At 43.4% G+C, this 65012-nt stretch overlaps 5 protein-coding genes and 1 pseudogene across 5 annotated transcripts; 3 read left to right on the plus strand and 3 right to left on the minus strand.

Annotated features, from left to right (window-relative positions):
• Positions 22514-23624, plus strand: LOC8074352 (xylanase inhibitor protein 2). The gene has a single exon (XM_021461121.1). It carries the CDS (start codon positions 22549-22551, stop codon positions 23437-23439), a length of 891 nt encoding a protein of 296 aa, XP_021316796.1. The 5' UTR covers positions 22514-22548; the 3' UTR covers positions 23440-23624.
• LOC110435556 lies at positions 33703-35993 on the plus strand. The gene is made up of 2 exons (XM_021461198.1): positions 33703-35677; positions 35812-35993. Exon 1 carries the CDS (start codon positions 34260-34262, stop codon positions 34758-34760), a length of 501 nt encoding a protein of 166 aa, XP_021316873.1. The 5' UTR covers positions 33703-34259; the 3' UTR covers positions 34761-35677; positions 35812-35993.
• LOC110436005 lies at positions 38155-38604 on the minus strand. The gene has a single exon (XM_021462142.1). The coding sequence runs from the start codon at positions 38602-38604 to the stop codon at positions 38155-38157; it is 450 nt and encodes a 149-aa protein (XP_021317817.1).
• LOC110436006 (protein PXR1-like) lies at positions 39678-40684 on the minus strand. The gene is made up of 5 exons (XM_021462143.1): positions 40568-40684; positions 40271-40378; positions 40086-40193; positions 39901-40008; positions 39678-39803 (listed from the first exon to the last, which is right to left on the minus strand). Exons 1-5 carry the CDS (start codon positions 40682-40684, stop codon positions 39678-39680), a joined length of 567 nt encoding a protein of 188 aa, XP_021317818.1.
• LOC8074354 lies at positions 47641-48971 on the plus strand (annotated as a pseudogene).
• LOC8066688 (xylanase inhibitor protein 2) lies at positions 56271-57518 on the minus strand. The gene has a single exon (XM_002451022.2). It carries the CDS (start codon positions 57457-57459, stop codon positions 56536-56538), a length of 924 nt encoding a protein of 307 aa, XP_002451067.1. The 5' UTR covers positions 57460-57518; the 3' UTR covers positions 56271-56535.

Here is a 65012-nt window from a genome sequence, read left to right on the forward strand (position 1 = left end):
CAAGTCTTTCTTTAAGGGGTAGATATTCCTATCAGTCCCATAGTTATGAGAACTTCAGGCATAGATGTGATCTTGGGTTTGGATTGGATGAAGAAACATACTACAGAAATTAAGTGCAAAGAGAAAATGGTAGTTCTGACAACACCAAAGGGAGAACGAATCAGTGTTGATGTAGCAGTACAAGCACCACCTACAGCTACAGTGAACCAACTGGATGATGATGTTGATCCTCAGAACCTGATAGTGAATTAGTTTCCAGATGTCTTTCCAGATGAGTTTCTAGGTATGCCACCTGTCTGAGACATTGAATTTATTATTGAATTACTACCTGGTACTGTACCCATAGCTAAAAGACAATATAGAATGGGGTTCTTATACTAAAGAGGATGAGCTTGTTAAGTTGTTATGTTCATTTGATTATCGTTTATGCTATGAGTTAATTATGCATACAATTGATCATGTGATTATTGGATTATTTATGCTACCTTGACAATTGCTATTTAATTATGAACATGCTATCCACTATTAAAAGCTAAATGCAGTCAAACCTGTGTCAGCTATTTGAGCCTCATGAACCCCTGGTTATACTTGTTGAGTATGATATGTGCTCACTCTTGCAATTTCCCAACACCCCAGGTTATGCTAATGATGATGATTTGAATGAGGATTATCGCTATGAGTATTAGGTTTGAAGTCAACCAGTCAATGTTGTCCCTGTGTGGAGCTTCCGTCGAGAGCGTTGTTTATTTCTTATTATCATTATTGTATAAGACTATATGATTTATTATCGTTCCGCTATATAATAAACACTGCAATGGTACATTTGAGATTTGACTACTTATGTGTGCAACTGTTTCTGGGGCACATATAAGTCTTTTATGCATCCTATTTTATTCTTAAAATATGGGTGTGACAGATTATATGATAACTCATTTTGCACCAAGGAGTACAACATAATAGCGGACTGACATGATGACACAATATAATGAAAAGACGGACAGGTTGAGATGCCAATAGGTGCTAGCAACTTAATAGATAACTAAGGTAGCTCTTTCCATGAGATGCATTCATGGTAATTCTCTCCATCTCTTTGTTGCTCAGCTCCTGCTTGCAGATCCAGCATCTGCAGGATCCATGTCGTCATCTTTATGAAATTTGAGTGTAGAGGCTATGATCGCATACATCGTAGGTCTCTTCTTCCTGGGCTTAGCTTTCCGCAACATCTGCAATATGGCAGATCAAGTGGCATAACTTATTACAAGACATAGCATATATGATAATAATACTATGTGGAACTAGGATCAAAAGTTTCCATCTTGTCACCTTGCCGGCCTTCTTAAGTGCTGCTTTCACCTTGCTGGCCAGTCTGGTCCTCTTCTGTGACATGTACTCCCTCGGTTTTCTAGAAACCAATGTTTCCCTCTTGTCCATCTGTGTCAATGAACAAAACCATAGCAAAGTAAGCTGCCTGGATTCTCTCAAACCCATGCTGGAATGAATACTGATGAGGTTCGTTATGATCATCCGTTTCAACTTAGCACATCAACGACGCTTTACAAAAATGGAACGGAAATTATTAAATGTAACGCATCAAGAACCGTTTCAGTGCTGCCACTTACCGCGGAGTTGGTCCCCTCTGCTTCTTTCCTTATGGAAGTTAAGTCTTCAATGGCAGCATCTTTCTTCTCAAGCAGTGATGAGACCTTCTTGGACATACCATCTTGTGCCATATCCATGTACTAAGTGACCAAGAATTAGTGTTGTGTTTTGAATGTAGGGCTTGTTGCTTTGGAAGAACTGTAGGATTGGTTAGGCCCCCTATTTATATACCATATAGCTCAAGGAAAGCGTTTTATGAAGTTTATATTTTGCTAGAAAGAAAATCATGCTACCTTTCATTGCTTGCTTGGCTGCACCTAATGAAGGTTATCAGTTTCATCAGTTGCTGTCCAGGATTTCTGAAAGCAGTTGATATTTTTGAATAAAAGGTGGTTCACATGATTTTCTTCGGCCAGATCTCAACTTATGGAATCCTGTTTTGAATAAAAGGTGGTGCACATAGTTTTCTTGTAGCAGTTACTTTTACTGGCTGTTTTCAGTTTCTCCCTTCACTGTCCTGAATTTCTGCACCTTTGTCTTGTGAAGTGTTGTTGCTTCTTAAGCCCTGAAATTACTTACATTAGAAGGTTTGCCTTTTGGATTCCTTCTCTTTTGGTTAATCTTCTTTTTATCAATTAGAGTCATCTTATGCTAGAGGCTTGTAGGGCACAAAAACTTCACGTCATTAGTAAGCCCCCACAACTCTGAACTGACATCAGCTGTCAACACTATCAAGCTTCATTGGGAATGCCCACTACGGCAATCAGACACTAGTTAGCATGAGCCACAATGAGTTAATAGGCAAACTTATAGAGATTCAATACGAGGGGGTAATAACTTGGAAAAAATGTGTTTTAAGCATAACATACCATTTCTATGATACTAAATGAGTAGTGACAATAACATGATCAAGACTTACTATAAACCAATAGTTGTACAGAAAGGTTTAATTAGAGATAAATATTATGTTCAAGATACTTCTGTAGGTAATGAAGCTTTAAACTCCTGCTATTTGCTACCTAGAGGATATAAATCTCCAAAATAGCATTGCTACAGCTAGCAATCTATTTGTTTAATGCACTGATATTTGCTAGGCTCTAAAAAATAGAAAGGGTTTCCTTTTGTACAAAAGTTAATGAACTAAGTATATATAAAAAAAGTAAAGACTTCCTAACAATTGTCTGTTTGTTTGACACCATGCACACACTCCCTTCTAGCATCTAAGTGCATCTATGACTTATCGCACATACCAAATTCTCCTCGCCCGCCAGCCCCGAAACACCCAATCTTCACGCATGCTATATACAAATCTAGCAATGTCTCCATGTGTTGTTATCATTGTAAATGCAAGTAAATTCAATAGAGGGATGCTAGGAGGCTGTGCGTCAATCAAAACAATGATATGCACACCTAGCTAGTCATTTCATCTTCCTTTTACTTCTATGTGTTCTTCGATCTCTTTTCATCTCTCATTTTGTAAGGCACCTTCTACAACAACGAATCCATTGAGTTCTTATTTTGTATTTTTAGGAGGTGGAAATATGGAAACATGATAGAGAGGAGGAGAAAACTGAGCATCATAGGCAACACATGCTGACACAAGGGTTCATTTTGCCCTTCTTTGCAAGGCCAGTTTTGCCTTTGCCCCATGTGCCCTTACATCCTACAATAATATATGTATTTTAAGGGAGAGAACCTACAGAATAGATTTTGGCTCTGAATTTCTCGTACAGTAGATTGCCATTTGCTAATAATCAGTATCATGTCACAAAGGCACCATCAATGTTACGCAAAATGGTAGAGTCGACCTCATCATATTCATGCAGTAACACAGCCTGAGGGATTTGTTGTTCTGGCCACCAAAATTCAATTCACTATCCTCCGGTGTACACAGTGGCGGAGCTCGTCAACTTTGATGCCTAGGGCCACTATCAAAGTGTATATGCTTCACGCATCAGGTCAAAATACCATCCGATGGTCTTGCTCGCTTGAGCTTATCTGTTGAATCTGTCTGTCATTAAACAATATTTTTCTCTCACAACAAATCAGCGAACAGTATTTTTAGCCACGGCTTTTTAGACAAGTGAACAACAAAACTAACTCATAAATGCATAAGTTTTTTACAAGTAAATGCATAAGTTTAGATGATACTTAAATCCACAACATAGTTGATGGAAATATAAAAGTAGTTAAAGAAATATCTGATTAAAAAATTTGACAACTCTATACTTTCAAACTATATAGGCTACAAAAATTAACATAATAATCAATTATTCATTCATGGAATTCCTAGATTGGTAAAAGTTTATTGTCAAAAATAGAACTTAGATTTGAGAATACGAAAATTACCAATCTCCTCTTCTATTGTAATCTGCAAGACAACAACAAATAAAGTAACAATGCAGCAGGTTCTCGGTAGGTCCAACTGTCAAGGTCCTCTCCTGCTATCTCCACTGGGCCTCCATCAGCGACTGAGCCTCTTTCTTATCTATTTGTCGGGCCGGGCCAGAGTATACAAGATTTAGCCCAACATCTTGAGCCAGGCCAGAAAACTGCATATACTATAGAGGAGATTTTGGGCCACGCCTAGGGCCATGGCCCTACTAGCCCTAGGCCCAAATCCGCCCCTGGGTGTACATCCCAGTATGTTGCTTTCCTGCTAACCCAAATCTTGTCACAACACTGCTTTTCTACACAAGTGTCCCAGGGCATGATCACAGCACCTGACGAAAAGAGACATTGTTGCACGTACAGACCAAGAAATATCTATGGACTGCTCTTATCTAATATAAAAAGCGCTGCAGACATATAAATTTGGTGAAATTTAAGATGTTTTGATTCTCCAAAAAAAGTTACAATGACTTACAATTTGAGACGGAGGAAATACTTTTTAGCAACATTGTGGTTGCCTTCGTGTGTCATCGAAGATCATGCATTGCTTTAGGATGTTCAGTTTTGTTACATTTTCCTCCGGTTTTATCCCAATAGTGCATAGAAATGTAAATAAAGCTAAACAAAATTAAGATTAAGTTAATTGGATGGATCTTAATTTTAGTAGCTTTTGATGTAGCTGTTGACAACCAAAATTTTCAAAAGGAGGTGAGTTAAGATGGGCCTGTAGAAACTGGCCAAAGTCAGTTTTCTAACATTGTCAAAATGTACAATGGACTCCGTTATTTTGTTTCTCTCATGCATCGAGACAATCAAAAAACATAATAAAAAGTCTAATTTAAAATCTAGATGAAGAACATGCAATTTTGGGGAATATTTCACTTCAATGACCAGAAACTGGCTTGAGCCGCGGTTTCCAAACCGACCTAGGCCAGTTACTTTTGGCCTTCTAGGCTGTTTTCTGGCTGTTAAAACCAGCCCATGTTGATTTTTGCTATCCAATTTGGATTAGAGATGTCTTTTGATGAGATTTTGCAAGGGGTTTTGATCTCCCATGCGATAAGTCCACCCATGCACCCACCCTGTATATGTGAAGGACCACAGCCAATGGAACAGATGACAATCGACCAAAACATAAATCAATCAACTTTTTACCTACTCCAATCTCTTCCAACCCATTACTATGATTCTCCTCTCTTCATCCAAAGACCAATGGTTGTGCCATTGGCTTCCTAGCTAATAAGCTAACCTAGGGTAACCCACTAAAGTCTTCGCCTTAACTTGGTCCCTTCCACCGTGAGGGTTTCAACGATTCCTTTGTTAGTTTGTTTAGAAATTAGCCATTCAGCATCACGTAAGTGCGATAGCTATTCATTGTTTGGTTTATTTGTTTGTAAACCTTCGAATTCCTCATTGTGCAGACGTGTAGGTTATTTGCTTTGTTCTTAGCTAAGTTTGTAACGCTTTGGGTGTGGCACTGGAACTCACATCAACAGTAGCCACCAAACTTCTGTTCATTCGATAACAGTTGGCTTCATTTCGTCGGGAGCCGCCGAGGTAGGTGTTCCCCGGGTACGTGGCGACGTCGGCCGCCGACTTTGAAGACGATGCCGGCGAGCGGGTGATCCGAGAGGTCGAGCGAGTACTTGCTGTGGCCGAAGTCGTGGAGAAACGAGATGGGTATGGTAATTGTATAGGTGCCGGTATCGCAGGTCTCGCGCAGGGTGCCCTCGTCCTTGTTCTGGCCCCAGAATACGGCGATGTTGCCGGGGCCGGCGGCCAGCGAGCCCACGGCAAGCAGCGAGAGGAGGACCAGAGCTTGGAGGAGCCTGCACGGACACCGCGTGAACGCCATGACGGTGGCCGGTGTGTCGAGATGGATGGCTGAAGTGAAGATTTGCAAGCGTGCAGGTCGTGTATTTGTGCAAGGAGAGCTAGTAGGGAGGAGGGCGAAGATCGATGATTGGTTAAAACAAGCACATGAGTACATGACCACTGCTTATAGAGTTATAGTAATTAAAAAGAATTAATTAGTACTAGCTGACACTTGATGTCGGCGCGAGCTTCGCACATGCTATGCTGAACATGTGTGCATGTGTCTGTGATCGACGACGCGGCAGGCCAACGTGGGTTTTCCATATGCGTACTCTTCGTCGCCTGCTTGTGCTCACAAGCTAATCTAACACATGCTCGGGATTTCAGGGCATAAATAATTCAGAACTCTTTTAACAGACATCAGCATGCACGTGTGTTGTCGTTTAAGTAAACTTCACTGACGATGATCCTTGAACTTGTTCCGATGGAGTTCTCGTCCAGATAATCTCGGTACTTTCAAATTGTATATTTATAACTCCCTAAATTGTGAGTTCTCGTCCTAGCCACGTAGCATTTCACCATACTCTTCCTGCTACCCCACGCCTACTTATGTTGCATTGTTAATGTAGTGTCCTGCCTCTGTTAATCGATTCATGGAGGTGGGCTTAGAACGACCGCCTTCAAAAATAATCGATTAAAGAAGATAGGCATCTTAAGTTGTCTGCCTCGGTTAATGGATTAACGGTTATGACGACCGTCTCTATTAATTAATTGAGTATTAACTAAGGTGGGCACCTTATATATGCCACCTGCCTCTATTAATAATTAACCGGCGCGGTCACATGGCCAGCGGCTAATGATGGCAGCGGGTCGGTTTTGGTTCGGATATCCGCGGGTTTCGGGTCCAGCGGTTTTGGTTTCAGTGTTAGTTTTTCATCCACGGTTTTCGGGTTCGGGGCCCCGAAACCGATTGGGTTTGGTTTTGGGTTTGGTTTTCCACCCGTGGATATCCAATGGATATCCAAAATAAATCATTTGGAATTAAAATTTATATTTTATAATATGATAATAATAATTTATTTACTTAGATTATTAAATTTATTGAAAGTTAACTCATGAAAATATTTATTATTTGTTGCATCTTGTTTATACATGTGAATATGTGTCTATATATCCGCGGATTTCGGATAACCATTCGGGTTTCGGGTATCCGCGGGTTTGGTTTTGGTACTGAATTTCCACCCGAATCGGTTTCGGTTTTGGTTTCGGGTTTCGACTTTGGGTTTCGGTTTTGGGTGCACGGAGACTCCACCCGATCCAAACCCGACCCGTTGCCATCCTTACCAGCGGCCTGGCTGCCGATTAAGGGCGGCAACCGCACAGCCCGCCCACCTCGTTAATTGAAGTGTAATGTCAAGAAAAATCAATCATGTGGTAGTAGTCCCCCATGCACTACACCAGTAAAACCACTTGGGGTGGACAAACGCGGTGCAGTGTGATGTAGCCACATGAGTGTGGTGGGCAGATGCAACACATTGTGCGCAAAGGGAGTGGATTGAGATGGTACAATAATACAAGTTTAGGTAGCTCATGAGTTTGTATACTGAAATTACTGGGACTAGAATGAGATCATGGGACAAGTTTAGGGAGCTCAATGTGTAAAAAAATTGTGCAATTTAGAAATACTATCAAAAATTGAGACAAGTTTAGAGAGCTTAAATGTGCAATTTGAAAGTACCACAATTTAGATGAGAACTTGGGACAAAATTCGAAGACCACTAGTGAAATTTACACAAATATTGGCGTCGTTCCCACTACTACAGAATGAGGCATTGGTTGATGCCTAAAATGGCCAAAAACCTCGGCCATTTTGCGGCCCGGGGTTAAAGACCCCTTTAACACCGGTTCGTAACACGAACCGGTGCTAAAGGGTCTGCCCAACGGCTACTGACAGGTGCTGTCGGGGCAGAGACCCTTTAGCACCGGTTCGTATTACAAACCGGTTCTAAAGGGGTCCCTTTAGCACCGGCCAGAGCCCCGGGCCGAGGCAAACCCTTTAGCACCGGTTTGTGTTACAAACCGGTTCTAAAAGGTAACCCTTTAGCACCGGTTTTTGCTCTGAACCGGTGCTAAAGGTCCGGTTTATAGGCCGGCTCCCTCCTCCCCTCTGCCCATTTGAAACCGAGAGCACCATTGTTGTTCTTGGAGCTTCTTCTTGCTTGTTCTTCATTTGTTCTTCATCTCCAACGCCCATCGTTGATCTTCTTCGACTCCGTCATCGTCTCTTCGCGCTTAGAGGTGACTAACTTCAGCCTTTCTTATCTTTTTCATGTTGTTTTTGGCTTGTGATGTTCCCATCATTTTTTAGCTCAAATCCACTTTGTTATTTTGAATCATTCACATGAATTAGTATCCATATATATATATCATATTTCATGGTTGACCTAGTTTTAATATATTTTGCAAGAATGAATTATAGTATATTTTTACGATCATAGAAAGTAGGATAGTTCAAATTAATTGGTTTGTTAATATCACTTGATTTATTTTTATTACTACATATAATGTCCATTGTATCATACATGTTTACTAGTAAATGTGGAATTTATAATTGTTTTAAAATTGAGTATGGATAGTAGATGGCAACCGTGACCGGGTCTTCCGTCTCTCAACGGGTTCAAAAGCGATACCGTCCGGAACTCCCTCTCATTACTTGTGGCAAGTGTGGGCAGAAGATTTTGATGGAGTACAAAGTGTCGAAAGAGGGAGTAAACAAGGGTCGTATATTCTACAAGTGTCCAGATCGTAATGTGAGTTATTTCCAGACATTTGCTTATATATGTGCATATTTTTTTAAATGATATTAATTAAACTTTTGATTCTCTCTTTTAATTTCAGTGGGACGGTACCGGCGGATGTACAGGTTGGTACTGGGAGGAAGAATACATTGAACACATTAAGAAATCTTTTGCACAGGTGGTTGAGGCTGAAGGTGGTGAGGCAGTGAGCCGACGAAAGAAGTTCAATGAAGTTGATCAAGCGAATAATCTATCTATTATAGTTGGGATCGGACGCGAACTAATTATGTTGCTTAAGTGCATTTTAGTTTTATTTTTTTTAATGCTAGTTGCGATTGTATTTGTTGTAGCCAAGCTTTTCTAAATTAATCAACTATGTATCTTAGACATGTTGTGCAATAAGATGAGAAACTATATGTGTGCATGGTTTTCATAATATATATGTTATCTTTAATGCAGATGGTAACACGTAATTGGATGTATAATGCCGATCGGCGCTCCGAAGAGTTCATTAATGGCGTGCACTATTTCTTAAGTGTGGCCGAGTCCAATAAGAGGGACGGTTTCATGTGCTGTCCATGTGCCGTGTGCAAGAATTTGACGGAATATTCTAACTCAAGAACTCTTCATTCACACTTATTAAAGTCTGGTTTCGTACCAAACTATATTTGTTGGACCAAACATGGAGAAAGCGGGATTATAATGGATGAAGCTGAAGAAGAAGAAGAAGAAGAAGAAGAAGAATTGGACCATGCCAATATTATTGCTCAGTACGGTGGCTTCAATGATGTTGCAATGGGGGGAGATAATGAAGAAGAGGTGGCGGCAGAAGATGATCGGGGCGATGATGCTTTTGGTGATGCCATCCGTGATGCACAAAGAGAATGTGAAAGTGATAAAGAGAAAGCCAAGTTCGAGCGCATGCTAGAGGACCACAGGAAATCGCTATATCCCACCGCTGAAGAGGGGCAAAAAAAGCTGGGTACCACACTAGAATTGCTGCAATGGAAGGCAAAGAATGGTACATCTGACAAGGCATTTGGGCAGTTATTGAAGATCATAAAAAAGATGCTTCCGAAAGGCAACGAATTGCCCACCACTACGTATGAAGCAAAACAGGTTGTCTGCCCTTTGGGATTAGAAATCCAGAAGATACACGCATGTCCTAATGACTGCATCCTCTACCGTGGGGAGGAATACGAGAATTTGGATGCATGTCCAGTATGTAAGGCATCACGGTATAAGATTAGACGAGATGATCCTGGCGATGTTGAGGGTGAAGAACGTCATAGGAAGAAAATTCCAGCCAAGGTTATGTGGTATGCTCCTATAATACCACGATTAAAACGTCTGTTCAGAAATAAGGACAATGCAAAGTTGTTGCGGTGGCATAAAGAAGACCGTAAGATAGACAATATGCTGAGACACCCTGCCGATGGATCCCAGTGGAGAGCGATAGACAGAGAATTCTCAGATTTTGCAAATGATGCTAGAAACTTGCGGTTCGCCTTAAGTACAGATGGTATGAATCCTTTCGGTGAGCAGAGCAGTAGTCACAGCACTTGGCCAGTTACTCTATGTATCTACAACCTTCCTCCATGGCTATGCATGAAGCGGAAGTTTATTATGATGCCGGTGCTTATCCAAGGACCGAAGCAACCTGGCAATGACATAGATGTCTACCTTAGGCCATTAGTTGAGGAACTTCAACTTTTATGGAGCAAACCAGGAGTTCGCGTGTGGGATGAGTACAAACAAGAGCACTTTGACCTACGAGCATTGCTGTTTGTAACAATCAATGATTGGCCAGCTCTGAGTAATCTTTCAGGCCAGTCAAACAAGGGATATAATGCATGCACACATTGTTATGAAGACCTTGACTGTGTATTTTTGAAAAAATGTCGAAAGGTCGTGTACCTTGGCCACCGTCGGTTTCTTCCTGTGAACCACCCAGTACGAAAGAAAGGCAAGCATTTTAAAGGCAAGGCAGACCACCGGACCAAACCTCTCAATCGAACTGGGGATGATGTACTCGAAATGGTCAAGGATATAAAAGTGGTATTTGGAAAGGGACGAGGCAGCGAACCTATTCCCAAGGATGCTAAGGGACACGTACCCATGTGGAAGAAGAAATGCATATTTTGGGAGCTACCTTACTGGAATGTCCTAGAGGTCCGCAACGCGATCGACGTGATGCACCTGACAAAGAATCTTTGTGTGAACTTGCTCGGATTCATGGGTGTCTACGGGAAGTCTAAGGATTCACTTGAAGCACGACAAGACTTGCAGCGCATGAAAGAACGAGACAACCTGCATCCAGAAAAGACAGATGATGGACGTCATTACTTAAGCCCTGCTAGCTACACTCTAAGCAAAGAAGAGAAGGAAAGCATGTTTGAATGTCTTAGCAGCATCAAGGTCCCATCTGGATTCTCCTCCAATATCAAGGGAATAATTAATGTGCCAGAAAAGAAATTCCTGAACTTGAAGTCCCATGACTGTCACGTTCTAATGACGCAATTGCTGCCGGTCGTTTTAAGAGGAATTCTACCTCCACACGTACGTCTAGCCACCGTAAAGCTATGTGCATTCCTCAATGCAATTTCTCAGAAGGCAATCAATCCAGAGCAACTAGCTACTCTGCAGAATGATGTCGTTCAATGTCTCGTCAGCTTTGAGTTGGTGTTCCCTCCATCCTTCTTCGATATCATGACACACCTCCTAGTTCATCTGGTCAAAGAGATTCGTATTCTCGGTCCTGTGTTCCTACACAACATGTTCCCCTTCGAGAGATTCATGGGTGTCCTAAAGAAATATGTCCATAGTCGTTCCCGGCCAGAAGGAAGCATTGCCAAGGGCTACGGAACAGAGGAGGTCATAGAGTTCTGTGTTGACTTTATTCCAGACCTTGACCCAATTGGCATTCCTGAATCTCGACACGAGGGCAGACTCAGCGGAAAGGGAACACTTGGGAAGAAAACATATATTGGTACGGGAAACGATTACTTCAATAAAGCACACTACACAGTTCTCCAGAACTCCTCATTGGTGGAACCATATGTTGAGGTACACAAAGATTACCTACGGTCCCAGTGGCCCGGGAAGAATGAAGCTTGGATAATGCGTCAGCACATGGAAACTTTTGGCGATTGGTTGCGCAAAAAATGTCAAGGTGATGAAAACATTGATGAGCAGCTTTATTTGTTGGCCAGGCAACCATCATGGCATGTCCTCACATACAAAGGGTACGAGATAAATGGTAACACATTTTACACAGTTGGCCAAGATAAAAGGAGCACCAACCAAAATAGTGGTGTACGCGTGGATGCCACGGATCCAAATGGGAACAGGCAAACATATTATGGACGCATAGAAGACATATGGGAACTAGTCTATGCAGCTAATTTTAAAGTTCCTTTGTTCCGGTGCCAATGGGTGAAGATGACCGGAGGTGGGGTAACAGTCGACAAGGAGTATGGGATGACAACCGTGGACCTTAACAATAGTGGGTTCAAAGACGAACCATTCGTCCTTGCTGCAGACGTGAGTCAGGTGTTCTATGTCAAAGATATGTCTACGAAACCAAAGAGAGGAAAAAATGATGACCACTCAATCATCAATGAGCCAAAGCGCCACATTGTCCTTTCTGGGAAAAGAAACATTGTCGGAATTGAGGACAAGTCAGACATGTCAGGCGATTACGAAAGGGATGATCGAATTCCGCCCTTCATAGTCAACAAAGACCCAAGCATTCTGTTAAACAATGAGGATACTCCATGGTTACGGCAGGATCATAACCAAGGGTCATACGTCAAGAAGAAGTTCACTGTTGTGTCGGCTTGACTGTTCCATTTGGGACAATCTAGGGTTCGGTCAAAGGGTGTGTTTGTAAAAACCAATGCTTTGACTTTGGTCAAACTTGGTCAAATAGCCCATTTGATGACTTGAAATGAAAAAAGTTTGAATACAAAGTTGTTAGAGATCATCAAAATCTATATTTTATATATTGTCCATTTTTCCATTTGGATAATTTTGAGCCAATTCTAGTTACATTTCTATAAAATCCAAGACGGGTTTCGGTCAAACTTGGTCAAATGACAAACTAAATTACTTCAAATGAAAATATTTTGAATACCAAGTTGTTAGATATCTTCAAGATCTAAACTTTTTATATACACAACTTTTCCATTTGAGAAAATCTAAGTTAACAATACCCACCAATTCTAAGTTCTCACACAAACTATATGAAACTATATGTGTCAATTGTGGATTTTCAACTACACCTTCCCAAAACTTTGTCAAATGCAAAAATGGTCTATATATGAAATGTAGATTTTGATGAGTGGAACAATATTGGTATTCATGACTTTTCCATTCGAGACCATGTAGGGTTCCGAAACCGCTGCGTGGCTATGAGTTCCATGAAAATTCAAAATTCAGTGGTTCAATCTTTTCCAAATGAAAAGTTGACCATTAGACAAAATGTAGAACTTGATGAGTGTAGCAAACTTTGTATTCATGACTGTTCCATTTGGGACAATCTAGGGTTCGGTCAAAGGGTGTGTTTGTAAAAACCAATGCTTTGACTTTGGTCAAACTTGGTCAAATAGCCCATTTGATGACTTGAAATGAAAAAAGTTTGAATACAAAGTTGTTAGAGATCATCAAAATCTATATTTTATATATTGTCCATTTTTCCATTTGGATAATTTTGAGCCAATTCTAGTTACATTTCTATACAATCCAAGACGGGTTTCGGTCAAACTTGGTCAAATGACAAACTAAATTACTTCAAATGAAAATATTTTGAAACTATATGAAACTATATGTGTCAATTGTGGATTTTCAACTACACCTTCCCAAAACTTTGTCAAATGCAAAAATGGTCTATATATGAAATGTAGATTTTGATGAAAGGGTGTGTTCATCAAGATATATATTTTTATATGATTTTTTATTTGATGAAAATTATACCCAAGTAGCATTCCTAGTAATAAATAACAAAAATAAAAAGTTTTACGTCAATATGATGTGAAAATAAATTTCCAGTTCATTGGATATAGTTTTTGTAAATTTATTGGAAAAATATATTTTTGCATTAACAAAATACTAAACATTTCTTACAAAATCATTGTAAATTATAAAAATACAATAAGATATTTAAGTTTTAAAAATTTTCATGTGTACATTAAAACAAATTACAATATATGTCACTATTTAAAAAACATTATGCAAAATATTTAATTTACTATACAATTTATAATATAAACTGTATATATAAAACAATTGAAAAACCCTAAACTAAAAAAATGGGCCTTTAGCACCGGCCCATAGTGGGAACCGGTGCTAAAGGGTCCTGAAAATTTCAGGACCCCGCCCGAGCCCGCCTAGGACCCTTTAGCACCGGTCCGTGTTTGGAACCGGTTCTAAAGGGTCCCTTTAGCACCGGCTGGTGACACGAGCCGGTGCTAAAGGGTGACCCTTTAACACCGGCGCGTAACACCAGCCGGTGTTAAAGGCCCTTTAGCACCGGTTCCAGCCACGGACCGGTGCTAAAGGGTCCGCCTCTATTTAAGTGCGCAGGAGCCCTGGATCTGAACAGTTCCTTCGTCTTCGTCGAGCCGAGCCCTTCGTCTTCGCCGCCGCCGTTCGTTCGTCGAGCAGAGCGACGCCGCCGCCGTCCACCACCGTCTCCAGCGCCGCCGTCGACCACCGTCTGCGCTGCCGCCGCGCGCCGCCGTCCGGCCCCACGTATACACTGCACGCTCTCTCCTAATTAAACCAAGATCATCACTGCATGCATGCGCAGTGTATATATATATATATATATATATATATATATATATGGCACTACTAGTACTGCTGCGCAGTTTATATATGTATATATGGGACTCTACAATTTATTTAGTGATTTGCATGTATATATATATATACACTAAAAATAATAATAAAATGCTAGTATATTAAGTATATATATATATACATAAAGATTAATTATAGAGTATACATGATAGTAATGTGAATGCTAGCTAGTATATGTAATAGTTTTAGTATATTATTCTAGCTAACTGCTATAGTATACATGTGTAATGTTTTGAATTGTTATAAATATTATTCTTGTATTATTCATAGTATATTTGTAGTATATTATTCATAGTATATTTGTAGTATATTAATATTATTCTTGTATTATTTTGTAGTATTATATTTTAGTATATACTTTATGAATTAGATTTAGATTATTCATAGTCTATTACTTGGCTTAATATATTCTAGTAGTGTTTACCTACCAAATTTATTCTAGTAGTGTTTTGTATATATTATTGTTTGTACTATATTATTCTAGTATTGTTTTTTAGTATATTATTCTAGTGTATTACTTGGCTTAAAAGATTCTAGTATTAATTTTTAGAGCACTCCATTCTAGCTAGTATACATTGTAGTGTTTTGAATTGTTATAAATTATAGTATATTTGTAGTATATTAATATTATTCTTGTATTATTTTGTAGTATTATATTTTAGTATATACTTTATGAATTAGATTTAGATTATTCATAGTCTATTACTTGGCTTAATATATTCTAGTAGTGTTTACCTACCAAATTTATTCTAGTAGTGTTTTGTATATATTATTGTTTGTACTATATTATTCTAGTATTGTTTTTTAGTATATTATTCTAGTGTATTACTTGGCTTAAAAGATTCTAGTATTAATTTTTAGAGCACTCCATTCTAGCTAGTATACATTGTAGTGTTTTGAATTGTTATAAATTATAGTATATTTGTAGTATATTAATATTATTCTTGTATTATTTTGTAGTATTATATTTTAGTATATACTTTATGAATTCTAGTCTATTACTTGGCTTAATATATTCTAATAGTGTTTACCCACCAAATTCTAGTCTAGTAGGGTTTTGTATATATTATTGTTTGTACTATATATTATTCTAGTATTGTTTTTTATTCTAATGTATTACTTGGCTTAAAAGATCCTAGTATTATTTTTAGAGCACTCCAACACTTTCATTTTTAGTAGTATTAGTGTATTTCTTATCTTATATAGAATATATATATATGTATGGTTGCAGACATAGAAATGGCTGATCGTCCTCATGATGATCCTGATTATATGGAAGATGCCATTCAAAATATGATCGACGACGGTAGTCAGTACTTTGCTGATTACCACGACATCATGCAAGGTAATCCTACTGAGCAACAAGAGGGCAATGCCCCTGAGCAACAACTTGTCGTGCAACAAGAAGAAAATACTGGCGAGGTATGTAAATGTAAACATATATAAATAATGCATCTCTTACATTAGGTTTTAGACTTATTACTTGGTTATTAATTTAGTATTTTTGTTTCTATATGTACGTGTAGCCTTCTGGATCGACCTCTACGGGGAGAAGCGTACCTCCACGAGGACCAAAGAAGCCGTTGGAGGGCCGCTATGTAATCTCTGAGTTTGAGATAGCTACAGGCAGACCACTTGGTGAGCATGCAAATAAATATGTTAATCACTGTGGATATCTTGTGAGAGATCAAATACCGATCAGTTGTCGTGAATGGAGAGAGAAGCGAGGTGCTCCTGAGATCAGTTTTGTCTCTGATCGTGACAAGGAGTTAGTTTGGAAAGCCGTCACAGACGTTTTCACCTTCGACACCAACGATGAAGAGTTGAAGGTGCGAATTTATGACTGGACTATGAAGAAGATGGCAGTACTCTTCCAGAATTGGAAGAAGTCTTTGTACAATAAATATGTCAAGAAAAACGAGACTCCAGATTTCAACCTCAAGCAATATGTAAAGCTGAGGGCCTTCTGGGATGACTTTGTGCAGTACAAAACATCAGAAGAGGGCGAGGAACGAGCCAATAGAAACAAAGAGAATGCCAGTAAAAAGGCATACCACCATCATATGGGATCAGGTGGTTATAAGAGTGCTGCTCCCAAGTGGGACCGAATGGAACAGGAGATGCTTGCTAGGGGGGTCACACCCGAGACAATAGCAAAGAATTGGAGCGAGCGCTCCAAGCATTGGTTCTACGGTCATGGGGGAAGCGTGGACCCAGACACCGGGGCGCTAGTTTGGGGCCAAGAAATCTCTAGAGCAGCAGAGAGACTAGTCCGTGCACGTGAGGCGGTTCAGTCTGGTGAGTTCAGGCCTAACAGGGAGAAGGATGAACTCACCTATGCGCTTGAAAATCCTGAGCACGGTGGGCGTACGAGAGGCTATGGGGCAGTTCCGTGGCTGCAATCATTCCAAGCCGATCAAGATACCTACAGAAGCCGCCAGAGAAAGAAGGATGAGGAGGCAGAGCGGATCCGCCGCCTGGAAGCTTTTGTTCTGCAGTCACAAGAGCGCGAGAAAGCTCGTGAAGAATGGATGCAGGCAGAGATTCAAAGGCAAGTGCAAGCAGCACTTAGTCAAATGACGAAAGGGCAAGGTACATCACAGCCTGAGGTCAATGTTAGCCCCCCAGGCCAGTTGAAAAGCAGCTGCGCATCCACGGAAGTACCAACCATTCAGGATGACACGAAGCTACACTTCCCCGTGGATGATGTCACAGAGGCTTTTACTACCTGTGAGCTGCATGTACCAGATGGGAATGCCACCAAAAAGGTGGCTATCGCTGTTGTCAACCCTATCGACCGAACGGGCACTCCAAGAATCCATAATCGACCAGTACCTGGTGGATATGCTAGCGTCTCGGTTGATAGGGTTGAGAAAGGTTGTGGCAATGTGCCACTAGACATAGAAGGGGGAGACGGAGAGAAGACCTTAGGTGAAGCTGAGAAGACATTTATTTGTTGGCGCAAGCGCTTCATAATTATTCCTCAGCATAGGTTTGTGTGTGATTTTACTTCTTATATTATTTATTATGTATTGAAATTTAAAAAAAGTTTACTCACAAAACTTGTAATTGTTTTCTTTGCAGGGACTCCTCCAACCTAAGTCCACTTCTCTCCCCAGCGCATCATAGTGCTGCGGGCGGTGACAATGCTGGATCTCCTCCAACACCTGCGGCGGCCACACCGACCCCGCCACCGCCTCCACCACGGTCTCCACCTCCTCCACCGAGGTCTCCAACTCCTCCACCGCGTTCTCCAACTCCTCCACCGCGTTCTCCAACGCCAAAAAGATCGGCCCCACCCCCTCCACCGCCTGCACCGCCCTCTCCAAAGAGTGCACGGTCGGTCCCCTCGCCTCCAAAGCGAGGTAGTAAGAAGCGGTCCGTCCAAGAAGGACCGAAGTCATCGGTCCCACCTCCAAAGAAGGCTGCCTCAGCAAAGAGAGCTAAGACGCCAGAAAAATTACCTTACGAAAAGAGTGAAGAGGAGGTAATTGCTACATCTAAAGCTGAGGTCCAACAATTTTTTGATAAAATAAAGGAGGAAAGGAAAAAACGGCTTAACCCAGAAAAGCCGTACTTTTATGTGAAGCCATCGGAACTGAGGCAGAAGGTGGCGGACCATCAAAAGAAGCAACGCGAAGCTCAGAAAAAGCCAGCACTTTCGGACTATGAGCGGTCTCTGGTCAAGTCTTCACAGCCTACTAAGAAGAGAGTAGGAAAGGGGGTCCCACAGCTCGGAGAAGTATCAAAACCGGTGCCCCCTTTGATTGTGCCAAATCAATACGGCTCAAATGAAGACTTGATGCCAAAGAAATCCTTAGCGTTGTCTGAGCTAGACTCGCTTGAGAGTTACTTTGGACAGAGCGGTTTAAATATAGAAGAAATTACCGCCATTCTTGGATGTCATACATTTGAAAAAGCCGAGGTAGTTGATCAATGGAGGGCAAGATATGAACCGGGCAGGAGTCTATTCGACCCTAAGCGTTTACACGAGCTCGGCACACAAATGTTTGCAATAAACAAATGGTGCATTGAGGCGTCTAAAAGGGGAGAGAATTGGATTTCTGTTCGTATTAGACAACATCACTACTTCCGTGGAGATGACCTCATATACGTGCAGTTCGAAGAATTGCACCAATTATGCCACCTCGACGCTCTTGACAAATCTCTTGTCAGCTGCTTTTGTCTGTAAGTATTTTTCCTTTTTATTATACTTCTAACTTCTTTAATTACATGTATATAATCCTTACACACTTAGGATTTGTATGTATATATGCAGGCACCAAATGAGAGAGCTCAGAATGAGAAATGACAATAGTATTGGGTTCGTTGACCCTTATATTGTTTTCAAGGCTCCGCAGGCAGTGTGGACAGCAGATTATGAGACAGAAATCTGCACCAATCTTATGAGGTTCTTTGTAAACCAAAAAGAAAAACAAAAAATACTCTTCCCCTTCAACTTCGAGTGAGTTATATAGTTATTAAGTGCATGCATATTTTATTTTACATTATAGGACTGACCCTATATATGTGTGTGTAAACAGCTTTCACTGGATACTCATGGTCATTGAAATTCCCAAGAACCGATTGATAATCTTTGACTCAATGAGAAAACCACAAGAAAATTATCAACAAATGGTAAACATTATTCAAAGGTACGTAATGTCGATCTCAGCTACAAAAATATCATAATATGACTCTGTAATTATTAGTTCACGATCCACAATGGCTGTGTATAGGGTTTGGGAAAGATTCATTGACCGTGAACATCTCAGTGGATGTAAAGCGCCGCTTAACATAATACATCCACAAGTAAGTTCTACTAGCTAACAAACTTTCGCTAACTTTTAGCCTTCTTATTGTCGTGGTTATGAATATTTTTATATATATATACATCGTACAGTGGTGTTTAAGACAATAAGGAGGGAACAATCTATGTGCATATTACGTGTGCAAATTCATGATGGCACAAGTCAATCAAACACCCACAGAGACGCTCAGAGTACGTTACATGTCTCTTTCCATTATCTCCTGAATTATATTGAATAACTTAGATAACTAATACCTTTTTTATTTATTTCAAATTAAAGACGGAATGGCTGAGGGAAAAGGTCCTACAACAAGACCGAATCAAAGCTATCCAAGAGACGATAGCAGGATTTCTCCGCGACCAAGTGATCAATCCAAACGGCGAGTTTCACTTCAACGGCAACGAAACTCTTATACCAAACAACGATGATCATTTGTATCGTTTGTAGACATTGGGAGAACAAACTCTATGTATATATGTGTTACGAATTTTGTACATATAAAACTATATATATATAAAGCTTTTTACATATCTATTTAATTTTTGATGTGGTCTATTCATTTTATTATAGGCAAAGCTTAACTATTAAGCTTAGCCTATAATTTTCATTTATATATGCTTAATATGCGTGTAATAGAAATATATTATTGTATCAGCAAAACATGTATTGAAAAACCTATTATTATATATTATATATAAACAATAAACAGAACCGAAGAAGTGAACTAAAAAAAAGAAAAAGAAACCCTTTAACACCGGTTGGCCGAACCGGGACTAAAGGGTGGGCCTTTAGTCCCGGAAGGGCAGCACCGGCTCGGGAACCGGGGCAACAGGCCCTTCCCGACCGGTGCTAATGCCCGATCATGCAGCAGTGTCCGTTAGCTCACAGCAGATTGTTCCATAGTAACCAAAGTTCAGCTAGGCGCTAGGCGCTATCTAGGCGATGACCGTCCGACTAGGGACTAGGCGCGCCTAATCCAGCCTAGGCCTTTCTAGGCGATTTGCTAGGCGTTTTGCCAATTTACGTAATAATATATATATATATATACTAATATATATATACAGCAGAAATTGCTGAATAAATAAGTTATATACTGGCATATACTTGCTGAATGTATATAGAAGAGAGGGTAGTAGACATACCTTTGTGGCTTAGGTTCAATAATCAGTAGACAGGTTGTTCTTAGTCCTACAACAAGGATTGACAGCTTGCAAAACTCAATAGACAACAAGTAGTTCATCAAATAAATAGAAAATAGGAAGTTGTTACTTATCTGATCACCAGCCATCCTCCATCCATTCAATGAACAAACCGTAGCAGACTAGCAGACCAGCAACAACTAGTAATTGCAAATTTTAAATCACAGACAAGTGCACAACACAATTGATAAATAAAGGTCTTGTTCAAACAACACATAGTTCTCAGAAAGAAGAAAAACAGTCACACAGGCACACAACAGCAGCAGTTCACAAGTTTAACACACACATAAATGCATGAATGCACCACAAAAGATAAGCCATGACATGAGAAAAGGCCCAGGACCATTCAATCTTCCTTCTTCAATAGGGCTCCAAATAGTCATCCTCATCCTCATCAAACTCTTCCTTGTCAGATTCAAACTCTTCTCCTTCATAAAGCTCTCTAGACATCCATGCATTCAGCTGTTCAGAGAAGACATACACAATAGGCATACATTTTACATTCAGATCTAGTCATTCAGAGCAGAGAACATAGAACAGGGCATCAGGCTCTCAGGCAATACAAACATGCAGGGGAGGGGAGTAGCGAGCAAGAGCAAGAGAGCGAACAGGGGAGGGGAGGGACTCACCTTGGGGCCTGACAGCGGCGACGGTAGGGAGGATGTGCGCGACTGCGAAGAGCTCCAGGCGGGGATGAGCAAGACCGGCGGCCAGGGACGAGCTCCAGGCGAGGTAGCAGATTCGTGCCTTCGTGGAGTCACGGGGACGAGCTCCAGGCGGGGTCGCGGTCACGCGGACGAGCTCCGGCGGGAGGAGCACGACCGTCGGGGAGAGCCGAGACCGAGAGCAGCGACGGCGGGAAGGACCAAATGACGAGCGGGAAGGGCGTCCGCTCCTCTTATCCTCCCGCGATTTTGGCGCGAGCGAAGCCAGCTGCACGCGCGCGCAAGCGGGAAGCGTTCGCGCGCCCGCCCGCGGCGGAAATTTCCGCGCGCTCCCGACGTTCGTCCGCCTCGGCGTCGCCTAATCGCGTCTGCGCCCGCCTCGGCGACGCTTACCAGCGCCTAGTCGCTCCTCCGCGCCGCCTAGCGCCTACACGCCGCCTAAGGCCGTAGTCGAGGCGGTCACCCCCCGACTACCGCTTAATCGCGCCTAGGCGGAACCTTGATAGTAACACAGAGAGTTTTATCCTTTAGTAACCAGATCTCGCAGTACTCGTGCAGAATCACCTAATTACAATACTGAAGCTTTGTTTAATTTTCCATTTTCCTGTTTGTTTTGCCGATCAAGATCTGTAATACATACCAGATATAGGTCCAACAAATTGAATATGGACGTGTCAGCATGAGCCGCGTGCCTAGTACAAAATTTTATCCACCTCAGCTTGCTTTGTCACGTACTTCTGCGTGTTGGCAGGCACGGTCCGTGGCATGTGTGCACCGGACAAGATACGCGTTCTTCGCTGCTAGCCGAGAGAGTTTCTTCGTCACTTCGTTCGGTGCATGTAAGGGTTTTAATTTGTGCGGACAGAATCGGGATGTGTCGGTGGTGTGTGTTAGCCTTGTTTAGTTTAAAAAAAATTAAGATTTTCCGTCATATCAAATGTTTGGATGCATACACATAGAGCAACTAAATATATAAATAAAAAATAACTAATTGTATAATTTATCTGTAAATTGGAAAACGAATCTTTTAAGCGTAGTTAGTTTATAATTGAATAATAATTATTAAATATAAACGATAGTGTTACCGTAACTAGAGCCAAAATTTTTCGCCAACTAAACCAGGCCTAGATCGTCCTCCTTCCACTTCTCTTCCAGTGGAGATTCTTCTATGCCTATATTTGCTGATCCTTCCTATTTATCAACGAACAACAACATGTGCCTCTGGCAGATTTGTTTAGCTAGCTATATACAACATGCACTAACGTGTGCATTAGCAGCTACTACCAATCACGTGCGTCCCTCCTTCCTAATCCTCTGTATAAATACACGAGCTCTGCGCCTGCTAAAGCTTCACTCACTCATCCATCATCACTTCACCACCGGTCCCAAACCAACACAGCACACAACAATGGCGTTCCGCCACCGGCGTCCGTGCAGCCTCCTCCTAGTCCTCGTCCCCCTGCTGGCACTGGCAGTCGGGTCGGTGGCCGACGGCCTCGGCGACGTGACCGTCTTCTGGGGCCGGAACAAGGACGAGGGCACGCTGCGCGAGGCCTGCGACACGGGCGCCTACACCACGGTCCTCATCTCCTTCCTCCGCACCTTCGGCCACGGCAGGTACTCGCTCGACCTCTCCGGCCACCCGCTCGCCGGCGTCGGCGACGACATCAAGCACTGCCAGTCCAAGGGCATCCTCGTGCTCCTCTCCATCGGCGGGCCCGGCTACGGCGGCGGCAGCTACTCCCTCCCGTCCGCGCAGTCAGCGGCCGACGTCGCCGCGTACCTGTGGGACGCCTACCTCGGCGGCAACTCCAACACCGGGGTCCGCCGCCCGTTCGGCGACGCGGCCCTGGACGGCGTCGACTTCTACATCGACCAGGGCGGCGCGGCACACTACGACGAGCTCGCCAAGCTCCTCTACGCCTACAACAAGAACTACCGCGGCCGGCTCGGCGTCACGCTGACGGCCACGGTGCGGTGCGCGTACCGGGACCCGCGCATGGCGGCGGCGCTCGCCACGGGGCTCTTCTCCCGCGTCCACGTCCGGCTGTACGGCGGCGACGCCAGGTGCACCGATTCCGGCAGGTACGCCATGGAGAAGTGGGCGGCGGAGTACCCGGGCAGCCGGGTGTTCGTCGGGGTGTCGGCGGAGGACAAACATGGTGATACGTCCACCGGAGACCTCAAGGACCTCTACTATGGTATCCTGCAGTTCGTCGAGAAGCTGCCCAACTATGGAGGACTCATGATCTGGAACAGGTACTACGACAAGAAGAACCACTTCATCAGCCAAAGCTAATTAAACATGCATGCATCCGTGTTCAACAGCATGCATCCAGTCATATCCACCCGGTTCACTTCGGCTTCATGATCCTCTTTTTCCTTCTCCCTTTTTCTTAATTTCATTTTTTAGATAACGGAACAAAGTTTCCTTCGCCTGTTTTTAATCTTGGTCTAAATAAAGAGGAGATATAGTACTCCATATCTGCATCATGTCTTCTGTATGTGTTTAATGTTTTTATATTTGTTGCTATATACTATGCCAGAGGGTCAGTCTATTGTTCCTGTCTTGACTGTACCAACGTGTTGGACAACAACATTAATGTGGAAGAACCACTACATACTGCAATGTGCATGTGGTATGTGTAGCAGCTTAACTTGGGACCCGGCGGTTCACTTTACAACAGTACTACCAAGAACATTTACAAGGTCAACTAATTTTTATGCATGTGGTATAGATGTCTACCTTTCAAGGAAAGCGACTGACAATAAACCCCCGCCTATTAAATAATCTTTTCAGAGACTCCGGATGAACTTTTTTTTACGAAAGAAGAATTATATTAGATAATAGTTGGCTACATGAATACATTACAAGCACAAATATTAAGAAAAAATTATCTAAATTATACCCAAGCTGTGAATAGCTCTAGATCTCAAAATCAAACCTATACGACGCTTTGCAGTATAGATGACCTTACAGGCAAACACTCGGTAAAAAACCTGAGAACAGATGCCCAACGAACGATGGCCAATATTCATGTAGACGGAGTTGGGAAACTTCTTCTTTCTGGTGTCTTTCTTCTTCTTCTTCTTCTTCTTCTTCTTCTTCTTCTTCTTCTTCTTCTTCTTCTTTCTACCACTGAAGAATGAGAAAGACTGATCTGAAACTTATTCTCCCTAATCCTTCATCGTGGCCGGATCTAACCACAATAAAACAGAGAAGAGACCGGAGAAAATTATTTTATGGCGGCGACACCATCTCCGTCTTGATGTCGCCGTCCGAAAATAAAAGTCTCCATATCCTCAAATTTGAGGATACCGACACCGTAGTTGTTGCCTGCATCTTCAACAGAGACGCCATGGAGAGAATGGTTTCACCCTACCATCTCACCGTCGCCGGAGAAGAGGAGGGGGAAACAAATCCCTAAATCCAAGAAACTTGGCATGGAGAGACCCTAACCCTAAAGACTCGATCTAGTGAAAAAACTTATTAAAGCTGATGGATCCCCACTCCCTCTTGCCTTTGGTGATTATCACCGAAGGGGGAGGGAGGGGGACCAACGATGATGGTGGTAGGAGCGGCGGTGGCGATAGCAATGCTGAGACACGAGCCCTAGCAACTTTTCATCTCCTGTTGCAGAAGTGTTGCCTTGCTAGGCCACCCTTGATGATCTATAGAAAGGGAGAGTGGTGTAGTTCTGGTGGCGATGGATCAGCGTTCGAGCTCAAGCTAGCCTTAATGAGGTTGCCAAGAATTGTCCTCCCCCACTGCCTTTGTAGATCTTGGCACCACCATCGTAGATCTTGGTGGTTTTGAGGGCATCTCTAGTAATCCAGCTTAGAGCTACATGAATCCATTTTTAATTATTAAATAGTACAAAAGACAAGAGACTAGTGTGGACTCAAGAGATAGTCTTGCATATTTCACAATACATGTCACTCTCAGAGCATGATGTTTAGAGTTGTTTGCTACAGTCTCTCTCCTCCATATTTATTAGTAGCTAGCGCTAACTCATATTGTTGGATTGGAGACGCCCTAAGCATAGCCACCGACCTGAGGCCACCAACCAACTGCTCAAAGAAGCCTATCCCACAACACCGTCGACCCTGTGCGCTACCATATCAAGATCTAAGGCATGAATGAGAGAGATGGCATGGAAACTAAGATGTGAGAAAGGGGAGACAGATGACACGTGAGAGACGTAGGATCAAGATGTCGAGCATTAGGTGTCGCGCTATCGAGATATGAGGCTCCAACCATGAGGGCGTTGACCTCTCAAGAGCAGCACAACCATCAATCTCCACGGGGGGGCAGAAGGTGTGTAGGGGGTGGTGGGGTGTGCGTTGAAGCCTGGGATGATCCAAATGACGTTGGTCATCAGATCGAGTTGAAGCCTTTGAAGGTGTATTAGGAGCCATTGATCTTAATGGTGCTAAAATCCTAGGTACAAAATCTTTGGTGCATAATGGTTGGCTATCTCAGGCGGGGATGCAAATTTGGGTGTACCTAAAATAATTTAGGTTGTTTCCTTATAGTAGAGATTGACATTGTTATTTGATGGTTCCCAACATTAAGAATGTGGGAGCATGGCCAGCCCCTAGGCACAGCTCGCAGGCGACCCCAAGGCAGCGCACGGCTTGGCCGAGCCCTAGGTATACTTGGCCAGAAGGCCCAAGACCCGATGGCACAGCCTAAGCACGACATGACTCTGTAAGAGCAGGATCAAAATCACACACTGATTTTAGTGGCTAAACCTAAAGAGCTTGAGATCAAACCAAAGAACGCGCTCAAGAACACAAGATGAACCCAACTGGCAACTGTCGACAGGGTATGACAGTGCCCTTTTTCACTGGCTATATTTCAGAATACAAAGCACGATTACAAATGACCAAGCAACCGCAACATAGTGTGACACCCAGGCTTTATATACAGCCTTTACAACACACACACTCACATAGATGAAAACAGCTAAAACATGGATACAAGACACCTAAAATGCAACTGCTGTTACGTTCACGCGTCGTGGGCGCGCTCACCGCGCACTGCCCCGCTCCTCCATTCAAATTGGGCGCTCCCGCCCACTGCTTGGTAAAACAGCTTGTCCAGATGGCACCTCTGCCACGTGCACACACTGGATTAGCCCCAACAGACCCTCGGGCCCGGGCCAGCCTGACCTGACCCTAGGGTCATGCCTGGGCCTAACAATTGGCATGGTGTGCTGGTCTGGCCCGAAGATATCCCTTAACATAGAGAATTGAGTTGATCATATGGCTTTGTGGTTCCTCAGAGTTGAGTTGATAAATTATGTGACAAACATATCCCATAATGGATAATTATGATGATTATATATCAGTTTTGAAATTTGTTGTATACATATTTTCGTTATGGGGAATAGGGCACCAAATTAGATAACTGATAAGAGAAATGTAATAAAATTTGTTTAAGGCACTTGAGGAGAATGGAGATAATTCGTGCCTGACTTTGCAACCCTCTGCGTACATGTTTTACACATATGGGCAATCCGGATGTGGCATAGGAAAGTGGGAGGATTGCTTGGATCAAACAAACTGATATGGTACAATAAAAGTAGTGCTTAGATTGAATACTTAATATTATTATGTTTCCATTCATTGTTCTCAAATTCTATTTGTTGACACCACTTCTAGATCCTTGATAGTGATTTCACCTATGCTGCAAGTTGTTTTCCAGCCAATTCTACAGCAAACCGTGGAGCTACTCCGGTACCACTGGTACTATGCAGGTGCATCGCTCACTACACAAAGATAGTAGAGTCATTTGTATATTGCTTTAAAACCCAACTCATTACCATTTAGACCAATATGTTCCATCTTTGGTAGTCCATGTGCTAGTGTGTGTGAAGCTGGAATGTAGGTCCTCATTGGCAGCATCTTTCTTCTCAAGCAGTGATGAGACCTTCTTGGACATACCATCTTGTGCCGTATCCATGTACTAAGTGACCAAAAACTTACGGAATCCTGTTTATTTAGTATGATGATTTTTCCCTTCATTTGAGAAAAGGTGCACATAGTTTTCTTGTAGCAGTTACTTCCACAGGCTGTTTTCAGTTACTCCCTTTACTTGTCCTGAATTTCTGCACCATTGTCTTGTAAAGCATTGTTGCTTTAAGTCCTGAAATTACTTACATTTAGAAGGTTGCCCTTTGGATTCCTTCTCTTTTGGTTAATCTTCTTTTTATCAATCAGAGTCATCTTATGCTTGAGGCTTGTGGCGCACAAAAACTTCACGTCCTCACAATTATGAAGCACTGCCACTCTGAACTGACATCAACTGACAACAGTATCAAGCATCATCGGAAATCCCAACTACTGCAACCAATATTATTTGTGGGTGTGCCACTTCTGTTTTGATAATTTTGTTTTATCAATTAGAGTTAGATTTGTATCATGTGGGTGTGTTTAAGAACATCATTCTCTACTTCTATTCAGCCAAGAGTTTCAGCATAGTTTTTATTAGAAAATCGTGTTTACCATTGTTTGTGTGGAGAAGTGTATGTGCCATTTCTGGCCAACTATTGTTCTTTTTTGAGTGGTAGAGGCCAGCTTTAGTTATTATTGTCTTGTGTTGTCAAATAAAAGGAAAAAACATGACTGGTAGAAAATATCCTTTTGTTTGAGGTGCTCGAAGAGCAAAACTAAAGTAACTTTCTTGAAACAGAAGCATGCTATACTTCTTCTTGTGAGAGCCCAACTTTCTACTTTACCCAATTCGTTCCGCTTACATGACTTGAGCTTCAATCTTATTTTATATGCTGTCAGTCTATAGAAATCTTCCCTGCTTGTGTCTGGTGGTACTTCTTTTAAAAGAACAAGTTTCAAGCAACAAATGGTTTGTTTAGATAATCATAACATGAGTATGCTCTTGGCTCCATCTTTATGACAAGAAACATAAATCGTTAACAAAATATGTAGATTAGCCATGGGTGTAAATATTGAAATCTTGAATATGTAGCCTTGCTTCAATCCTTCACAAGAGCATCCTCAGATTGAATAGGGAGGGGGTGGTAAATTATGGTAATATATGCTGGAGGCCCGTAGTGCACAAAAACTACACATACAGTTCAGAAGCAAATGGCCAAGGTTTAATTAGAGATAGAATTTATGTTTTGGATACTTCTATTGGTACTAAAGCTTTAAATTTCTGCTATTTGCAATCTTGACGATACATTACTACAACATTCTATTTCTCTACTGCAAAGATATTTGGTAGGCTCTAAATGTGCAATGGATTTGCTTTTGTGGGAAAAAAAAATAATGAACAAAGTATATAAAAAGTAAAGACTTTCTTCTTACAACTGTGCATATGTTTGACCCACCATGCGCACTTCTATCATCCATGTGCATTATTCAAAAGGAGGCAGGCATGCCATAACCGGTTGCATGCTCCTTTGTCTTCTTGTCCCTCCCCATGCCCCTCCTACTCTGACCCATCCCCGCCCTCCACTGTCAGTGACAGCTCCCACCACCTCACTACGCCACCCACCCCCCACCCCCACCCATCAACACCGTCCTGACCTAACCTCCATAGCAATGTGCCTCCACTGTCCTCATCCTCTCCCCGCCCCCACCACCGGCGCTCAGTGGCTCCCGCTGCCTCGCTGCGCCACCCACCTCATGTCCGCACCCCTCATCCCTACCCACCGTAATCCAAGGACAAGGCAATATGAGCTCCACTGCGATGCCCTCGTGGCCATCTCGCCTACCTCGATCATTGTGTCATGGCTGGCCTTATAAGGCCACCGGGGAATGGAACCCTAATCCTGCCGGAACCCTAACCCTAACGCCATCGTCGTCTTCTTCCTCTTAGGTGAGCCCCTCCTCTTCTTCCTCTCCAGTGTGGTGTAGGCGTGGTCCGTATTCAAAATTCTTCTCACTCGTCTGTGATGACACATCGAAACTTCACATGCTATATATCAACCATGAAATGTACTGTATTGTTGGCATTGTAAATGAAAGTGAATTCAACAGAGGGAGTTGAAGAGGATGTCTATGAATTGAAACATTGGTAAGCGCACCGAGTCATTTCATCGCCCTTTTCTTCCTACGTTGATGCCATAATTTGGTGGGTTGGATTTGTTGTTAAATTTGGTTTTTGGCAATATATACCCTTTTCTCCATTGGCTAATTTAGTTTGTGAGCAAAATAAATCAGTTGCTAACATGTATTTTCATTAATCTATTGGCTATTCGAGCAGCAGGAAGTGCAAGGAGCAGAAACATGGGAGTTCTTCTAGATTAGCAAAAGTGCTGACTGGTGGCAACTTTGCGTTGGGATATCAGGAGCTAATAACCGAAGATCACACATGGATTAATGGTAACTCTGGTGAAGAAACACAGTCAGAAATATGTGCATCATCCAGCATGGAGATCACACAACATTTTGATGCACGCTGGAGTCTCAGAGGAGATGAGAAAAGGTTTTTCCACCAACTAATTATTTGGCTGGAAGGTGCAACTTCTACTCGGAATGGGTGGTATGTATCAGGAGCAAGGCCAACAAATCAGAGGATTTAAAGGGATATTCTATTCTATTTCCATACAAAATAAATACTCATACACGTATCCTATTTTGTTTACTCGCAAAATAAAAATCTGGCTCTAAAAACACCCTTTTGTACTTCTGCCAAAGACCAGGTGGACTTATATATATTATGTGGTGGGGGAAATTGTTTTTTCTCTGATCAATCGTTCAACAAAATACATCTATTTCTTCGTCTGCGTTCTGTTTTCCATTTCTTAACTCATTAGTTCTTGCCGAGCCCTAGTAACCCTAGGGTTTGGTTGATCTTTCCCGTTTTGTGCTGAAAAAATGGTCGGCTTCGCACCACGAAAGTGAGAAGCCTTTGTTGTTGCTGGGAAAGTAGTCGCTCATCGTCAAGGAAGCACAATAGTTATCATGTTGTTGTGCAGATCAACTATGTGTGCCAACAGCAGTGACTCCGCTAGGGGAAGAAGAATAAAAACAGACAAGCAATGGACACAGCCCCAAGGGCAGTAGCAAGATCTACCCTGACAATGTCATTGCTGTCATTCTCAACAACCTATCTGATGATGGACGGCGCGAAATTGAATGGGAGCTCGAGGAACGGATGTTGGAGAGTCTAAAGCAAAAGTTAGCAGTCTTTTAGAAGATGAGGAATGGCGTCATCAGCAAGGTAGCTGCACTGAGGTAAGTAAATCAATGTCCGCTGAAGAAATTGTTCATCTAAATCAATCGGTAGCTAGTAAATTTGGTGCACATATGGAACATATGATACACACAATGAACAATTCTGTATTGGGTTAATCTGATGAATTGAAGGGACAATTAATCAAGATATTAAAAATAGTTTACCATGTCAAATTTGTCCAGCAGTACTACAACTGAGTGTGTGGCTGAGATTCGGCAACAAATGCTAGTGCATAGAGGAGACAGAAAGCTTTGCTGATGTGAGGACTAAAGATCGGAGGAAAAATGACTTTTTGAACCTTAAGTCGTATGGAATATGAGAGATTGTGGTTGTGTCAAGATCAACGAGATGAATCTGTTTACCATTAACATGATTCGTTTGGATGCCAGATGAATAGATGAGCTATTAAATTTGGACCGTTCGATATGGCTTAGGGTTTCTCGTTCTTATCCAATTTGGAAAAACGTGTACCACCATTTTTGCTTTGTCTTATTGGGTACAACCTTGGCTTTGTGTTGCCTCCCTGTTTGAGGCGTCCCTTCATAACCCTCTAATCAGTTGTTCATTGAAAAGTCTTTTGTCATCATAAATATTGTTCAATATATAGCATCTTAGTGAAAATAGAATCCACATGGTGTAGGGTTAGCCTACACAACAAGGCGCATATATTTGCAGTGTCGGGCAGCACTGTGTAAGTAGCCTTGCTGAACATACAACAACCCTAAATGCACCAACCATGACAAGATCCCTCCCAGGCCCGTGGTTGTAGGTTTTCTGGCAAATCTGATGACACGGATGGTCCAGCTTTGCAATATAGATGGTCCAGTTTTCATGAGCTAATTGCAGCCTCATTGATATGCAATCCGTGTGTTCTAGCAATTTTGTTTGTGTGATCATGTTTTGCACCAACAATATTATTGTCCGCATTGTAATTGTATCCTCAGCAACAAGTCCACACGTACAAGCAGCAACTTTATGCTACCAACTAATTTGTGTTGTGCACCTTATAGCACAGAAGTTTCATTGACTAGAATTTATGGATGTGGAAAAGTTAATTAACTTCACAGTGAAGACCATTAAAATAGATGAAAATGCAAAAAGGTAAAGTAGAAATTCAAAACAAGTTCAAGTTATCTGCTCCAACATACATGGCATGGAAACTCATCCTGGTTTAGTGACTTATCTTTTCCATGTTTTATTGCTTACAATATACCTTTTTTTTTCTTCAAATAATGAAGACACCATCATCTAAAGAGTAACCAATGAATTCTTTCAATAGCAGATTATATGATAAACTCATTTTGCACCAAGGAGTACAACATAATAGCAAACTAACATGATGACACAATATATAGTGAAAAGACACATAGGTTGAGATGGCAATAATAGGTACTAGCAAAATAATAGATAATAACTAAGGCAGCTCTTGCCATGAGGTGCATTCATGATAATTCTCTCCATCTCTTTGTTGTTCAGCTCCAGCAGGCAGATCCAGCATCTGCAGGATCCATGTCATCATCTTTATGAAATTTGAGTGTAGAGGCTATGATCGGATACATCGTAGTTTTCTTCTTCCTGGGCTTAGCTTTCCGCAGAATCTGCAATATGGCAGATCAAGTGGGATAACTTATTACAAGACATAGCATATATGATAATAATACTATATGGAACTAGGATCAAAAGTTTCCATCTTGTCACCTTGCCGGCCTTCTTAAATGCTGCTTTCACCTTGCTGACCAGTCTGGTCCTCTTCTGTGACATGTACTCCCTTGGTTCTCCAGAAACCAATGTTTCCCTGTTGTCCATCTGTGTCAATGAACAAAATCATAGCAAAGTAAGCTGCCTGGATTTTCTCAAACCCATGCTGGAACGAATCGTTATAATCATCTGTTTCGACTTAGCACATCAACACTACTTTACAAAACATGGAATGCAAATTATGTAAATGTAACGCATCAAGGACCGCTTTAGTGCTGCCACTTACCGCAGAGTTGGCTGCTTCTTTCCTTATGGAAGTTAGGTCTTCAATGGCAGCATCTTTCTTCTCAAGCAGTGATGAGACCTTCTTGGACATACCATCTTGTGCCATATCCATGTACTAAGTGACCAAAATTAGTGTTGTGTTTTGAATGTAGGGCTTGTTGCCTTGGAAGAACTGTAGGATTGGTTTGGCCCCCTATTTATATACCATATAGCTCAAGATAAGTGTTGCATGAAAGAAAATCATGCTAACTTTCATTGCTTGCGTGGCTGCACATAATTAAGGTTATCAGTTTCATCAGTTGCTGTCCAGGATTTCTGAAAGCAGTTAATACTTTTGAATAAAAGGTGGTTCACATGATTTTCTTCGGCCAGATCTCAACTTACGAATCCTGTTTTGAATAAAAGGTGGTGCACATAGTTTTCTTGTAGCAGTTACTTTTACTGGCTTCAGTTACTCCTTTCACTGTCCTGAATTTCTGCACCTTTGTCTTGTGAAGTGTTGTTGCTTCTTAAGCCCTGAAATTACTTACATTAGAATGTTTGCCTTTTGGATTCCTTCTCTTTTGGTTAATATTCTTTTCATCAATCAGAATTACCTTATGCTAGAGGCTTGTGGGACACAAAAAACTTCACGTCGTTAATAGCCCCTGCCACCACTCTGAACTGACATTAACTGTCAACACTATCAAGCATCATTGGGAATGCCCACTACTGCAATCAGACACTAATGTGCATTAGCCACAATGAGTTAATAGGCAAACTTATAGAGATTCAATACGAGGGGGTAATAACATGGAAATGTGTTTTAAGCATAACATACCATTTCTGTGATACTAAAGGGGTAGTGACCAATGACATGATCAAGGCTTACTCTAAACCAATAGTTGCACAGAAAGGTTTAATTAGAGATAAATATTATGTTCAAGATACTTCTGTATAGGTAATGAAGCTTTAAACTCCTGCTATTTGCTACCTAGAGGATATAAATCTCCAAAATAGCATTGCTACAGCTAGCAATCTATTTGTTTAATGCACTGATATTTGTTAGGTGTTAGAATATCTCCTTGGTCTTGTGTTAATTACTCCTAGTCTCCTAGATGTATGCGCAGCCTCCCAGGCTGTCTTGGCACTTTGGGCTATCCTGTATTCCCTATATATATGTAATCCCTCCTGTAAACTCATCTAAAGCAATACAAGCCTATTGGCCTTCCTCTAATATGGTATCAGCTTTAATCCTGGGCCTCTAATCCCCGCTTCCGCACCCCTCGGCACGCGTGCTCGTCTCGAGCCATGCCTGACCTCTCGTCTTGCATGCCTCTCCCTGGCCGCGCGCACCCTCCCCCTCCCGTCGCAATTGCGCGCCTCCGCGGCTGCGCCCGCGTCCTCCCATCGCGTCCATGGCTCCCTCCGGCGACTACTCCTCCAGAGGCTCGGCCGTCGTCACCGCAGCCAAGCTCCGCAACAAGGCCCTCGCTGCCGCCAAGACGCTGGAAGATGAGGCCGCCTCCCTATGCTTCTCCAACACCGAGCGCAGCGCATAGCTCCAGACCGAGGATGACCTCCTCAAGTCCGCCGCCGCCACCCAGGAGCGCGTTCACATCACCGCTGCCGCCCTCGAGCAGGAGCGAGCGCAGGCCGACACCCTGGAACAGCAGGCTACTGCCCTCAGGGACCGCCTTCGCGCTGAGTCTCTCTGCGACGATGACTCCCGCAACGACGACGCCGCTCCATCGTCTGCTGTCGCTCATCTACACAGCCAAGCTGCTGCCATCCAGAACATCAAGAACCTGATCCCAATCATTCTTGATCTCCAGTCATCCAACTACAGCAAGTGGCGCGGCTATGTCCTCCTCATCCTTGGTTGATTCGAGTTGAAGGACCACGTCCTCAGCGACACCTCTCGCTTCCACGACCTGGCATGGTCCCGGATGGACTATGTTGTCATCTCCTGGCTCTTCAACACCATCTCCCCGGACCTTCCGGATGTCATCCACGAGTGCGACGGCATCTCCCCCCGAGCAGCATGGCTCCGCATTGAACAGCAGTTCCTCAACAACAGTGAGTCCCGCGCCATGCTTCTTGATGATGAGTTTCGCACCCTCTCCCAGGGTGCTCTCTCCATCGACGATTACTGCCGCAAGATGAAGGGCATGACTAATGCACTGGCTGACTTGGGCGAGCCTGTTCATGACTGTACTCTGGTGCTGAACATACTACAAGGCCTCAACGAACGCTTCCAGTTCATGGCGCAGTTCATCACGCGCCAGAAGTCATTCCCCTCCTTCATGGACGTCTGTGTCGACCTGCGCCTTGCCGAGCTGAACATGGCACCCCCTTATACACCTCCATCGGCGCTCGTCACTTCTACGTTCAGCAAGCCGCCTGCATCACAGCCAGCCTCCTGGACTGCACCCTCGTGTCCTCCATAGAACACCAGGGGGGCTCGGCTGGCAGTGATCGTGGCCGGCGTCGTCGTGGCGGCCGTGGCTAAGGCGGCTCGAACAGCGGCTCACCTGGTGGTTCCCAGTGGCCCTCCATCTTTAACCCGTGGACCGGGTCCATCTACATGTGGCCTAGGTCCATGCCTGGTGGCCCTCACGGCCCTCCACATCGCCTCGGCTCTTCACAGCACGTGCAGCAGCACACATTAGCAGCCGGCGTGCCTTCAGGATACTACCACCAGGTGCCCCGTCAGGCGCCTCCTCCTGCCTGGACGCCTACAGCACACCCGACGCCCCCTGCATGGTCCCCTTGTGACCCTCAGTCCCTCGCCAACGCCTTCAGCACCGTCACCCTCACCCCGCCACCGAACTCATCGGACTGGGTAATCGACTCAGGTGCTTCGTCTCACATTGTCTCCAACCCTGGTATGATCACCACATCTCCATCCTCCTCCTTTCCTTCCTCCATTGTTGTGGGAAATGGTGCCACTCTCTCAGTTGTTGGCACTAGATACTCTACTCTTCCTGGCCTTTTCCATCTCAACAATGTCCTTATAGCTCCCGACAATATTAAAAATCTCCTTTCTGTTCGCAAATTCAAAATAGAAAGGGTTTCCTTTTGTACAAAAGTTAATGAACTAAGTGTGTGTTTGTGTATATATAAGTAAAGACTTCTTCACAATCGTTTGTTTGTTTGACACCACATGCACACACTCCCTTCTATCATCTAAGTGCATCTATGACTTATGGCACATACCAAATTCTCCTCGCCCGCCAGCCACGAAACACCCAATCTTCACATGCTATATATGAATCCAGCAATGTCCCCACGTGTTGTTATCATTGTAAATGCAAGTAAATTCAATAGAGGGATGCGAGGAGGCTATGTGTCAATCAAAACAATGGTATGCACACTGAGTCATTTCATCTTTCTTTTACTTCTATGTGTTCTTCGATCTCTTTGTCTCTTTTCATCTCTCATTTTGTAAGGCACCTTCCACAACTACGAATCCATTGAGTTTTTATTTTGTATTTTTAGGAGGTGGAAATATGAAAAAAAAAACATGATGGAGAGGAGGAGCAAAATCAAAGGGAGGTTATTGTATTCCCTTTTCTTTTAACAAAGCAAATTGGCCTAGTAGAAATTTCAACTTCTATGACAAATTGTTTGGTTAACACTAGTAGAAATTTCAACTTCTATGACAAAGGAAGGTTATTGTATTCCCTTTTTTTGGTCAACACTAGTAGAAATTTCAACTTCTATGACAAATTGTTTTCATCACTGAAGGGGCCAAATTTATCATAATTTTAGTTTTGTGATGAATTTATAATAAAAATTGGGTCGTCACAAATACCTAGTCAAATTTGCAATTCTATGACCATTTAAAAATCGTCATAGAATTGGTGATGTTCTACGACAAAAACTAAGCATCATAGGCAACACATGCTGACGCAAGGCTTCATTTTGCCCTTATTTGCAAGGCCAGTTTTGCCTTTTCCCCATGAAATAATATATGTATTTTAAGGGAGAGAACCTACAGAATAGATTTTGACTACGAATTTCTCATACAGTAGATTGTCATTTGCTAATAATCAGTATTATGTCACAAGGCACCTTCAGTGTTATGCAAAATGGTAGACTCGACCTCATCATATTCATGCAGTAACACAGCCTTGAGGGATATTTGAAGGCCAGCATTATCTAGTTTGCTGGTCTTAAAAGTCATGGCTGAAAGTACTATTTGCTGATTTATTGTGACAAAAAAATATTGCTGACTGGAAGAAAAAGTATGGCTTATAAGACAAGCGAACGGAGCCAGGCCACAAAAAAGTCAATTCACTATCCTCCGGTGTACATCCCAATATGTTTCTTTCCTGCTAGACCCAAAATCCTATCACAACAATGCTTTTCTACACTAGTGTCCCAGGGTATGATCACAGCACCTGACGAAAAAAGCCATGGTTGCACGTACAAACCAAGAAAGATCCCCTATGCTACTCTAATCACGATGATTTTACAGCAAGCTAAGTTGCATGGCCAAGCAGAGCTCATGGCACAAGAATAGCATGGGACATGGGTCGTGCCTGCATGATGGGCACGAGTAAGAGTGGGCCAAGTGGTCTTTCTATATGTATAAGTGGTCCATAGTTATTTATCTTGTTGTCCAGTATTTAGGTCCTTTTGTGCTCTTCGCCTCCTCAATCAAGCTCCCCATAGGGTTTTTTTTTGCAAAAAAGCTCCCCATAGATCAAGGTGTGTCTCCATGGTTGTTGGCGGATGTGGCAGCGGGACCAGCCAGGGGACCTTAGCTTGAGGCTCGTACCCATGATGGTTAAGGTCAATTTCTGCAACTGCATTTTATTGCCTAAAGTCCCATCCTTTTACCACATTGTGGATGCCCTAATAAGGTGTTCATCTTGTAGCCAAACATAGGCTCGCAGGAAGCAAAGGACGAGCACATGATAGCGAGCACTAGACAGAAAATTGTTTTCTATAGCTTATGCCGATCCTTGTGCCTATAAACTACTCTAGCAGTCTAGCTATGGACTGCTCTTATCTAATATAAAAAAGGCTACAGACATATATATGTGAATTGGTGCACAATGAATAACATAATTCACGTTAGGTGACATATTGGATACTCCTTCCATCCTAAATTATAAGTCATTCAAATTTTTTTGGAGACTAAAAGCATTTGAAGTTTGACCAAAATTATAGGAACCGTTACAAAGATTTATGACATCAGATCGGTATACTATGAAAATATAATTAATAGAGAATCTAATGATACTTATTTGGTATCATAAAAGTTACTATTTTATTATATAAATTTGGTGAAATTTAAGATATTTTGATTCTACAAAAAAGTTACAATGACTTATAATTTGGGACGGAGGAAATACTTTTTAGCTACATTGTGGCTGCCTTTGTGTGTCATTGAAGATCATGCATTGCTTTAGGATGTTTGGTTTTGTTACATTTTCCTCCGGTTTTATCGCAATAGTGCATAGAAATGTAAATAAAGCTAAACAAAATTAAGATTAAGTTAATTGGATGGATCTTAATTTTAGTAGCTTTTGATGTAGCTGTTGACAACCAAAATTGTCAAAAGGAGGTGATTTAAGATGGGCCTGTAGAAACTGGCCAAAGTCCATTCATCTTGACGAAGTAATCCGCCATCGAAGACACCCCCTTGGACGTCGTTACTAGCACCATGCGTGTGACGATCACCCTTGCACGGCACTGAGATGCGTCATTGAAATCGAGGATGATTGGCACGTGGGGTGCTGAGGGAGTCAACGTCGGGACCGGCAGTTTGCCGAGAGCGCCCGGAGTCGTGGGCACACCGGGTGCGGTGTGGGCGATGAAGGCAGCTGTGGCCTAAAGATGTGCAGCCGATGGCGTCACGGACGGAGCATTAGACAAGAACGATCCGGTGTTCGTGGCCTGGGTGAGCATGGCTGCCGCAGCTTGCATTTTCTCGGACTCAGTGATGCGGTGTTCATCGAGCTGCAGCCTGGATCGGGTCTTGAGGAACGACAACAGGCGGCGGTGAAGTGTGATGTGTGGAATCGCATGATGGGGACGAGGGTTAAGGCCGTGGACGATGTTGTAGATGAGGTCTTTGTCGTTCACCGGAGCCCCAAGATCAGGGAGCCGGTCCGCCATGACCTTCATGCGGGAGCAGTAGTTGAGGACGTTGAGGTCACCTTGGTAGAAGTTGTGGAACTTGGCACCAAGGTAGACGGCGCGGGTGTCCTTGTTGTCACGAAAGAGGTTCCGAACGCCACGCCAGATGGAGTAGGCGGTGTTGGTGTCCTCCGAGACCATGGAGAGGAGCTCGGGAGAGATACGGTTGTAGAACCAGGAAGTGATGGCGCAGTCGTTCTGCACCCAATCGTTGTCGCCCTTAGCCGCAGTGTCGTCGACATGATCACGAAGCCCGTACCGACCGAAGATGGTGGACAAGGAGCGAGCCCAGGCGACGTAGTTCGCGTCATTGAAATCAAGGACGATCGGCACGCAATTCAGGATGTTGATGTCGTGGACGACAGACGGGGCACGGACTCGGTCTGGACGTGGACCGTGTAGGGGAGGAGCGACTCGGCATCGGAATTGTCATCGGAACTCGACGAGGAAGACGAAGAGGAGCTCATGGCGGCGGTGAGAGGAAAGCAGAGAGTTAGGCAGCAGAAAATGTGGATCATAGAGCAGTTGATACCATGTAAGCAGGAGAAAGAAGAATGAGACAACTCATTTGTATGGATCTCAGGCTTACGCCTTTATACAAGTACATCACGGTCAGATAACTGACGAAGCTAGCTACATTCAAGGAGAGCCTTAGGACGTGTAAACATGCACTGAACGTGAACAGAATCTTCTCGCTAGCAGATATCCAATCCGTGCGTTCCATGTTTTGCACCAATACTAATTTGTGTTGTGCACCTTATAGCACAGAAGTTTCATTGACTAGAATTTATGGATGTGGAAAAGTTAATTAACTTCAGAGTGAAGACCATTAAAATAGATGAAAATGCAAAAAGGTAAAGTAGAAATTCAACACAAGTTCAAGTTATTTGCTCCAACACACATGACATGGAAACTCATCCTGATTTAGTGACTTATCTTTTCCATGTTTTATTGCTTACAATATACCTTTTTTTCTTCAAATAATGAAGACACCATCATCTAAAGAGTAACCAATTAATTCTTTCAATAGCAGTTTATATGATAACTCATTTTGCACCAAGGAGTACAACGTAACAGGGGACTGACATGATGACACAATATAATGAAAAGACGGACAGGTTGAGATGCCAATAGGTGCTAGCAACTTAATAGATAACTAAGGTAGCTCTTTCCATGGGATGCATTCATGGTAATTCTCTCCATCTCTTTGTTGCTCAGCTCCTGCTTGCAGATCCAGCATCTGCAGGATCCATGTCCTCAGCTTTATGAAATTTGAGTGTAGAGGCTATGATCGCATACATCGTAGGTCTCTTCTTCCTGGGCTTCGCTTTCCGCAAAATCTGCAATATGGCAGATCAAGTGGCATAACTTATTACAAGACATAGCATATATGATAATAATACTATATGGAACTAGGATCAAAAGTTTGCATCTCACCTTGCCGGCCTTCTTAAGTGCTGCTTTCACCTTGCTGGCCAGTCTGGTCCTCTTCTGTGACATGTACTCCCTCGGTTCTCCAGAAATCAATGTTTCCCTCTTGTCCTTCTGTGTCAATGAACAAAATCATAGCAAAGTATGATAATAATACTATATGGAACTAGGATCAAAAGTTTGCATCTCACCTTGCCGGCCTTCTTAAGTGCTGCTTTCACCTTGCTGGCCAGTCTGGTCCTCTTCTGTGACATGTACTCCCTCGGTTCTCCAGAAATCAATGTTTCCCTCTTGTCCTTCTGTGTCAATGAACAAAATCATAGCAAAGTATGATAATAATACTATATGGAACTAGGATCAAAAGTTTCCATCTCACCTTGCCGGCCTTCTTAAGTGCTGCTTTCACCTTGCTGGCCAGTCTGGTCCTCTTCTGTGACATGTACTCCCTCGGTTCTCCAGAAATCAATGTTTCCCTCTTGTCCTTCTGTGTCAATGAACAAAATCATAGGAAAGTAAGGTACCTGGATTTTCTCAAACCCATGCTGGAATGAATACAGATGAGGTTCGTTATGATCATCCGTTTCAACTTAGCACGTCAACGCTACTTTACAAAAATAAAACACAAATTATGTAAATGTAACGCATCAAGGACCGTTTCAGTGCTGCCACTTACCGCGGAGTTGGTCCCCTCTGCTTCTTTCCTTATGGAAGTTAGGTCTTCAATGGCAGCATCTTTCTTCTCAAGCAGTGATGAGACCTTCTTGGACATACCATCTTGTGCCATATCCATGTACTAAGTGACGAAGAATTAGTGTTGTGTTTTGAATGTAGGACTTGTTGCTTTGGAAGAACTGTAGGATTGGTTAGGCCCCCTATTTATATACCATATAGCTCAAGAAAAGCTATTTATGAAGTTTATATTTTGCTTGAAAGAAAATCATGCTACCTTTCATTGCTTGCGTGGCTGCACCTATTAAGGTTATCAGTTTCATCAGTTGCTGTCCAGGATTTCTGAAAGCAGTTGATATTTTTGAACAAAAGGTGGTTCACATGATTTTCTTTGGCCAGATCTCAACTTATGGAATCCTGTTTTGAATAATAGGTAGTGCACATAGTTTTCTTGTAGCAGTTACTTTTACTGGCTGTTTTCAGTTACTCCCTTCATGTCCTGAATTTCTGCACCTTTGTCTTGTGAAGTGTTGTTGCTTCTTAAGCCCTGAAATTACTTACATTAGAAGGTTTGCCTTTTGGATTCCTTCTCTTTTGGTTAATCTTATTTTTATCAATCAGAGTCATCTTATGCTAGAGGCTTGTAGGGTACAAAAACTTCACGTTGTTAATAGGCCCCTACCACTCTGAACTGACATCAACTGTCAACACTATCAAGCATCATTGGGAATGCCCACTACTGAAATCAGACACTAATTAGCATTAGCCACAATGAGTTAATAGGCAAACTTATAGAGATTCAATACGAGGGGGTAATAACTTGGAAAATGGTGTTTTAAGCATAACATACCATTTCTACGATACTAAAGGAGTAGTGACAATGACATGATCAAGACTTACTATAAACCAATAGTTGTAGAGAAAGGTTTAATTAGAGATAAATATTATGTTCAAGATACTTATGTAGGTAATGAAGCTTTAAACTCCTACTATTTGCTACATAGACGATATAAATCTCCAAAATAGCATTGCTACAGCTAGAAATCTTTTTGTTTAATGAACTGATATTTGCTAATCTCTAAAAAATAGAAAGGGTCTCCTTTTGTACAAAAGTTAATGAACTAAGTATGTTGCTTTCCTGCTAACCCATATCCTGTCACAACACTGCTTTTCTACACAAGTGTCCCAGGGCATGATCACAGCACCTGACGAAAAGAGACATTGTTGCACGTACAGACCAAGAAATATCCCCTATGCTACTCTTTTTTTTTTTGAAAACCGCAGGAGAGCTGCGTTTCATTGCATTATAGAGAAGAAAAATAGGATGGGTCCCCAACAAGATCCTCACTCATACGGGGACCAAATATGAGTGAGGCAATTACACACACCTTTACTGGGCTCATAGAAATCAGCTGAAGCTAGACCCTAACTAAGCAGCCCTAGTCACCCAACGCCAAACCAAGCTCAAGGAGCTTCTTTGCCCCAGCCATGCACCAGAGACTATGCTCATTCTTTAGCTCACTACTCTAATCACGATGATTTTACAGCAAGCTAAGTAGTATGGCCAAGCAGAGGTTATGGCGCAAGAATAGCATGGGACATGGGTCGTGCCTGCATGATGGGCACGAGTAAGTCAGTTTTCTAATATTGTCAAAATGTACAATGGACTCCACTATTTTGTTTCTCTCTCGTGCATCGAGACAATCGAAAAACATATATAAAAATCTACATGAAGAAAATGTAATTTTGGGGAAGATTTCACTTCAACAACCAGAAACTGGCTTGAGCCGCGGTTTCCAAACCGACATAGGCCAGTTTCTTTTGGCCTTCTAGGCTGTTTTCTGGTTGTTAAAACCAGCCCATGTTGATTTATATGCTATCCAATTTGGATTAGAGATGTGTTTTGATGAGATTTTGCAAGGGATTTTGATCACCAATGCGATAAGTCCACCCATGCACCCACCCTGTATATGTGAAGGACCACGACCAATGGAACAGAGGACAATCGGCCAAAACATAAATCAATCAACTTTTTACCTACTCCAATCTCTTCTAACCCATTACTATGATTCTCCTCTCTTCATCCAAAGATCAATGGTTGTGCCATTGGCTTCCTAGCTGACACGTAGGGCAACCCACTAAAGTCTTCGCCTTAACCCCTTCCAGGTGAGGGTTTCAACGATTCCTTTGTTAGTTTGTTTATAAATTAGCCGTTCTTCATCTCGTAAGTGCGATAGCTATTCGTTTTTGGTTTATTTGTTTGTAAACCTTGCAATTCTTTATCGCGCAAACGTGTTGGTGCTTTGTTCTTAGCTCAGTTTGTAACGCTTTGGGTGTGGCACTGGTACTCACATCAACAGTAGCCACCAAACTTGGCTTCTGTTCATTTGATAACAGTTGGCTTCATTTTATTTGTGGATTAAATTATTATAGTGCATAATAAAACTAAAACAAAGCAAACTGACAATTAAGCAGATCATTATAAAGTGAAAATCGGACATTTAGCTGTTGCTGATGTAGTTGTTCTTCTTGTCGTAGTATCTGTCCCAGATCATGATGCCACCATAATTGGGCACCTGCTGCGCAAACTGCAGCACGCCGTAGTAGACGTCCTTCTGGAACATGTAGGCGTCCTTGTCCGCCTCCGGCGACGCGACGATGTCGACGAACATGCTGCTGGCCGAGTACGCTGCAGCCCACTTCTCCCACGCCTGCCTGGGAAACAAGGTGCAGTTGAGGTCGCCGTACAGCCGGACGTGGACACTGGGAGAAGAGCCCTGTGGTGAGCGCCTCCCCATGCTTGATCTAATCTAACACATGCTCCGGGATTTCAGGACAAATAATTCAGAACCCTTTTAACAGAAATCAACATGTGTGTTGTTGTTTAAGTAAACTTCACTGACAATGGTCCTTGAACTTGCTCCGATCGAGTTCTCGTCTAGATCATATCAGTATTTTAAAATTACATATTTAAATCCCTAAATTGTGAGTTCTTATCCTAGCCATGTAGCATTGCACCGTGCTCTTGTTGGATTTATTTTGGGCTAGGCCCATTTAGATTTAATAAATCAATAAACTCTATGGTATATAATTATGGACAATATAAATTACACCAGATTGGAATTCTAAAAGTCTTTTACTTGACTTATATGGTGGGAATTATTCCACTCAAATTGAGAAGTTAAGAAAAGGACAAAGAAATGTCACACGCGCGCGCGTCGCCGCCCTCGTAGGTCGGGCGTGGCGTGGCGAGGCAGGGAGGAGGGGACAAAACACACAACTTAGAACACAATCCTCGCGACTGCCCAATCCACCGCCACTGTTCGTCTTCCTCAAGCTTGTACGGGCAGATTTCTCCTTCCCGGTGGAAAGATCATCTTCATCCTCTACATCATAGAAGTCGATCAAGGATCGGGATCCTCGGAGCGCATGGGAGGGTATGATCCGTTCGTCTTCCTGCTGCATTCCGTTTTCCTGTCCGTACACGTTATAGTAGTGTATTCATGTGGTTGTGCATACTATCCTTGATATGTTTCGTATGTTCTTCCATATTGTTTCTATTTTTATCTTTTATATATTTCCGATGTAAGATCTATGTTATGTCTGCTTGTTTTATTGGTTAAGTCAAAACGTTTCATATGTTGTGGTTCAGTCACATCGTTTCATATATTGTTTACCATATGTTTCAGTAGTTCTGTTTCGTCGTTTAACATGTTGTCTCTTGTTTATTGTTGTTTTGAGATATATGTCTTGTCTTATTATTATGTTTCATATAACATGTTCCACATGTTAATTGATCACATGTTCCATATTACTATGAATATGTTTGATATCATGATTTATATGATTAATTGTATTATATATGTCATCATCATAATGTTGATTTATAGAATTAAAATGATATGGAAATTGCCTAATTATCTAACAGCTCTCCCTGCTACCCCACACCTACCTATGTTGCATCGTTAATGCAGTGCCCCACCTCCGTTAATCGATTTATGAAGGCGGGCGCTTAGAACGACCGCCTCCAAACAATGATCGATCAGTGAAGGTGGGCGTCTTAAGTTGTCTACCTTGGTTAATGAGTTGATGATTAACCGCCTCCATTAATAGCTGAGGCGGGCTCCTTATGCCGCCTGTCTCTGTTAATGATTAACCGAGGCGGTTACTTGGCCGGTGGCCTGGCCACCGATTAACGATGGCAGCCGCACAGCCCGCCTGCCTCTGTTAATTAAAGTTTAATGCCAAGCAAAAAAAATCAATCCTGTAGGATGGACAAACACGGTGTAGTGTGATGTGGCCACACGAGTGTGGTGGACACATGCAACACATTGTGCACAAAGGGGTAGATCGGGATGGTACATTAATACAAGTTCAGATAGCTGAGTTCGTATCTTGAAAAATCTGGGACCAAAATGAGATCTTGGGACAAGTTTAGGGAGCTCAATGCACAAAAAATGTGCAATTTGAAAATACTCGGATCTAGATGAAAACTTGAGACAAATTTAGGGAGCTAAAATATGTATTTTGAAAGTACCACGATCTAGATGAGAACTTGGGATAAAATTCAAAGACCGCTAAAATAAACTGGACCCGCAGGATAAAACAGCACCGGGCATTGTGCTCAAGAAGAAGACCTTTCTTTACAAGTTAGAGAAAACTCCCAAACCTCTGCCCCACCTATACACAGCGGCACAGCAGCTCCCATGAGACTAGGCGGGGTTTAGACCTGAGCATCTCCAAGGGCTTTGCAAATAGACTTTGCATTGACAAATTTGGAAAAAAGACTAGAAAATACCGCTCCAATGGTTTTGCAATTGAGGTTTGCAATTTGGTAAACTTGGCAAATAGAGGTTGAGGCTTTGCATATATGCCTAACTCCTGCGAGCTTTGCATCTAGGCATTCGATCGGTCCACGTCGGATTTGGAGCGCGCGATCTCCCTCCTGGATTCCATCTGTGCCGTCGCTGGATGAAGGCGCAGGGCAAGGTGCGCCAGCCGGCCCTGGAAAAGCCTTGTACACGCACGAGAAGCACGTCCCTGGAAAAGCCAGCCGGCGAGCGGTGCCGCCTGCCGGTGACGCGACACTGGCCTTGTTTAGTTCCCAAAAATTTTACAAAATTTTTCAAATTTCCTGTAACATCGAATCTTTAGACGTATGCATGGAGTATTAAATATAGATGAAAATAAAAACTAATTGCATAGTTTGGTCGGAATTGATGAAACGAATCTTTTGAGCTTAGTTAATCCATAATTAGATAATATTTGTCAAATATAAACAAAAGTGCTACTATTCATATTTTGCGAATTTTTTTGGAAGTAAACAAGGCCACCGTTCAGGCTGAAGTCGCTGGATGTTCACGCGATTGGTGAGCGTACGACTGAAATCGTTGGATGTTCACGGTCCTGGCGGCGGCCTTCGTGAAAATTGGCGGCAACAGAATGACGAGGCGTGCGAAAACAAAAAAGACGGTAAAAAAAAGTAGAACTTGGCAAAATGCAAAACGGTTGGAAATCACACCTTTTAGAACTTTGCAAATTCATTTGGGACTTTGCAAATTCACACAAATGCAAAACTAAAAATGCATAACCCTTGGAGATGCTCAATAATATAGGGCAGACGAGGAGATTTTTTTCAACATGCAAATAAATTGTGCCTCCTCCAGCCAACAAATCCATCCCCATAGGGGGTTTGAACTCTGACCGGCAGGATGCAAAAGCGCATAGCTAGACCTACCGTTTGTCCCGTTAGCTCAGCAGACTGTTCCTTAATACTGTAAGACAGAGCGTTTTATCCTTTTAGTAACCAGATATCGCAGTACTCGTGCAGAATCACCTAATATACTGAAGCTTGTTTAATTTTCCTGTGTATTGTCGATCAAGATCTATAATACCAGATATAGGTCCAACAAGTAGAATACGGACATGTCAGCATGAGCCGCGTGCAGAGTAGAAAATTTTATCCCACCTCAGCTGGCTTCTGGGTTGGCACGGTCCAGTGCATCTGTGCACCGGACAAGAGACGCGGTCTTCGCTGCTACCCAAGAGAGTTTCTTGGTCACTTTCGTTGGGTGTGCATGTAAGAGTTTTCTGTGGACTGCAGCGCGCATCTCCCGCCATTTTAAATTATCTTATGGGCTCCATCACATGACAAGATTACATATAGATGAGGACATTGCAAGCACTACTGCAGAAAATGTCATATATGTTCCCTCCATTTTGAATTATAGCGTAATCAAATTTATACAAAAAAAATTCATCAACATCTATGTATAACACCAACATTTAAAAGCATATATATTGAGCATATAAATATATATGACCGGTATCACTTGTGCTACTACTTCATGCAATACACTATGTCGACTATTGTGAATGACCAGCAGCGCATAGCTAGCATAGCCATACCTCTAGCACTGGTCCTGTACTCTATGGGTGTACTTCTGAGTTCTGAAAAAATTCTGATGCTACTGTATTCATTATATATATCCAGCAAGGTTATGCAGTTAGCTAGTGCTGCAAGTAGTAGATCACATGTGGTGCAAACATAGGACGATTTCACAAATATATTGCTACATATATTTCTAGATTAAATTATATGAACTTGAAAATATCTAAATTTCAAACGTATCCCTCAACATATCTTCCTTGGTCAGCGTTATCGATCACATACATCACCGACACATTGACACATGGGTAGTCTGCATGTGCAGGCTCGACTACGTGACAGAATCGGGTGTGTCGGTGGTGTGTGTTATTAGATCGTCTTCCTTCCGCTCCGGCCTCTTCCAGTACTGTACTGTGCGTGCCTATATTTGCTGATCCTTCCTATATATATATATCAACGAAGAACATGTGCCTACACTTCCGGTGCAGATTTGTTTAGCTAGCTATATACAACATGCACTAACGTGTGTGCATTAGCAGCTACTCAATCCATTCCAAATTGTAAGTCGTTTGACTTTTTTAATATCAAGTTTGACCACTCGTCTTATTCAAAGTTTTGTATAAAATATCACTTTTTTTTTTGTGTATTGGTTTATTAATAAAAGTTCTTTAAGAATGACTTAAATTTGACTATATTTGCACAAATGTTTTGAATAAGACGAGTGGTCAAACTTGGGGTAAAAAAAGTCAAACGACTTACAATTTGGAATGGAGGGAGTACACACTAATCCAAGTTGTATAAATCTTCGAAGCTTCACTACACCCATCCATCATCACTTGTTCATCACCAGTCCCCCATTACATCACAATGGCGTTCCGGTGGCGTCTCCTCGTAGCGCTTGTCCTCGTCTCCCTGCTGGCACTGCCACTGGGGTCGCTGGCCGTGGCCGACGGCCTCGGCGACATCGCCGTCTTCTGGGGCCGGAACAAGAGCGAGGGCACGCTGCGCGAGGCCTGTGACACGGGCGCCTACAACACGGTCCTCATCTCCTTCCTCCGCGCGCCTTCGGCCACGGCAGGTACTCGCTCGACCTCTCCGGCCACCCGCTCGCCGGCGTCGGCGACGACGTCAAGCACTGCCAGTCCAAGGGCATCCTCGTGCTCCTCTCCATCGGTCCCAGCGCCGGCGCCGGCGCCGACTACTCCCTCCCATCGCCAAAGTCGGCGGCCGACGTCGCCGCGTACCTATGGAACGCCTACCTCGGCGGCTCCTACACCGGTGTCCGCCGCCCGTTCGGCGACGCGGCGCTGGACGGCGTCGACTTCTACATCGACCAGTCCTCCGGCGCCGGCGCCGGCGACCACTACGACGAGCTGGCCAGGCGCCTGTACGCGTACAACAGTCGTCGCTACCGCGGCCGGCGGCTCGGCGTGACGCTGACGGCCTCGGTGCGGTGCGCGTACCCGGACACGCGGCTGCAGGCGGCGCTTGCGACGGGGAAATTCGCCCGCATCCATGTCCGGCTGTACGACAGCTTCAACTGCACCTTGTTCGAGAGGGAGAACGCGGAGAGATGGCTGTCGGAGTACCCGTCCAGCCGCGTGTTCGTCGGGGTGTCGGCGGAGGACAAGCTTGGTGGGCAGATCGACATGAAGGACGTCTACTACGACATGCTCCAGTTCATCGAGAAGCTGCCAAACTATGGAGGACTCGTCATCTGGAACAGGTACTACGACAAGAAGAACCACTTCATCAGCAACAGCTAAACATCCGTCCAGTCATCCACTGCACCCGGTTCACCTCGGCTTTATTCACTACCAGAATCCCTTGCTATGCCGTGAGCCAGGGATTTTGCCGTGTACTGTGCACGGCAAAGCGTTTGCGGTGTGCTTTGGACATTTTGCCGTGTGCCGTTCGGTAGTGATTATCCTCTTTTTTTGTTTTTTTTATTTTCTTCATTTCGGTTTTTTAGATAATGGAATAAAGTTCCGGGCCTTGTTAATTTCATTCTACTTTTATATTTCGCAATGTGATCCGCAAATAAGGAGGAACTGAAATAAACTGTTATATGAAACTAGACATCGTAACAACCAATTATCTTTTTTGATCTTGATCTAACTAAAGAGGAGATACGTACTCCATATCGATCTGCATCATGTCTTCTGTGTTTAATGTTTTTTATTATTCCTATCTTGACTGTACCAACGTATTGTACAACAGCAGTAATGTGGAAGAACCACTATACATCGGCCTGGGCGTTCGGTTTAAACCGACAGTTCGGTTCGGTTTATTCGGTTTCTCTAAACTTCCGGTTTTCAGAAAATGAGCGCCGATCGGTTTGCAAAAATATCAGAAACCGACAACTTCGGTTTTGGTTTTTTAGTTCGGTTTTCGGTTTGAAACCGAACAAACCGATGCCAGAAACAGCAGAGCACAGGCATTCAGAACTGATATCATTGACATCAAGTACCAATCGATGATAAATATTACACAGATGCAAATAGACAGTATAGAATATATTCATACAAAGTTCAATTATTAGAGCACTCTAGACTTGCAGTTCAGAAACCACACACATAGAAAACAAAGCACCATCAGGCATAAAAAACAGTAAAGAAAACAAGCTCCATTCGGCCCTTCACTTTAACAGCAAGAAAACATGCTCAAGATGTAAACTCGTACGCGTCGCACCTGGGTGCAGATGCGGGTGCGCCAAAGCCGCCGAGCGCCTGGGTGCGGCCATGCGGGTGCGCTGAAGCCACCGAGCGCCTGGGTGCCGCCGCGTGCCGCCCTGCGCCGAGCGCCTAGGTGTGGCTGTGTGGGTGCGCCCTGCGCCGAGCGCCTGGGACCCTGGGCGCGGGCGTGGCGTGTATCGAGCGCCTGGGTGCCGGGAGCGGGTGCGCCGAGCGCTGCGCCGGCACGCCGCCGTCGCCGCCACCTCAGTTAGGGTTAGGAGAGGAGAGAGTTGGGGAATGGGGATGGCAGGACGGACGAGAGTGAGAGTGAGAGACTGAGAAGGTGGGCTACTGGGCCGAGTCTAGGAACTGGGGAAGGACGAAGGCCTGGCTGGCTAGTGGCTTGGCTACATTTCGGTTCTTCGGGGTATTCGGTTCGGTGTCAAAGCGAAACCGAAGCCGAAACCGAACACCGAACAGTACAGAAACGAAAACCGACACCGAACCGAAAAACCGAAAAAATCGACTATTCGGTTCGGTTTCGGTTCGGTTCGGTTCAGTGTTCGGTTTTCGGTGAAAATGTGCCCAGGCTGAACTATACATACCGCAACGAGCCTCCTAGGCACGATGGGCATTGCAGGCTGACGGGCCGGCATCACACGGTCCGAGCCTTATAGGGCCATGCCTGGGCCACAGATGCCACCTGATCTTCCGTGCCATGCCAGCCTGAACCTTGTTGGCGCGGCTCCATCCCTCGTGTTGTCGCCTATACAATTTTTCAAACGGGCGGCCCGGCATGGCACTGGCACGGGCACAGCAAGGCACGGACACAGTTGGCACGGCGGCATTGCCGTGCCGTGCCTGATAGTGTCGCCGTGCCCAACTCTTGACCCAGGCACCTATCAGCTCTAAACTGTACCGTGTCATGCCTCCAGGCACGGTGGCACTACAGTGCCCGTGCCAGCCCATGTCCCCCTCAGACTCACCAGGGAGGTCGTGCACCCTCTCCATCTCCTCAGCCATGGCAATCACACTGGCCTCTGTCTCCATCTCAGAGACAGAGACAGAGGGAGCGACCAACTTTCTCCTCACGGGCCCTAGCCCTAGCCTCAAATGGCTGCCATAACAGAGCAAAAACAAAGAAGAAGATCAGAGGAAGAAGAAGACTTCAGATCAGAAGCAAAGAAGAACAGAGAAGAATTAGCATATTGGAGCTAGCCATATCGCAGTCGGCAGCGACGGAGAAGCTTGAATAGATCCAAGCAGCAGCGGATCAGTAGACCTAAACAGAGGAGAACATAGGTTAGAGAAGAAAAGAGAAAGGGAGCTTACCTACTTTGTCAGAGCTCTGGCTCTGTCGCTGCCACTGCCGGAGGCCGAGACAAAGGGGTGGGGACGGCGGCGAGCCGCCCTCCCCCTGCTGGTCTCCCTTCACCACGGCTGACGTCTGTCAGAGACGATAGCAAGGCGAGTCGATTCACCGCTCTCAGCGCAGCAGCAGCAGCAGCAGCAGCGTGGGGAGTGGGGAGTGGAAATGAAATGAATTAGGGTTTGGAGGATTGGGAGTGAGGCGGTTGGGGTGCCTTATATAGCAGCCATTCCAACCCTAATTGGCGGACGGCACAGATCAATTGGAGGCGAGGATCCGACGGTTGCTATGGAATTCCCGTACCTGGAGTGGGCCATCCTTTTAGTCGTCTCGTGCCCCTGCTGGCCCGTGGGCCGAAATGACGGCCTAGGTGCGGGCACGGGTGCAGGTCGTGCTAGACGGGCACGCAGGCTGCCGGGCCGGGCCATGCTAAGGCCGTGCTTTCTCGTGTCGTGCCTGGAAAACTTTAGTCGCCTACCACAACCACCCACCCCCATGTCCTGCCACCAGCAACGCCCTCTTCTTTAAGAACCATACACAGTTCCTAAGCAGGAAAACTAAAATAAAATAGCATTCTTTTATGATGACAGATCAGGAAAGACTACATCTGACGATATGAGATTATTGAAGTATTTTTTTTTTTGAAATAAATCTGATTCTATTGTGTTTCTAAACTGAATAAATTGAAAATGTAAAATTGTCAACTTTTGGAAGTTCATTCAGACAATGGTCAAAGCTGAAGACGTCACGCGTCCGTTAAATATTACTTGTACAAAATGATGAAGCATCTTTGCGTGGCGTCGTCATCTACAAGGTCAGCAACCAACAGCAGCAAGCCGGAAGATCGATCGGTCAAAGGTGGCGGCCTGCTTAACAACCAGTAAATCTTATCTTGTCCTGAGTGCATGTGCAATAACTATCAAAATAGTAGATTTGTTCTAGTATTTTTAACTAGTAATAAAACACCATCACTAGTCAAAATATTAAAAAATCCTTACTATAAGATATTTACTAGAAAAAATTATACTAAATTTTAAATACTAAAATAATAAGAGAATCCTATATCACTAGAAAAAATTAAAAAATCTGGTCGTGACATGTTCACGAGCACATGGGGTATAACAGATGGCCAAGCCAACTGGGGTGGCAGCGAATTTCCTAGTTTATTTGCACGCGTGTCATCGTGCTTGCCTCCATCCCTACGCGCGCGTGCATTTGCCTAATAAGTAGCCCCTCCGTCTAAAAATAATAATGTTCTTGGTTTTAAGAAAATAATCAGTTTTTAATTTTATAACAAAATCAATTAGAATAATAGCATGCGTTGTATTCAATAAGTGTTATTAAATTAATCATGGAATATATTTTTATAACAAACCATTATTTAGACATATAGAGAGATACAATTAATTTAAATGCAATCAATCAATAAATGCTTTAATTTTTGGTTTCACGAAGGTGATTATAATTTAATCAGAGGAATATTTCTAAAGAAAATGTAATCTAGAATCTGAAACCTACCAAATATAAGAAACATGGTGATACATGGAAAACATCGTGTAACGTTTTAGTAGAAGGTCATAGACAACCTAAATCTTTGTCGCTTGTTAAATAATAAAAGCAATAGTTCTATGATGAACCTTGAAGTGGGTGTTTTATTGTTTTTTTATTTATAAGCAATTTGAGGTCAAAATCACTTAAAGCTTGCATAATTGGATAAAGAAAGCTTAAATTATCTATTAAAAACTAGTATTCACCGTTAATTTGTAGCATGAATAGCACACTTCATTGTTTAGAGCCATAGTGAATTTTAGAGTTTTTTAATTATTTTTGTTGATAAAATGAGAAATTTATAGTGTATTAAAAATGAGTATAGAGGGTAGATGGCAACTGCTTCAGCGTCCTCAGCATCTCATGGGTTTCCAAAGCGACTTAGATCGGGCCTCCCACTCATTCCATATGGCAAGTGTGACGATGAGACAAAGATTGTGATAGAGTACTGAGTAAAGAAAGAGGGTTCCAACAAGGGTTGTATCTTCTACAAGTGCTCAGATCGCAATGTGAGCTATTTTCTCGCATTTGATAATTATGGTTAGTTTACACCTATTTTTGTGATTATTGTGATCAAAGTTCTAGTTTTTTTTGTTGTAATTTCAGTGGGATGGCCCTGGATGTTCAAGCTTCTACTTTGAGGAAGAGTATGTTCAACTCGTGCAAAAATATCTTGCATGACAGGCAGATACGGCGGCTAATATGGCAGTGATCCAGCCTAAGAAGCCCAAAGATGTTGAACAAATGCGGGATCTAGCTGTTTTAGTTGGGATTGGTCGTGAAATCCTTGTGCTGCTGAAGTGCATTTTATCTTTAGTTTTTTTAGTGATGGTTAGGATTGTCTACATTGTAGTGGGACTTTGAGTGCATTGTAGCTGATTATGAGCTGTGGGAAGACTCTGAGTTTCTCGGTGAGAGTGAATAGACATCTCTCTGATGTTTTCTCCCGTACATGTGGAATCAAAAAATGAGACCCATGTCACCGTAATCTATTTCCTCTATGTGCCAAAGGCCTTTCAAGCTTAATTACTAAAGATTTTAGGACCTCAATTTTTGGCAAAAGGAGTTCGGGAGGGGATCCACACCCCTTGGGTTTCCCATCTTTTGTTTGCTGATGACAGTCTGGTGTTCACTCAAGCTAGTGATCATTGTGGGCTGTGTCTAGCGGACATTCTGCATACATATATTAGACATGCTGCTAAGTCTACAATCTTTTTTAGCGGCAACTATGATGCCATGAAAGATTAGATGAAATAGTCCACTGGCATTCGCACGAAGGCTCTGTGTGAAAATACCTTGGATTGCCAACAACGGTAGGCCATAGGACCATTGAAACCTTTGAACCGATCCCAACAAAGGTTAGGAGTTTGGTGGGAGGCTGGAGTGAGAAGATTTTGAGTGGTGGGCCCAAGGAAGCGTTGATCAAATCAGTAGCGCAGGCAATTGCGACATACTTGAGGAACTATTTTATTCCCTTAGCAAGAACCCGCAAGAAGATTACCTCAGCCATCTCAAATGATTGGTGGGGAGGTTTAGCAGAGAGCCAAGCCATCCATTGGAGGCATTTGTAGGACCTTACTCTAGCAAAATGCCATGAGGCATGGGATTCTAGGATACCAAGCATTTCAACAAGGCGATGCTGGGGAAGCAAGGGTGGAGGCTCATGACATCCTAGGAATCTTTATGCGCCGGAGTCATATCTAGGGGAAATATTACCCCAATGGGGACTTCCTAATGGCTAGAAGAAACAAAAGGAACTCGTCTCACACATGGCCATTCTAGCTGGGAGGAAGATCTTGCAGTGTGGTCTGGTTCGTTGCATTGGCAATGGTGAAACAACTAATGTTTGGCAAGATTGATGGATCCATGGAGCTATTGGTGCAACACCAATATGCCCAAAACTAGAGAGGTCACAACCATTCATGTGAGCGAGCTCATGCCGGCAGATGGCTTGTGATGGGATGATACGGCCCTGGTGTAGAATCTACTTCACATGGATGCTGAGGCTGTCAAGAGGATCCCGCTGGGGAGAAGACATGAGGACTTCTAGGCTTGGTTGGGTGAGCGACATGAACATTACACTATGGGCGTGATTGGTTGTGATTGAAGGAGACATCCAGGACGATGGTGACGAGGTTCAGGCCCATGACGTCCAGTACACAAGCATACATGCAGGCTTGTTTGGTTTGTAAATGGACTCGACTAAGATGAAGAGAGTTGTTGATTGGTTGAGTGTATGAAGAACTTATTTATGTGACTGCAAGTGGACCCTAAACATCTTACCTGTATCATCTCAGCTTGTATCGCAAGGAATGCTCGATTTCTGCGTACGCATTGCCTACATCAAGACAGCCTCAAATGCACAGTCCTGTGCATCGTTTTCATTCAGCGGAGGAAATCAAACACAACGCTCGAATGAGGCCACCTAGATAAAGCATGCGAGGACAGAGTAATCCAGCCTACCAATCATCCCCTATGCTCTTGGCCTACCGCATGGTGGTCAAGCAAGAAGCACAAGGCAGAGACCATGGGGAAGGCTCAAGTTTTCTCATTCAGCTGCTATTAATGATTTGGCAAATTTGGAAATGCATGGGAACCTATGTTTTTTTTGCAGTAAGGAGGTTGAGTCCACTTATCATACGTCGAAGCGGTGCACCTATGTGGTTAGGTTTTGGGACAAAGCTAAGAACTTTAATGTTTATCAAGCTTCCTCGACACCCAAGGACCTAGACAAGAGATTTGCTTGATAACTCCCACTGCCTAGAGGAGGATAGGGGCATCATCTCGTGTGGGATGTGGTCATTTTGGAACAATAGAAACGATCGCCGACATGAAAGACACCCATTGACAGTGGCTGGGTGATAGAGTGGGTACTACAAATACCTTAATTTGGTGGTTGCTACAAATACCATGGGTCGTCGGCCCTCAAGAAAATATATATCCTTGACGGTTGGTACAAATAGCTTAAGGATCATTAGTCCTCGAGAAAATATATATATCATTGACGTTTTAAAAAATCCGACCTTGACTTTGTTTCTTTGACTATCAAAGACTCGAGGAAATCAATTGTTGCAGCCACCCCCAAGGTAATGATATTTCCATTACTCACTATCCTTAACGGATCTTCCTTGAGAGTTGGCCGTCAAGAATAATTTTCATAGAGGTTTACATGGTTTTTGAGGATTGGCCTGGGTAGGATGCTGACGTGGATGACTGGTATCGGACACGGATACATGAGCAGGGATGAAAACTTTTTATCACCACGTAGATGATGACTTAGAGTCTTTTTATCACCGATCCTTTCATGAACGCACTGATTCATCTCAACCAAACTCAGCAGGCTCATCCTACATTCCTCAAATTAAAATATATTTATTGTATTTGCAAATTACATACTCAATTCTGTTAGTTGATCACCTTTCCAGATGGGCCCAAAGGCCTTCTGGGCCTTGTTCTCGCGTCCTGATCGGAGGCGCCCAACCCTACATAGTTGGTGGGCCCCCGTCGCACGACGCCACTGCGAACGCCAGCGGATCTACGGCGGCTCCGGCTCCCAGCGACGGTCTAGTCTATTTACCGTTTTCGTTTTTGTTTGTACGGTAGATCTTATTTAGGGCATATTGATGTACATATTATTATTGATTTAATATAAAGAAATGTTCCCGATCTATGAACTGCAATGCATTACGAAGCTAACAAATTCCAGTTTCCATATATAGACATAATTTATATTTATTGCTAGGTATCTAGAGAAATATCTAGAGATGTCGGAATAACTTACATCAGTTATTACATTATTCTAAAAAAAAACTTACATCAATTACACGCATGGCACACAGAATATTATGGCTTCAACATTTCATTTGTTCATACTTATATTGTTGCAAATATATATGTGTTTATACAAACAAATAATCTCCAAGATTATCTAAGATTCAAGTGGCTGACGTCGTGTGTTTGGAGAGGTGGCCGTTGTCATTATTCATCAGAATTCAGACCATGTAATGGTTCTTCACGTCGTAGTACCTGTCCCAGATCATGAGTCCTCCATAGTTGGGCTCCTTGTGCGCGAACTGCAGGATGCCATAGTAGAGGTCCTTCTGCGACATGTAGGCGTCACCGTCGGCCTCCGGCGACGCCACCACGCCGACGAACACCCAGCTCCCCGGGTACGCCTTGGCCCACTTGTCCCAGGACTCGAACTGGCCCCACTCGCACTGCAGGTCGCCGCCGAACAGCCGGACATGGACGCGGCCGAAGAGCCCCGTCGCCAGCGCCCCCTGCAGCCGCTGGTCCGGGTACGCGCACCGCGGCGTCGCCGTCAGCGTGATCCCGCCGCCGCGGTAGTACCTGTTGTAGCCGTACAGGCGGCGTGCCAGCACGTCGTAGTGCTCCGCCGCGCCCTGGTCGATGAAGAAGTCGATGCCGTCCACCTGCGCGCCGCCGAATGGCCGTGCCACGGCGGCGCCGGAGCCGGAGCTGGAGCTGTTCCCGGCGAGGAACGCGTACCACAGGTAGTCGGCGACGTCGGTGGCGGACTGCGCCGAGGGCAGCCAGTACTCGCCGCCCTGCCCGCCGATGGAGAGGAGGACAAGCTTGCCCATGGACTTGCAGTAGTCGATGTCGTCGCCGACGGCCGCCACCGGGTGGCCCGAGAGGTCCAGCGTGTAGGTGCCGTGGCCGAAGGCGCTGAGGAAGGAGATGATCACGGTGGTGTACGCGCTGGTGTTGCACGCCTCGCGCAGCGTGCCTTCGTCCTTGTGCCGGCCCCAGTACACGGCCACGTCGCCAGGGCCGCCGCCGGCGGTCGCCGCCGCGGTCAGCTGGGAGAGGAGGAGGAGAGCTGCTGCTGCTGCTGCTGCCACCGGTACCGCTAGGAGGCGCCATGGACGACGACGATGGTGCTGGAAAGCCATTATTGTTATCGGCTGCTGCTCGCTGGTGAGAATTGAGATTAATGGATAGATGTGGATTTGTGGTTGTGTTAAGCGCCTGGCACGTACGTGTATTTATAGCTACGCTACGCTTGGAAGGACGGAAAAAAAAAATAACAACCCACAACGATTTGGTCCCTGCTGGGTTTAAGTCTGGCGCCGGCGCCCATTGAACGCGACGACACTTTACCGTGCGTGACAGCTAGGTCACGGTCAGCCAACAGGTAGCTAATTAAACTTCCATGGGTTATAGTATAGGGCCTTGTTTAGTTCACCCTAAAAATCAAAAAGTTTTCAAGATTCTCCGTCACATCGAATCTTACGGCACATGCATGAAGCATTAAATATAGACGAAATCAAAAACTAATTACACAGTTTAGCTGGAAATCGTGAGACAAATCTTTTGATCCTAGTTAGTCTATAATTAAATAATATTTGTCACAAACAAACGAAAGTGCTACAGTATCGAAACCCGAAATTTTTTCAGAAGTAAACAAGGCCTAAGAGCAAATGATCGAGCATCTATATATATCATGCAGGTTACATGGCCCATTTTTTCTCCAAACCCATGGACGCCATTGTTAGCTTTCGTATCTTATAATTGTCGCTGCTGCAGCAGTAGCAAACTCTGAATTCACTTGCTCAAGTAGCAACTGGACACTAGCTATATATAGAGGTTCCATACAAACCAGGGGAAATATAAGATTGACAAAGAACTGATCGATCACGTACGGGACCTCATAACAACCACAGAAATATAAGAATTACAGAGAACACATGCATATTCGGTGGAGCCTTGGGTGAAACCGTGAAAGTCGTGAACGATCTGTCGGTGCTATTGCCGGCGACGTGCTTAAGCGGCACAGCTAACCTTCCTTGGAGGCGCGAACTGATCATATATCAGCTGGTTCATCAGTTTCTTGTGGTGGAATCTGTCTATCCGTGTTCAAGTTTCCGACTTGACATAGGTGCTCATATTTTTCTGAATTTATTTTAGGATTTTACGACGTTATGTTTTTAGTGGTAGGTGGACGTGTCCGTCGACAGCGATGCGCCTGTGCTCATAGAGGTAGGTTGTTGTGCGTGCGTGCGTTGTGAACGTGCGCTTATGTTATAAGGGTCTACGTCTAGGTCTCACAGAAAAAAAAAGTCCTCTCGGCCAACCGGTTCCCTTTACCCACTGATGAGCAGTGCCGAGCACCTCTACCCATAGCAATATCGAGGAAGGCTACAATGTGTGATGAGGACATCCCTAGCATTCATTCATCTTCAAATGAAACTCCACTTGATATAAGTGGTCCAATTACAAGAAGTAGAGCTAAACAATTGGAGAAGGAAATTTATTCTCAGGTGAACGCTAACCTTATGTTTAATAATCAGTTTATGTTGAATGATCCTATACTTTTGAGTTCTTGTTTCAATGTCCTTAGGAATGATGGAGGGTATGAACCAGCATGGGATGAAGATGGATTCAAGCCTTTGGACATCTGAACCAAGAAGCCTATCGTGTGCATAAATAAAATGGTGGTTTATTACTTCTGCATGAGAAGGCAACCAGAAGCTAGATGGCTGACCCATGGTACAAATTCCAAGCATCACCACGGACAGAATACAAGGAGTTACGTGGCATTCTACAGGTGGATGAAAGCATCTTTAAGTCTATGTTGCAGCCCATCAAACGGTTCATTATTTAGACTTCCCAATAAAGAGTTATGCTCATTTTAGTAACTGCTGCCAGAAGCTGAGAAGACGCGCGAACCAGCCACGAAATCCACTAGTGGATGTGCATGCTGTCATGTATTCAAAGCTGAACGCCCCTATCTATATATATCTCTTGTACTAGACAATGAAAGGACACATCTTGCTTGGTTAAAATTCAGAATACACAAACTCGTGGAGTTTTGTTTATGCGTGAGTCTTGAGAGGCTTGCAAAACTTGTTCTTTCGATTCCTGAGGGAGTTGTAGAACGCCGAACTGCGGTTCATCCAGTTTGTGCCTTCACGTCTATACGGCGTGATTGCGTGGGCTGTTCGTCGGTACGTGGAAGGGTGATTGTCTCGGTAGTTCGTCGCGTGGACAGCCTCGCGGTGCACTGCCTCTTCACCAGGTCACGCAGCGACAAGTTATCAAGTTCGCGAATCCTACGAGAAGATCGGGCCACAACGACTTGTCTCACGCTATCCCTAGGCGTGAGCTTATCATGTGGTACCAAAGCCTTCGTTTCCTCGGTAGGATTGTTCTTGATTTTGGTAGGATAGAGTTTAAATACCTACTGTCCACTGAGAGCCAAAAAGAAAACCTACAGCCCAAATTCATATGTGCTACTGATTTTGTAGTTTGCTTTATCGAGTTTTAATCCTTTAATATTTGTCTAGTTGCTGAATTTTTCTTTTCCACATTGTTCTAGTTATTATCTTTGTTCTAATCATCAAATTGCTTGCTGCATGTACCCATCCATCCCACCCTTGATCTGATCATCATTGCTTGCTGCGTATATATAAACAAAAAAAAATACCCACCCATCCCACCCTTGTTTTCTAACCGCCACATATTCCCCACCGCAGTTTCTTATTTTTGTGCTGCACCATCCATCTTAGTGATCCCCTTTAGTTGAAAGTTGTGCTGCGTTTGACACAGAGGTTAAAAAAAAAGATGTCTATGGGTCAAAAGAAGGACTGAAAACGAGTTTTTGTTCCAAAAAAAAAGAGAAAAAAAAAAGAAAAGCAAGAAAGAAAAAAAAAGAAAAACAAAAAGAGAACTGTGTGCAGCACACCAAAAAGGGGTTTGGGCAGCAACAAGTTTTCGGTTGGTGCAAATTGGTGATCATCTATCCACTTACTACATCTCATTCCTTTCTTTGTGCATCTTTTCCTTTATATTCAGCAACTTAGACTTCTGTTCTTGGATTATTATTTGGTTTTGCATCACTACATTTCAGTGCATTCCACTAACATATTACCCCACCAAGCTCCACTTAAAGCACCGTGAGTTGTTGCACCGTCGTCGCTGTTACAATCACTCTTCCCTACAGATCACAGCCCCAGTTCTTGCTCTTTTCAGGGAGAGAAAGAACTTGTTTTGTAAGTGGTGAGGGAGTGATTCCACATATATATTGTCCTTTTTTTCCCTCTACTAACATGGCAGGACGTGGAGATGGTGCCGCTGTTTCGGTGGAGGAATTTCAGGAGTTGCGTACACAAATGAATGATTTGGTGCAGCAGCTCCAAACTCTCCAATTGAACATACCACGTCGAGAACCGCCACCAAATGAGGATGATGATATTGACGAGGAGGATGAGCCACCGCGTCGTCCCGCTGGTCGTGGACGTGGCGGGCGTGGTCATGGTCTTCTTAATTTTGGTCGTGCTCGGCGCATTCCTGTTCGAGGTGGACGAGATTATGATGGTGATGATGATATGTTGTCTGACATGGATGATCATCGCCATGGTGGCCATCGTGGTTATCGTGACCGCCACCGTCGCCTTGATGATGATGGTTTAAGCAAAGTGAAAGTGTCTATTCCAAAATTTAATGGAAAAGAAAGTGCTGATGATTATTTTGAGTGGGAGACTAAGGTTGAACAGATCTTTGATTTGTATCCTTATCCTCCTGTCAAGAAAGCAAAGCTTGCTGCAATTGAGTTTTCAGGCTATGCAATCACTTGGTGGAATCAAGTGTGTACTGAACTCCGACGCGCTGGACATGATCGTATTACTTGGAAAGACATGAAGAGGGAAATGCGACGTCGTTTTGTTCCTGCATATTACTCTCGTGATCTACATTTGAAGCTAAAACGTCTTGTGCAAGGTACTCATACTGTTGATGAATATTTTCAAGAATTGGAAATGTGTTTACTTCGTACAGGGATAACTGAAGATGAGGAATCCACAATGGCTTGATTTCTGGTTGGCCTCAATAAGCCCATTGCTGATAAAGTGGATATGACAAACTACACATGTCTCACTGAGTTGGTACATTTTGCAAAAAGGGCAGAACGACAACTTGCTGGATCTTATAAAGATCGTGCTTCATTTTCAGCTCATAATAGTGCTACTTCATGGCGCCAGTCACAGCAGCACGGGTCAGGGGTGCACACACCTACATCTCGTGCAACTTCTTCCAAACATTTTGATTCCAAAGGCAAAGCTGTAAGCTCTACTCAGTCCAGCTCCTCTGCTACTGCAGCCCCAAGGCATACAAGCAAGATTGAGTGTTTTAAGTGTGGTGGTCATGGGCATAAGCAAGCTGAATGTCCCAATCGTCGTACGATTATTGCCCTTGCTGATGGTTCATATGATTCACAAAGTGAAGAGGAGGACGAGTTTCACAATGTCTTTGCAGATCATACTCTTGACACTTGTGAGTATTCAGCTGAGGATGGTACTTTTGAGCTAGGTCTGAATTGTTTAGCTATTCAACCTATTCTAACTTTTGCTCCCAGTGACATGATAGAAGATGTTATTTCTCCATATTCTAATGAGATTACTAGTGCTGATTTTGATGAGTTGCTTGCTGATTTTCCTGATTTGGAGCCTTCTAAAATGAATAGATCATCTCCTTATTTGGTGGTTAGAAGAGTTCTTTCCACTCAGTTTGTTGCTGCTGAACAAGGACAACGTCATAATTTGTTTCAGTCCCCATGCAAAGTGAAAGGTCAAGTGTGTCGTTTCATCATAGATGGTGGGAGCTGCAATAATATTGTTAGTGCCTTGCTTGTTGAGAAGCTTGGCCTACCAACACGCCGCCATCCACACCCTTACCATATGCAGTGGCTGAATAATTCAGGGACAGTGAAGGTCTCATCCATGGTTCGTTTGTCTTTCTCCATTGGTGACTATCATGGTGAGGTTGATTGTGATATTGTACCCATGCAAGCATGCCATTTGCTGTTGGGTCGTCCATGGCAGTTTGATGTGGATTCGGTGCACTTTGGGCGGTCTAACAAGTATACTTTCATCCACAACGACAAGAAGGTGGTTCTTGTTCCATTATCTCCAGAAGAGATCTATGCTTCAGATGTGGCTCGCATGAAAAAAGAAGAATCTGACAAAAGAAAATTGAGTGAGGCTGCCAACACTAGTAAGGGAGAGACTTCTAACCAATCTAGCCACATAAAGCCTCTTTCCACTACAAAACAACACCACCAAAATGAGTGCTTATTTGTGAGCAGGAGTGATTTGAGAGAAGTGAGGAACACCACAGCCCCATTCTTTGTGCTCTTGCACAAGGAGGTCCTACTTTCAACTAACGATTTACCTTCATCGCTGCCTAGTGCTGTTCTTGATCTCTTACAGGACTTTGAAGATGTTTTTCCTGATGAGGTACCAGCTGGCCTTCCTCCACTCCGTGGTATTGAGCATCAAATCGATTTGGTACCTGGAGCTTCTCTTCCCAATCGTCCAGCCTACCGTGCTAATCCTGAAGAAACCAAAGAAATTCAGCGACAGGTAAAAGAGCTTTTGGACAAAGGGTATGTTCGTGAATCTCTATCACCTTGTGCTGTTCCAGTACTTTTGGTCCCTAAGAAAGATGGATCTTGGCGCATGTGTGTCGATTGTCGTGCCATTAATGCTATAACTGTACGATATCGCCATCCCATTCCTAGGCTTGATGACATGTTAGATGAATTGAGCGGCTCAACTATTTTCACCAAGATTGATTTACGCAGTGGCTATCACCAAATTCGCATGAAAATTGGTGATGAATGGAAGACAGCATTTACAACCAAATTTGGCTTGTATGAATGGCTTGTGATGCCCTTTGGCTTGACAAATACTCCTTCAACTTTTATGCGCTTAATGAATCATGTTTTACGAGCTTTCATTGGCAAGTTTGTAGTTGTTTATTTTGATGATATTCTGATCTATAGCAAATCATTTGATGAACATCTTGATCATATCCATCAAGTACTTGCTGTTTTGAGGGAAGAGAAATTGTATGCCAACATTGCTAAGTGCACATTTTGCACAGATCGTGTTGTTTTTCTTGGTTTTGTTGTGACTGCAGATGGCATCCAGGTTGATGAAGAGAAGGTTAAGGCAATAAAGGATTGGCCTACTCCTACAAATGTGAGCCAAATTCGAAGTTTCCATGGTCTTGCAGGTTTCTATCGACGATTTGTTAAAGATTTCAGCACGATCGCTGCACCACTTAACAACTTGACAAAGAAGGATGTTCCATTCAAATGGGGAGATGACCAAGAGCAAGCCTTTGTAGAGTTAAAAAGAAAGCTTTGTGAAGCACCACTGCTGCAGCTACCTAACTTCGGTAAGACTTTTGAGATTGAATGTGATGCAAGTGGTATTGGCATTGGAGGTGTGCTACTTCAAGAAGGTAAACCTATTGCCTACTTTTCTGAAAAGTTAAATGGTCCACATCTGAATTATTCTGTCTATGATAAAGAGCTTTATGCCTTAGTTCGAGTTTTGGAAGTTTGGCAACATTATTTGTTACCTAAAGAATTTGTCATCCATTCTGATCATGAAGCTTTGAAATATTTAAAAAGTCAAGGCAAACTGAATCGTAGACATGCTAAATGGATCGAGTTCATAGAAACATTTCCGTATGTTGTTAAACATAAGCGTGGTAAAGATAACATTGTTGCAGATGCTTTGTCAAGAAGGTGTGGTTTGGTTACACAATTAGATACAAAAGTGCTTGGTTTGGAATCCATTAAAACACTCTATGCAACTGATTCTGATTTTAAAGAACCTTTCTCTCATTGCATTGCTGGAAAAGGCTGGGACAAGTATTATGTACATGATGATTTTTTATTTCGAACTAACAAACTATGCATTCCAGCCTGCTCGATTCGTCAAGTTCTTTTACAGGAAGCACATGCTGGTGGCTTAGCTGGTCATTTTGGCATCAAAAAGACATTGGACATGCTCTCTGATCATTTCTTTTGGCCACATATGCGACGTGATGTTCAACGACATGTCGAGCGCTGCATAATCTGCTTGAAAGCTAAGTCCCGCCTTAATCCCCATGGTCTCTATACTCCATTACCAATCCCAACTGTACCTTGGGAAGATATATCCATGGATTTTATTCTGGGATTACCAAGGTCTCAGAGGGGGAGGGACTCTATCTTCGTTATTGTTGATCGCTTCTCAAAAATGGCACATTTTATTCCATGTCACAAGAGCGATGATGCTTCACACGTTGCTGATTTGTTTTTCAGGGAGATTGTTCGTTTACATGGAGTGCCAAAGACTATTGTTTCAGACCGAGATACAAAATTCCTGAGCTATTTTTGGAAGACATTATGGGCTAAACTTGGCACGAAGTTGTTATTTTCCACCACTTGTCACCCACAAACGGATGGGCAAACTGAAGTTGTCAACCGTACCCTGTCCACCATGCTGCGTGCCGTGCTAAAAAAGAATTTGAAGCAGTGGGAAGAATGTCTTCCACATGTCGAATTTGCTTATAATAGGGCACTACATTCCACAACAAATTTTTGTCCATTTGAAATTGTTTATGGTTTTAAGCCACATACTCCCATGGATCTTTTGCCTTTACCATTACAGGA

Source organism: Sorghum bicolor, chromosome 5 (assembly GCF_000003195.3).
Source record: "Sorghum bicolor cultivar BTx623 chromosome 5, Sorghum_bicolor_NCBIv3, whole genome shotgun sequence".
NCBI lineage: Eukaryota > Viridiplantae > Streptophyta > Magnoliopsida > Poales > Poaceae > Sorghum > Sorghum bicolor.

Excerpts from the sequence above, each read along its gene's own strand:
- LOC8074352 (XM_021461121.1), top strand. The coding sequence starts at position 22,549 with ATGGCGTTCCGCCACCGGCGTCCGTGCAGCCTCCTCCTAGTCCTCGTC.
- LOC110435556 (XM_021461198.1), top strand. The coding sequence starts at position 34,260 with ATGGACTATGTTGTCATCTCCTGGCTCTTCAACACCATCTCCCCGGAC.
- LOC110436005 (XM_021462142.1), bottom strand. The coding sequence starts at position 38,604 with ATGGTCTCGGAGGACACCAACACCGCCTACTCCATCTGGCGTGGCGTT.
- LOC110436006 (XM_021462143.1), bottom strand. The coding sequence starts at position 40,684 with ATGGATATGGCACAAGATGGTATGTCCAAGAAGGTCTCATCACTGCTT. Across the intron at positions 40,379-40,567 it reads CAGAGGGGACCAACTCCGCG|AAGGACAAGAGGGAAACATT; the intron begins GTAAGTGGCAGC and ends TCATTGACACAG. Across the intron at positions 39,804-39,900 it reads CACTTAAGAAGGCCGGCAAG|ATTTTGCGGAAAGCGAAGCC; the intron begins GTGAGATGCAAA and ends GCCATATTGCAG.
- LOC8066688 (XM_002451022.2), bottom strand. The coding sequence starts at position 57,459 with ATGGCTTTCCAGCACCATCGTCGTCGTCCATGGCGCCTCCTAGCGGTA.